The sequence below is a fragment of the Gossypium hirsutum genome, chromosome A11 (assembly GCF_007990345.1).
Source record: "Gossypium hirsutum isolate 1008001.06 chromosome A11, Gossypium_hirsutum_v2.1, whole genome shotgun sequence".
In the NCBI taxonomy this organism is placed as follows: Eukaryota; Viridiplantae; Streptophyta; class Magnoliopsida; order Malvales; family Malvaceae; genus Gossypium; species Gossypium hirsutum.
Genome location: NC_053434.1, coordinates 3,754,457 through 3,826,545, shown reverse-complemented (window position 1 = coordinate 3,826,545; position 72,089 = coordinate 3,754,457). Strand labels below are relative to the sequence as shown.

The 72,089-nt window shown below is 31.4% G+C and overlaps 5 protein-coding genes across 8 annotated transcripts; 2 read left to right on the top strand and 3 right to left on the bottom strand.

Annotated features, from left to right (window-relative positions):
• Nucleotides 1-17,152: 17,152 nt before the first annotated feature.
• Nucleotides 17,153-22,666, top strand: LOC107923948 (auxin response factor 2). 2 transcript variants are annotated; one of them, XM_041080630.1, is made up of 15 exons: nt 17,153-18,251; nt 18,379-18,500; nt 18,622-18,717; nt 18,812-18,868; nt 18,963-19,118; nt 19,211-19,295; nt 19,485-19,575; nt 19,673-19,837; nt 20,010-20,129; nt 20,286-20,361; nt 20,441-20,612; nt 20,697-21,625; nt 21,708-21,898; nt 21,982-22,152; nt 22,252-22,666. In XM_041080630.1, exons 1-15 carry the CDS (start codon nt 18,107-18,109, stop codon nt 22,280-22,282), a joined length of 2,607 nt encoding a protein of 868 aa, XP_040936564.1. In that variant the 5' UTR covers nt 17,153-18,106; the 3' UTR covers nt 22,283-22,666. The 2 variants fall into 2 exon arrangements, with proteins under 2 accessions (XP_040936564.1, XP_016709650.2); XM_016854161.2 differs by having other exon boundaries at nt 21,982-22,164.
• Nucleotides 22,667-24,406: 1,740 nt separating this feature from the next.
• On the bottom strand, nt 24,407-27,343 carry LOC107924641 (transcription factor ICE1-like). 2 transcript variants are annotated; one of them, NM_001399848.1, is made up of 5 exons: nt 26,979-27,343; nt 25,979-26,869; nt 25,304-25,528; nt 25,021-25,191; nt 24,505-24,800 (listed from the first exon to the last, which is right to left on the bottom strand). In NM_001399848.1, the coding sequence occupies exons 1-5, from the start codon at nt 26,979-26,981 to the stop codon at nt 24,717-24,719; spliced, it is 1,374 nt and encodes a 457-aa protein (NP_001386777.1). In that variant the 5' UTR covers nt 26,982-27,343; the 3' UTR covers nt 24,505-24,716. The 2 variants fall into 2 exon arrangements, with proteins under 2 accessions (NP_001314170.2, NP_001386777.1); NM_001327241.2 differs by having other exon boundaries at nt 24,407-24,800; nt 25,979-27,329.
• Nucleotides 27,344-37,810: 10,467 nt separating this feature from the next.
• LOC107922872 (serine carboxypeptidase-like 45) lies at nt 37,811-40,739 on the bottom strand. Its single transcript, XM_041080629.1, has 10 exons — nt 40,306-40,739; nt 40,119-40,220; nt 39,935-40,030; nt 39,531-39,623; nt 39,370-39,449; nt 38,831-39,112; nt 38,634-38,758; nt 38,448-38,540; nt 38,264-38,381; nt 37,811-38,168 (listed from the first exon to the last, which is right to left on the bottom strand). The coding sequence occupies exons 1-10, from the start codon at nt 40,553-40,555 to the stop codon at nt 38,019-38,021; spliced, it is 1,389 nt and encodes a 462-aa protein (XP_040936563.1). The 5' UTR covers nt 40,556-40,739; the 3' UTR covers nt 37,811-38,018.
• A 3,072-nt stretch (nt 40,740-43,811) lies between these two features.
• LOC107924500 (coiled-coil domain-containing protein SCD2) lies at nt 43,812-50,254 on the bottom strand. Of its 2 annotated transcripts, none has more exons than XM_016854985.2 (17): nt 49,717-50,254; nt 49,448-49,614; nt 48,578-48,653; nt 48,358-48,399; nt 48,204-48,266; nt 47,569-47,618; nt 47,466-47,493; nt 47,100-47,174; nt 46,913-47,023; nt 46,776-46,836; nt 46,241-46,357; nt 46,036-46,154; nt 45,665-45,734; nt 45,354-45,395; nt 45,148-45,188; nt 44,407-44,533; nt 43,812-44,179 (listed from the first exon to the last, which is right to left on the bottom strand). In XM_016854985.2, the coding sequence occupies exons 1-17, from the start codon at nt 50,062-50,064 to the stop codon at nt 44,049-44,051; spliced, it is 1,668 nt and encodes a 555-aa protein (XP_016710474.1). In that variant the 5' UTR covers nt 50,065-50,254; the 3' UTR covers nt 43,812-44,048. The 2 variants fall into 2 exon arrangements, with proteins under 2 accessions (XP_016710474.1, XP_040936562.1); XM_041080628.1 differs by having other exon boundaries at nt 43,812-44,153; nt 49,717-50,248.
• A 12,971-nt stretch (nt 50,255-63,225) lies between these two features.
• On the top strand, nt 63,226-65,760 carry LOC107923704 (mitochondrial phosphate carrier protein 3, mitochondrial). The gene is made up of 6 exons (XM_016853876.2): nt 63,226-63,727; nt 64,326-64,687; nt 64,778-64,821; nt 64,936-65,150; nt 65,247-65,371; nt 65,465-65,760. The coding sequence occupies exons 1-6, from the start codon at nt 63,371-63,373 to the stop codon at nt 65,523-65,525; spliced, it is 1,164 nt and encodes a 387-aa protein (XP_016709365.1). The 5' UTR covers nt 63,226-63,370; the 3' UTR covers nt 65,526-65,760.
• The last annotated feature ends 6,329 nt before the right edge of the window (nt 65,761-72,089 follow it).

Here is a 72,089-nt window from a genome sequence, read left to right as displayed (position 1 = left end):
TTTCAATATCAAATATTCAATTATCACAAATGTCATATATTCATATCAATTCCCTCATATTCCAATCAATATAATTTTTCAATATAACATTCATTCAATATTCAAATTTTTACATAAATCATATATATAATATATATTTCAATCAATATAAATTCAATCAAAATGATTTCAATCAATATAAATTTGATAAATTCGTCACATACCAAAATCAATCCATTTCGATTGTAAAACATCATAATTCTAACACTAACAATTGTCATATGTATATAAATATAACAAATAATGACTGAGTTCGGATTATAGAAATACAAACCGTAATTTTCGAGCTAACTCCCGTCGACTTTGTCTTGTCCTTCCTTAGCCGAGATTTTCGATACCACATTGACTATTAAAGTTTAAAGCTTCAAAAGCTTGATTTTCCCTTTTCTCCCTTTCTTTCTTTCTTTCCTTTCTTTCTCCCCTGTTCTTCTCTGTTTCGTTTTCTTTGTTTTTCTTTTTCATTTCTTTTATTTCATTTATTTCTTTATTTTATTTAATTAATTAATATAAAATAATATTAATATAATATATTTTAATTATTATTATTTTACTTATATAATAAGTAAATACACATGTATAATACATGTGTACCATTTATATTTGTACACATTTAACTTATTTTAACCATACATTTGTCACCTCTTTTTGGCTTATTTCTTATTTAGTCCCTTCACTTTTCTTTATTCTATAATTAAACTTTCACACTTAATTCAATTTAATCATTTCCACTAATTACTCTTAATTAAGCTAAATTTACTTAATTAAAGTCTAATTAACCATTCAATTGACTTCGTAAATATTTTTAATAAATATTTATGAATCTATTTTTTTAGAAATGGAGACCCGAAAATTCACTTTCCCAATAACCGTAAAATTTGGGTCATTACATTTGGTAAATGTGTTCATTCATAATTATGGAATTATGTATCTCATGTGTACTATTTGCATAAAGATAATATTTCAAATACTTTGGTTATTTAAGCTCAAATATGAAATAGTATGAAATCAAGATAAGTTGTTATGAAAATATATTCAAAGTATAGAGATATGGCTGATATATGTTATATGATTACATAACATGAAATTGTGTATATATATATGAGAAATTTAATAAGAATTGAGCCCATACATATTTCTTGTTATTTATATGAAGTGTACGATTGACAGGGGTGATGAGGTTATGTGTTAGGGCTCGTGATCAATATGATTGCATTTTTTTATGTTTATATTGAATTTTAAATGAGTGATTTTTCGAAAGCTCGATAGTTAGGAAGCTCGGCGGAGATCACTCACACTATCCATCGGCCTATTTTAGTAAGTATGGCAAATGAATTATGATTATAATGGCACGTATAGATTGATTGATTAGTCAATGCTGGCTTATGGATGATGTATCTGTAACTAGCCATTGGTATGGCTTGTATTTAGTAAGTTTGAGTTACAAATAATTATGATTTTATCATAAGTGATATCGCTACGAAATGAACAAGCGATGATAAATATAAGGCTTGGTTGAATACCTTAAATTGATTCATAAATGTATTAAAATATTGGTGAAGATAAATTATTTAAATTATTTGTAAGTGTTTCGTACTCTTTGGTAATACTTCGTACTCTATTCCGGCGACGGATACGGGTAGGGGGTGTTACATCATTGAATCTATCCGAAGTACAATAGTGACACCCAGTGTCTCATCGACTCGAGGTCGAAGTATCCCTGAACACTTCCAATCCTATAGCATGCCAACTATATCCGACTTAGCCCGACTAATTAATAGGGTATTTAATTCATTTTCTCTATTTCAATCAATATTCACATCAATTCTACTTAAATCACGATTTCACTTTCAAAATCAAATACACTTTCCATTCACAAATCAAAATACAATTCAATACTAACATATATATTTCTCATTCAATTCAACTTCACTTTAAATCTCAAATTCTCTTTCAATTCAACAATTCAATCATAATCCAATACTAAAATTTATTTAATTTAATTATCATTCAATTCCATAACAACACTTACCTCATAATTTACTTACTAAATATATAATTTAATTTAACATTTAATGAATAAATAAATAATTTGAATTATAATAGTACAAACCCGGATTTGTTCGATTACTCATCGACAACTTTTTCCTTTCCTTTCCTTTTGATACCGATGCCTCAGGTTATTTGCAAATTAAATTTCAAGCTTTAAAACTTTAGTTTCTCCTTCTTCTTTTTTTTCTTTCTTTCTTTCCTTTCCCACTCTCGAATGGCTTTCTCAATTTCTTTCTATGTTTTATTTCCTTTTTTGTTTCTTTTTCTTATTTTCTTTATAGTTATAACTTAATATATATATTAACTACTTAATTTATAAATATCTATTTGATAGCAAATATATATGTTACAATTATACATTATCTCCACTCTACATTTGTCTTGATCTAATCTATTTCATCATATAATAATATAATATTAATAAATAATAAATATTTATTTACTTAAATAAAAAAGTAATTAAATAAAAAATATTATAATTGTATGTACATAATTGATCACACTTGTATTTTACTAACACCTTACATTTGACAACTTATTAATTTATTCATTAATTTAATACTATAATATCAATTAAATAATAATAAATATAATAAGTATCTATTTAATACACAAATACATATGTTACAAATGTAGATTTATACATTGTTACATTTGTATATCATCATCACCATCCACTTATCATGAATTTAATTTATTTATCATATAAAAATCTTTTAATATAATTAATAATCATAAAATATCTTTATACTTAAATTGTAAGTAAATTATGTATGTAAATTACAATTGTACAAATATAATTTTTACACATGTATATTTTTATTACCATACTTTTGTATTTATTTAATTTCAATTAATAATAATATATATAATATATATCTAGAGGTGTTCATGAGCCACGCCAGGCTCAACTAAAAAATCATGCCCATTTATTGGGCTCGGGCCTGGCCGAACCTAAAATTTTGCCCAAGTCTGATCCGGATAAAAATACTAAAACTTGGGCTCGCCAAGCCTACCCGTATTAATTTTTATATTATTTTATATTATTTTTAAATATATATAATACATCAAAAATACTAAAAACATCAAAATAAATATTTCCCAACAAATTAAAAATAAATTTTAAAAAATACGTAGACTTAAATAATACTAAGATAGATACAACTTAACAAACAAATGCCTCTAAAATAATAATAAAATAATTAACAAATGTCTTTAAAGTAATAACAAAATTAACAATAAAATAAATTTTATACAATATCCAAACAATAACAACAAAATAGTAGCAAAATAGAGAGAAAACAATAAGAAAATAATATTTAAAAATAAAAAAATGCAGATTTTTTTGTCGTTTAGTAAATTTGGGCCGGGCTAAAAATTCCTTACCGAGGCCTAGCCCATTTTTTAAATGGGCCTTATTTTTTTGTCCAAGCCCATTTTTCGGGCATATATTTTTTCTCAAACCCTCCCACATTTCAGGTCGGCCTTCGGGCCAGGCCGGGTTGCTCGGCCCATGAACACCTCTATATATACCTAAGAAAAATCTCAGATTTTTTCAATCTAGTTGCCACCTCAATTATATCAAATGGCATATTTTCCATTTTGGTCCCCCTTTCTTTTTATTAATCTATAATTCAAATTTTGTCCCTTATTCAATTTAGTTATTTTTCCTAATTACTCTTAATTAAGCTAAATTCACCTAATTAAAACCTAATTAGACACACTACTAGACTCATAGATATTTCTAATAATTATTTACGGGTTTGGTTTACTGAGACCAAGGCCCTATAATGTACTTTTTTCGATGCCCGTAAATTTTGGGTCATTACACTTTCAGTGGAGACTCTGCTAGCTGGTGGAGCTACTTTTAGTAAATAGGTTGAATTACGTTTAACTAGTTGCCTTCTCAAACGAAATTGGAGAATAAAAATTCACCGTATTCATGGATCCATTAAATTTATTATGAGGAACTCTGCATGCTCGTAATTTAAATAATTAATTAAATATGAAATATAAATTCATATTTTAAAAATATTTAAAAAAGTAAAATGCAAGACTAACATAATTAAAATTTTAAACAGAGAGGAGAAATAATTAAACATAATTTTCCAAATGTATGATTTGAACTTTCATAATTTTTTCCTTCAAACCCTTAAAAATTTAAAGATTCATCAAGGACTATCTATATACAATAAAATAAAATTAATCTAAACAAAACTCAATTAAAATCCTAAAATAAATTGAAATTAAAGCCATGTTTGATAAAGTGATAAAAAATTAAACTCAAAATTAATATTTTTGACAATTTAATTTTTTAAACATGTTCGATAACTCGCAAATAAAAGTTGTTAGATAATTTTTCTCTTATAAAAAAAATGTGAAAATTTTTAAATAGATAAGAACTTAGTTATCACTTAATAGAAAATAAATTTTATTATTTTTTATTTTATTGTATTTCATTTAAAATTATATTACGTATTTAATTTTAATTAATACACCAAACAATATAATTATGGTTCGATTAAAATCAAATTAACCGATTGAATTGGTCTAATTCGATTAATTAATTGGTGGCCGAATTTAATTCGGTTGGAGGTTGGTTAATGATTTTTTGAAATTTCAGTTATCAATTAATTCGGTTCAAAATGAGAAAATTGACCAAATTAACCAATTAATCAAAATAAAAAATATATATTATATATAATTTTTAAATTTTTCTTTGGTTGTTAACTTTTAAGAATTATGTAGTGTTTTTAATATCTTATTTGTTGTTTCAACCTCTATTTAAAATTTTTTAAACTTTAAAAAAAATATAAAAATATATATAAATTTTGATTAATTCAGTTAATCGATCCAATAATGCATTAAGATTTTTATATTTCAAATAATTCAATTAATAATAAATCGGTTCAAGCATTAATCCAACTGTCCGGTTGAACCACTAATCTACATCTGAATGCAACAAAGAATACCCAACAACATATTTCGCTAAAGCCCATAATTTCGGGGTTTTCTTGGCTCGTGTTTTCGGACTGATATAGTGGAAATGCCCATGGGTCTCATAATGTCCCAACTCAAACCTTTTTAGTTAGTGGGTTTAACTGAAACATTTATATAGAGGATATGCATTTATTGCCTCCAACTATTATTTTATATAATATTGAGAGAATGCTCCAATAATCTTTTATTATTTCCCTTTTAACCCGTATCACATGTAGTGCTAATTTATCATGGGTTAACCTTCAATGCATTAATTTATATTCAAATAAAATATATATATGAATAAAATTAAAATTAAATGTCTTAATATTTAACATTTTATGGGCTCAGATTTAAGGGTGAGTATTAGATCAAGTCGAGTCGAATCGAGTTAAAAAATTTCGAGTTAGTCAAATTGACAAATCCTATTTTAGCAACCGAATTCAAATTAAATTTTTTTCAAATCGAGTCAAAACAAGTCAAAAAATTTCAAGTTGAATTAACGAATCTTATTATTTATACTTAATGATCCATTTACATGGACCGATTATTTTACAACTAGACAAAGTACAAGCTTTTAGATTGATTTTGAGTAAAGGAAAAAAGGTGAGTGGGGCGATTCGGGAAGGAAAGTAAGACTAATGGGTAAATATTTATCAAAGCAACGTAGTTTTGCCTTTTAACTTGAGAGTTTTGACTTTTAACTTTAGAAAATGTAAACATTTATCAAAACAATGTAGTTTTGTCTTTTTTATTTAGATTTTCGGGTAACTCGAATTAGGGGTGAGCATCCGATTGAATCGAGTGAAACCGTTTGAGTTAAATGAGAAAAATTAATAATGTTAAATTAAAATCTTGTACAATATAACTATTTCCATGTTACAATACAAAAAATTGAGACAATATATATTTGAGAACTTTTTAAAGCAAAATAATAATAAAAAGAAGAAGATATTTTAGTATGATAAACTTGAATCATTAATCACTTATTTATATTCTAAAATTATTATTTTATTAGATTTTTTAATATATTTTTTAGTTTTTTTAAATTTATAACTTTTTAAAAAATATAATATTAGAATTTCTATAAATATTTTAAAATTTTAAAATTATTTTAAAATTTTGAAAATTAATTTGATTTTTTTTTTTTGTAATTTTTGTTAAGAGAGAGACTTATTTTCTTATTTTCAAAATTAATAGGGACCAAAACGGTAATTATACTAATCTGTTATTCAAATTATTCTAATTGTAAAAATTCAACTCAACTCGAACTCGAAATCTGAAATTTTTTATTTGAGTTTACTCGAATAATTCGAATAACTCGAAATTTGAATTTTTTTTCGAATCGAATCGAGTTTTACTTACCCGTATTCAGATTTAAAGAAGTAAACACATGTTCAAGTCTAGACAAATAAAAATATCTAAGGGTTATTAAACATAGGACACAAAAGCATATAAATTCCCATGCACGTCACAAGTGAGGTTTGCACACACCTTGTTACTCTACAACCTTATTCTATATTATCTTCCATTTGCAACTTTAGTAATTTAATCATCCTAAGGATATTTCGAGGATTAAATCTCAATGTCTTTTTATTCAATTTTTTCTTTTCGTACATCACTCACCATTTACTCATTTCAACCTCTCTTTCTCTCAAAATTGACATCAACATGATGAATATAGTTCTAACTTTTTTTTTTTGTTGGTGTATCTTTGATTCACAAACTATGCATAGAATTATATACAATATCAATGCATCAAATATAAAAAAGTTTCTACTCAATTATAAGGTCTTGCCATTATTTTTCTTTTTTCATCCCTTTATCAAAGTGAGAAAGAAAAAGGGCAAGGCAGAAGGTAAGGCAAATAATATAGGAATGTGTAGGTTGATAGGGGGGAAAGTATCACCAATTGAGCCATATCAAGTGAATTGGTACGCACGAGAGTGGCTCTTAAGGGAGATGGGGATAGGAGAGTGTGGACCAATTGGTCACGTTAGTATAATAATAATAATACCATGGCTACAATTTCTTTTAATTCTCCTTTATAAGGAAAGATAGGTGTGGTCCAATATTTTCTACCAAACAATATGTTTGCTTTTAATGATAACAAACATGAATGAAACTTTCATGCTCCATGGTATACCTTTGTTTGATAAAGTTAGTGGGTCAATTGACTCCAAAATCCGTTTCTTTTTGGCCCATTGGAAAATCCCTAATGCAATTAAATTAGTTATTTCACTTCACAACTAGAAATATATTAGAAATTGTGAAACTCAATTTGGTGAAAAAAAATTATATATAATTTTTATATTTTTAAAAATAATGAATTTTTAAGTGAAAATTTATATATAATTTACCCATATGTTCTCTCTCTCTTTTTTTTTTTTAAACAATGAAAGTAGTGTTTTAATTTTTTTCAACTAACCCAGTGTTTTAAATTCCTTCATTGAATTATTTTTTTTACATTTTATTATGTTAAAAGACTAATAAATTTTATTGATAGATTAATAATATTTCATATTCTATTGAGGATGAAATTTAAAATTATTTGAAAATTATATTAAAATTCTAAAATATAATTTTAAAAACCACATATCATACTTAGAAATCAACTCAACTCTAGATTTATTAGAGATTGAATGTAATTTATTAGACACAAAATTTCAGACCAAAAATAATTGGTGTCCATATTTTTGATGAATAAAATTAATAATAAGGATATTTTGAGCAGTGACTGGTCCCCATTTAATAAAGGGAGGGGACTACACGCCATGCGTCGTAGAAAGTAAAATAAAATAAAATAAAAAATCGAGACGACTTGTAACAAACACAATTGTTAAAAAGAAAAAGAAAAGTCTTTATGTAGTGAAAGTTACCTGAGTCTTTATAATGGCAAAATATGTCAATTTTTTTAATTAGTGAAATAGTTTTTTTAGATAAAAAGAAATAGGTTAATTTTAAAGAGAAAACATGAAACGAATTTTCTATTGACATGTTAAATAACACGTGTCTAGTTAGTATTTTTTTAAAATTCTAAATAAAATATGTCTAGTTGGACATGTCAATAAAAAGCTTGCCCAGTTAGACGTACTCTCATATTCTTTCTTTAAAATCCACCTATTTCTCTAATTAAAAAAAATCTATTTAGCTAATTAAAAAAAATATTGGTATATATTGCCTTCTTTTTTTTCCTAAATAATATGATTCAAAGCGACAACATAATTATTTTTTTATGCCACCTCCTATCATTTCGTGAGGAAAAATAAACATGCATATATAGTTTGATAACTTTAAAATTCATAATTTATACGTTAATATAATTTAAACATGTTTAAGAAGTATTTTGAAGGTGATAAAAATTGGTGTTGTTGAGAGAAATATGTATAAATATAACACTCCGTCATTTGACTCAATCGTCAGGTCTGAACCACAAAGTGTCCCATTCGTCGTCAGAGTAAGTACAACAAAAAATATTTAATTTAACGTAATTATATATTTAAATAGTTAAATATATACTCATTTTTGAACTTTGTACGAATTTACGAAAACTTTTTTACTAACCAAAAATTGAAATGAATCAAATTACAAAAATTATAAAATTTCGAATTGACAACGTGATTTCATAAATTTTTTCATCATGACGTGACTCTTTAACTAGATTTTATCGTAATTTATAGTTACATGGTCAGGCGACGTATATATTATATGTTTTGTTTATGGGAAAGGCATTGTGATTGTGGGTGAAACTATTTGGATCATAGAGTGCATGTATGTGAACGTGATGGAATTTGAGAAAAGGGGACTTCACATTATGTTAGAGACTTTTAGTGTCGTGTTAAATCAATATTCCTTGAAACTATATATAAATGAAAAAATGAATGAACTAACAATTCAACCCTAGCAGAAGAGATTGAGCCCTGTACATGCCTGACTCGTCGTCTTTCTTACGGATTTTGCTACTTTTTTTTTTCATTTATAAAAGAAAAAAGAAAGTTTAATGTTGATTTCCAAATTTCCCTAAATAGTTAAGTTTTTATTGTCCAAAATATGATCAACAATATCTCTCCAAAGAGTGCTTCCATTATCGATAAGGTTCCATGAAATTGTGTCTCCTTGACGACCACCCTTTTTCTCTAAAGATATTACTTCAACCACAAGAAATTCATACACTGTCTAATCAATTACAATTTGCATGGTAAAACTATATATCACCCAATTATGACTTCTTCCTCTTCCTAATATCGAGATCTTAGATTTTTAAGTTTCAATGTTTTTTATTATATTATGCCTAAAGTTTTTCTTGAATTTACTTTAGATTTAAGTTTTTTTTTCAATGGTAAGTTTATTTTTTAGTCATTTAATTTTAAAAAATTATAAAATAATCGTTAAATTATTTAAAAATTTTTATTTAAGTCATAAGACTATTAAAATCGTTGATATGTGATTTTATCTGTTCGCATCGGCACCAATCAAAAAATTTATTCTCCTTCTCTTATGCAATTAAGATTTTTTTTTATGGAATAGTTTTGAATGCACACATTTACGAACCAAAATTCAAACAATTTTCTTAAATTAACTTAGATCTAAGCATATTTTTATGCTCATCTATGGGTATTAATCTACTATACAGGTCGTCAAATCATCCATTAAAACTCGCTAGTTGAAATTTTTTTATTAAAAAATAAATTTTATAACCAAGTAATTAATAAAAAATCTTTCAAATAATTTAATTATTTAAATAAACTAGTTTAAATAGTTTAAAGATCATTTTATATTTTTTTAATTAAATGATAATTTTACCTAATTTTTAATTATATTATATTTATAGGGTGAGTGTTGAAAAAACAGGTGGCAGACATCTACCGTATTTGATGGTATTTTATAATTATACCGTATATGATTATTTTATAGCGTTAGGCTTCCCCCACCATGCTGTCAAGAGAGCATCATTAAAGTAATGGTAATCACATTTTTGGTAATTGTAAATGCATTAGAAATAGGTTAAATTAAAGAGGTTCCCGAGAAAGAGATTGCTTTTGTCTTCACTGAGGGAGGCAATCTACGATTACCCAAAGAAACTGATAATAAAAGAATCAAAAGCAGCGAGTATTTTAATTGGATAACTGTGCAACAGTGGAAGATTAATTATGGGAAAAAAAATATTTGAATAATGAATGGCACGTTATTGTCTTTGCTGGCAAAGACAGACACTTGATATGTTTGAGGGAACACCATCTTTTCCTTGATATTTATTCAATTAATTAGTGCTCTTGTACTGCTTGCATGAGCATTTCGAAGAATAAATTAAGATTTTTAGAATATGTTGGGTTTTAACTCAATTCGAGGAATGTTATGATCCATTTAGGACTCCAATGCATTAGTAATTGTAGTTTGCAGGCCAAATATTAAACAATAACCTTACTCAGGTGCTGCATAGAAATCAGTAACGTGTTAGTTAAATGCATTTCACTGCCTAAATACACTAGGATTTTGCCTTTCCTTTTCCGATGTGGGTTGCATCACAATTAGTCCACTCTACCTATTAGACAATCAAGAGTTGCTTTGATATACTACTTGAACATTTGCACATTGCTCTTACTTGAATCACTAATCAATTCTTCCAAATGAGGTATAAGTCGAAATTTATTATCGTTAGTCAACTCTTCTTATTCAAACATTATTTTTCTCATTAACTTAAGTATCGAAGCGATTAAAATGTATACCTTAATGCACCTAGAATAAATATTCTCTTTACAAAACTACAAAAAGTCTAACTTCAACTTAAAAATTCAATCTTCTTTTCATATAGTCAAACTCTATTCCAGAAAAATTTAAATTGAATGGATACGAATTTAAATGAAAATATTAATTAAAATATTTTAAAGAATTTTTATTTTTAAAAAATGTACATAAACGTTCAACTTGCTGTGATAGCTATTGTCAATTAAGTGGGCATCGATTCGACAAGAGTTTGTGGTAAATGAATTTCTCTGCCCTGCACTGTTTTCTAATTAATGTGCTTGAATTTTGTTGTTGTGTTCGGAATTTGCTGATTTTAGCGCATAAATAGAAGAAAAAACAACATCAAAGGTGACAACTTATCCCAATCAAAGAGCATCTCCTTCTGCATACCAAGTTTGGTTTAGAATATACCGAGCATCTCTTAAGTCTAAGTCCATGTCGTTTTACGTTGTTGTTGAGAATTCCTAGCGAACGGCTCTTTGTCGTTTTGACTCATTCCTTGAAAACGACTTCACATTTTTCTTATAACCAAGTTGCCAACCCCATAAAATAAAAAATAAAAAAGAAGCCACACGTTGAAAATTTTGTAATCCATTTTTGAATGCAAAAATAAGTATATGCTTATATTGACCAACGATATGTCATTGCATGCATTGATTTAATGGGTGCTCGTTTTTTATTAATTTAATATGTGATGCATATTTTTTAAAACTATGATAGAAAATTATTTATTAATTGTTTATGAAATTCAAAAGTTTTTATGATGATATTTATGAGACGCATATCATTTAGTGACATCAGTTCCAATTTTTACAACGATATAATTGAGAAAAATAATTACAAATTTTAATTTAAGATTAATGTAGGACATGTAAAAAAAAATAAAAATAAAGAAGAATACAAGACAGCAGGCACAACTGAATTTGTGGAAAGTGATTTATATTAAAATTTCGTGGGTGACTAATTAATTAATTAAAACATTATTTTTGATTGGTGGAATAAAATAAAATTAGTTTAGTTAAGACAAAAGAGTAGTCGTCCGTTCCCTGTTTCCTAACAAAAGTGTCCATTTCCAAAAGCTTTAATTAAAGTGTTATCAGATAAGGGGTGCCCAACTCCCCCTCCAAATGCCTTTAATTTCTTTCTTTATTAAAGTATTATCCTAAACCCAATGTTGATGTGCCACCCTCCCTTCCATGATTATCTCTTTAATTATTTCTTAATCAAAAGATTAGTCTCTTGTTTTCTCTCTGTCTCTCTGTCCCCCACTCCCTATACAATAATTCCTCTCTCTTTTTTTAATTTTTTTTAATTCAGTAAAACTTGTTATTTGATGTTAAAAGAAATTATAATTATGTTCAAAATTAGGGTTTATATAAAATAAAAATAACGTGAATAACAGCTTTAATGACGTAATCTCGTAACAAGAAACAATCCGATCCTCCACTTAACAACAAGTCACGCAACCAGCGTGATAAGACGCAACCAATTCTTTAACTTAGTTAAGGAATCGTCCAAAGCTATTTCTGGCATTTAATGGAGATACCCACGTGTCCCCTGAAACTGACATCCGTAACGCGTGGCATGCGAACATTGCTCCTCCAGCTTCTTACAGACTTTAAACTGCATACAATTCCCATTTCAGATCCGCTATAACACATCCAAAATAGAAAAATGTAAAGTCCAAAAACCGTAATCCAATCCGTTTCAAGTCCGTAACCGCTATTGGCCCTACATCTGATGACGTGGCAATCAATCATATTTTACAAACAGTAAAGAAAATCATTGGAATATTAACATATTATTATTTTACGTTCTTTAAAAATATTTCTCAAGATAATTTTTATATTATCATCCGCATATTAAACAATAATTATATAATATTTATATAAAAGTTAAAACAAATAAATTAAAGGGGGTAAAAGAATAATGATGTCACTTGTTCATGTTCTCGTGTATTTATTCGAGTAATACAGGCAGAGGTAGGTGTGTCTCAGTGAAAAAAAAAATATTGCCTTTTAATTTAAACACACTGGGGCGTGTTCGCATCAAAAGGGTGCCTACAGCAAGCTAACACCATTTTTTTAAAAATCAGTTTAATTGCTCTAAACATATAATATATGGATTAAAAAGTAATACTGATAAGATTAGGGGAGGAAAAGGTGTTTGGTCCATGAGTTAGGGGTCAAGGCGAAAGAGAAGAGGGGATTAAAGGATTGTCCAAAGATACTAAGCAAAGGGGGACAGTGGTTATGTGGGCCCCACTCTCTGATTACTGTAAACTTAATAGGAAACATTGTTGTGGGCCCCTTTCTCTGATTCGATACTCATTGCCATGCCCTTTCTTTTGCATTATTATTATTATTATTATTTACAACACACACAAGAATAATATAAATACTTTAATATTGAAATTATCAGATTAATGATTGATTTAATCGCATCAATCTAATTAATTGAATTCAGAATATTTACACTAATTTCAGCTATTTAAAATGATTTTTAATAATTTTTTTTAGTTTTTTAATGAATTCAACTAATTTTTTGTTGATTCATTCTTCTATATTATACATGCTTTGGTCTTAAAAATTAAATTGAATGATAATCATTAGTTTTAAGGGAGAGATTCACTTGAATAACGTATTGAGAGTGGTAAGTCCTGTTTTGCGTCTGCATGCCTGCCTCCCTGCTCTGCTACAGCTACCAGATACACGTCCGGTCCAATTCACCGACGCTGATGTTTCACTCCAGCTGACACAATTTTTTAAATTTTTTATTTTACCTATTTTTAGTTTTGTTACATTTCTAAAAATCTTGACATATATTATACTTATTATTTATTTATTGAAATAAATACTTGCGGTGTGAGGGGCAAGTCATAATTATACTTGCAGAGGTGAGATGTCCACATTATTCTAACCATTTGAGTGGGCAAGGGTCATTTATGTAATTCCACACCATGGGTTAGAAAATTCGGAGCTATTGACTTCGTCGCAAAAGGCAAACGTTCTGATTGGGTGCTCAGATCCAAGTGGGTGTGAATTTTTACTCCTAATTTTATATTGAATTTATGTTTTTTTATTCTTCATATTTGTTTTATTGTTAATGTAGGGATTTAATATTACTCTTTTTTATTAATATTGGATCAAAGTTTCAATTATGCAAATTTAAATTTAAATTCAATATGAAATTCAAATATTTAATATTATATATTATTATTTAAACTTTTGAATAGGTTAATATTATGAGTTAATCAAGTAGTAATTTAATTGAGAGAAGATTAATATATATGAAATACGCATATAATAGATTCATAAACAAGTTTTTTTACTACTAAACGAAGAATTATTCTTGAGTAACTTTAAGCTCATCCACATCATATATATATAGATAATGTGATTGATCGAGTTAGTGTAACAAGTCAATTTATCACTGGTAAAATTTTGATGTGCTATCAAAATTATATTGCTATAATAAACAATTTAAGCACATTTAATATTCTTAATATGATGTACTTGCCTATTTAAAATTCCTATTATTTAGTTTCAAGACTTACATTTTTAGTATTTATTGTATTTTTTCTTACAAATATGCCTAGGACTAGGCAAAACTCCTTCCCAAACTTTAGATAAGAGGATAAACTTATTTCAGCACGTTTAAACTCACGTCTTCCTACTGATTGAGTCTTAGCCCGATTGGCAGTGCATTGTTGCCAATGTAGGAGGACGTGGGCTCAAGTTTGAAAGGGGCTATGAGTAGTTTTAAGTATTAAATAAAAAAAAAACAGATGTGATCAGAACCTATAACAAGATTATTTAAAAAAAAACTCACGTCCTTCTACACATATAATAATACCAATACTAACTGAGTTAATATTCAGTCAACTATTATACGTTACTTTTAAATACACACTTATATTTTAAATAGTAATTTTATACACATATACATGTGATAAATTTTTAGTATTTCCTTATTTATAATGATTTAATTCTAATCATAAAGATATTTTAACCGATTTAATCAAATATATTTTTCTTATTTTTATAAAAAAATTCAATTTATTTCATGAATAAAACAACAATTAATAATAAAGAAAAAAAATGTGGTATTAAAATAAAATGTTTTTCACATAGATGGTATTTCAGAAAATGTATGTACATCTTTCTTTTTACATTTAAAAATGATTTTTTTTTATAAATTTTATTTAATTTATTTTCATAAACACAGCAAAAATTATTATTACTAGTATAGGAAGCGAGTCAAAAATCACAGTTTTACTGTAGTAAATTCAAAATCGTTTCTTGCAATTGCAAATTACTGTAATTGAACAATATATTTTGTTTGTAAATAATTTGTCGGACAAAGATTCCACCATTTGCTGCTTTAGACAATACACGTGGGTCCCATTACGCTGACACTTTGCGCTTACACGTGACTTGTCCGTTCAATTTCTTGTTCCGTCTACTTAATTAACTGCTACTATTATCTTGACAAATAATAATAGTAACTATTATAAAATTTCGAACTTCTCGTGACAAATGTACAATGTTGATAAATGGCAATTTTTTTAAATGAAGAAACTAATCGCCATTAATTAAATTATGACACGTGAATATTAAAATTATATTTATAAAAAAATAAGTATGATTTTTTAAAATGATAAAATAATGAGTTTGAAAGTTATAGTATCTCGTGTGAGAGATATAAAAACAACAACTTAAAAATAATACAATTTTGTTTTGGAAACTAAAGTTATTTTAATAGTTTATATCCGATTAATTTATGACACGAATTCATAATATAATAATTAAAAATTTTATCATGTATTTATATGTATGAAAATCACATATTTAAAATGTGGGAGAAGATATTTTATGTTAAATAATTTTAGATATTTATTTAAAAACTAAATAAAAATATGAAAAAAAAACTATCAAAATAATAATCGTGTAAGTTCAATGGAAGAGCCAGAAAATTTCTTTTGGGGGTCAAAATTAAATTGTATATTTTTACGATAGTAAAAATATAATTTCAGTATTTTAATAGACTATATATTTATAATTTTTAAAAGATTAAATTATTTTTTTATTATTTTGGGGCTAAAGTGTAATTTTACTGTTACAAATTTAAAATTTTATAAATTACAAAGGGCTTAAGTAAAAAAATTTCCATTTTAGGGGGTCGGGCCCCTGCGAGCTCCCTTTGGCTTTGCCATTGTGTAAGTCGATTTAGTTAGCTCAATTGGCATGAGCATTGTTCCCGATATAGGAGGATGTGGGTTCAAGCCAGGTGCTGGCAGGTCCGTAACCCTCCTAAAATGAAAAACTTTATGTTTAGGCCCTTTAAACTTTTTAAAATTTTAAATTAATAAAGGTAAAATTACACGTTGACCCTTTCTAAATTGATAAAAATTTGATTTAATTATTTAAAAATTATAAAGATATAGACTATTAAAATAGTGAAATTACATTTTTACTGTTGTAAAAATTACAACTTAATTTCACCTCTAAAATTTTTTTCAAGCTTCGCCCCTGGTTCTAGTGCGTTGAAGCGCATTATCCTCCTATTTATGGGTTAGAAAAAGGACTATGAGTAGTTTTAGGTATTGTATCAAAAAGATCATATATGATCAAAAATTATAATAAAATTATTCAAATAATAATAATCATGTAACAAAAAGATGTATTACTCATAATATAATAATATATTTATCATTCATTACAACTTTGATGAATTAAGGGAGGATAGTCTCCAATCCAATTAGATTCAGACAAGGAGAATGGCTTGTTGATAACATTGACGATAGAGTGACTACTTCGCAACAAAACGATAACGTAAGTGACTAAAACGTAAAATTTCAAACAAAACAACTAAAATGTAATATAAGACAAACAAAAATAACTATATTCATAGTTTACCCAAAAAAATTGGCAGAATGGTATATTTTATACGAAAAAAACTTTAACTTAAGAGATTTCAAAATTCTCTATGAAATATAACATATTCCTTAGATCTTAATTTTCCAAAAATGGAGATTACTTTTTAAGATAATAAAAATAGAAAGGATATATTTGAATAATTCGAAAATTATAGAGACTAGGGCAGAATTAGACCAAAGTTAAAATAAAAAAAATAGGGTGGTGAAGTAAATGACAGATAAGAAATGAAAAAAAGGTGATAAGATATCATATGATTAATATTTCAAGGAGCGAGATATTTTGTACAAAAATCTCATTCACAAGGTGCGCACAGTGAGAGAAAAAGGCAAGAATGCAAAACTTTGCTAAGATATACCGGGTGGTGTTAACTACGCACACTCAGCCCTACCTGAAACCACAGTAGCCTTAGCCTTTTTTTTTTTTTGCTATTATCTTTCTTAACCTATTTTCAGTTCACATCCATCCAAACCTGCCCGTTAATAGCACGACAAACCCCATTTCCCCTCCCGTAAAAACAGACCAACCTTTTCCCACCCCCACTAACGTCAAGACAAACGCCGTTACTTGCCAACTATTGACGGAAACACAACGGAAAGCCGCCTTTATTTAATTAACCCCTTTTTAATAGAAAATTTAATTATATTTTAAATCTGCCTGCCCCTCCCCCTAGTACTATCTGGTCCCCTCGATTCCTACCTCCCCTGATAAGTCCACCGGATGTAGCCGGTACGACAACTGGTAATCGGACGGGTTAATGCCGGTTGACGGTTTTTCAGTGGGTTAAAATCTTACCTTGGTTTATATCATTCCCATTTTCCTTCCACGGTTTTGACTCACCCTTGGTTAAGTCTTCTCGACCCCTCATCCCGACACAGACAGACAGACAGGAGAAAAAAAAAACAACAAACAGAGAGAAAGAGATAAGGGGGAAAAAGTTTTTTTTTTTGGTGTTTACGAGCTCTGATTTTTCATCTGTTGCTTCTGCTGCAATTGATGTAAGGTGGAAGAGAAGAAGATAGAGAGGCTGTGGTGTGTTTGTTTGCAGAAGGGGAAGTGAAAACGACTTTAGATAGATTAAAAAAAAGTGGATTTTGATTGATTGGATGCGTGAATCGAGAAGATTGTTGATAAACTGTGAGAAGTATCGGTTTGGTGTTCTAATTTCGTTAGGTTTTCTTTGAAGTCTCGGAGAGATAGTTGATTTTCTGTGGAAAAAGGGAAGCTTTGGTTATTGATGTTTGAACCGCTGGTAGATTTGAGTGGGATTTTAGATTAGGGCTTTTTTAGTATAGATTTGAGGAGTTTGAGAGTGTAGCAGATGTGAGATTTGAGCTAAAAGATTTTTTCTTGAAGAAATGACTACGTCGGAGATATCGATAAAAGGAAATTGTGTCAACGGAAGAGGAGATAGTTTTTCTTCCGGTTATACTGAGCCACGAGATACTAGGAACACCATGGAAGGGCAGAACGGTCATTCCGCTCGTACAGCTGCCGTCAGAGGTATAAACTTTAACCCCTTTTTCTTCTCACTTCCGTTTCTGGTTTTCCTTTCTCCATTATTGTTGATCTCGAGTTATCTATTTTTTCCTGTCGTTTTAATGTTCTTCTGGTTTCGTTTTGTTTGTAGAAACCGTAGACCCCGAAAGGGCGCTGTATACGGAGCTATGGCATGCATGTGCTGGACCTCTGGTGACGGTCCCTCGCGAAGGAGAGCGCGTGTTCTACTTTCCTCAAGGTCACATAGAACAGGTTTCGTTTCTACTTTCTCTGTCCCATTTTCTTCTTCCTCAAAGTCACATTGAGAAATTAACGTCCATTGCGGGTGAGTTTTTTAATTTGCTTTATTAACTTTGAGTCCCTGGGGCGTCAGGTTGAGGCGTCTACTCATCAGGTATCAGAACAGCAGATGCCGGTGTATGACCTTCCACCAAAGATCCTTTGTCGTGTGATTAACGTACAATTAAAGGTAACCTTGCTCCACTATTATAGCGATTTTCTATTTTTTTCCCGAGTTTTGTTTTACGAATGGGAAGAATAACTTTTTCTTGTTAATTCTATAGGCTGAACCGGATACTGATGAGGTTTTTGCTCAAGTGACTTTGCTTCCTGAACATACTGTAAGCTTTGGTCCTTTTTTTCCTGTATTTTGTTGCCTTATTGTAGGATTTGTGTTTCTAATGTTGTGTTCTTTGCTTTGTCTAATGTTTCTAGCAAGATGAGAACATGGTGGACAAGGAGCCTCCCATTCTTGAACCCCCACGGTTCCAAGTGCATTCGTTTTGCAAAACCCTGACTGCTTCAGATACGAGTACCCATGGTGGATTTTCAGTGCTCAGGCGGCATGCTGATGAATGTCTTCCACCACTGGTTTGTGTCTGTCGGCCATTGATGTCTGGTTCCTTTTTTTCTTTCCTGTATTTCAACTTGGTTTTGATCCATCTGGGCTTGTTCATTAACAGGATATGTCGCTGCAACCTCCAACACAGGAGCTGGTTTCTAAGGATTTGCATGGAAATGAGTGGCGATTCCGGCATATCTTCAGGGGTAATACTTCAAGCCAATTGGTTATCATGCTTATAGATAATGCACAGTGGAGCTGTTCCACTGAGTTCCGTTATAAAATGTCCGTTACTAGTACTGGTCATAATTTTTTGTCGCTTAGTTTTCTTCAATTTATCTCTTGTGAGGTAAAACCGGTTTAATTTACAATTTGATTAAACTGGATACTACCAGGTCAGCCACGAAGACACTTGCTTCAAAGCGGTTGGAGTGTTTTTGTTAGCTCCAAGAAGCTTGTTGCTGGGGATGCATTTATATTTTTAAGGTTTGCCTGCTTGTTTTGTGCTATGAATTGGGTTTTACTATTGAATTATTTGCTGGAGCTTCAGGATTTATATGCCTGATTGACTTGTATTATGTAGAGGCGAGAATGGAGAATTGCGCGTTGGTGTACGGCGAGCATTGAGACAGCAGGGCAACGTTCCTTCATCGGTTATATCAAGTCATAGCATGCATCTTGGTGTGCTAGCGACAGCATGGCATGCCTACACTACCAGAACCATATTCACTGTGTATTACAAACCCAGGTTTGTAGATCAAGCTTCCATTTTGACATGCAGTGTAAATTTTTCATGCGTGATATTCTGAACTTCTCAAAATAGATTACTGGGTGATACAACTTCAATTGTGACATTTCTGTTTTGATAGAGGAATTTATTGTTGTTTCTTGTATTTGACCTTTTCAATTTTCTGTTACAGGACAAGTCCAGCTGAGTTCATTGTTCCATTTAATCAGTACATGGAGTCTGTAAAGAACAATTACTCAATAGGGATGAGGTTCAAAATGAGATTTGAAGGTGAAGAAGCTCCTGAACAGAGGTACAACTCATGTTCTCCTTTTCTGGCTACATGAAAACTATCTCCTTTTCTGGCTACATGAAAACTATCTCATTCATGAAATTTCTACTAAGGGTAAAGTTTCCAACTCGATATGTGAACAAGTTGAGATAATGTGTTTTAATATTTTGTATTCAGGTTTACTGGAACAATAGTTGGAATCGAAGATGCTGATCCAAAGAGGTGGCAGGGTTCCAAATGGAGATGCCTGAAGGTAGAATTATTTAATCTTATCAAGTTTTGGTAGGTTTTGCTATGTAAATTTTTTAACAGTGTTCAAATTTCTCTTATAGGTGCGATGGGATGAAACGTCTACAATACCTCGTCCCGAGAGAGTTTCTCCTTGGAAAATTGAACATGCTTTGTCTCCTCCTGCACTTAATCCCCTTCCAATGCCCCGGCCAAAAAGGCCTCGAACTAATGCTGTATCTTCATCCCCTGATTCCTCTGTACTTACTAGGGAAGGTAGGTAATGTGTTTGAAATTGTATTTTAGTTTTCACGGAACCAGCTTGTCTGGAAAGATGTATTAACCAAGTTCATCATTCAGGTTCTTCCAAAGTTACTGTAGACCCTTTGCCGGCCAGTTCATTTTCAAGGGTCTTGCCAGGTCAAGAATTCTCGACCTTGAGAGGCACATTTGCTGAGAGTAATGATTCTGACACTGCTGATAGGTCAGTGATGTGGCCACCTTCAATAGATGATGAGAAGGTTGATGTAGCTCATGGTGAAAGAAAATTTGGGTCAGAGAATTGGATGCCCTCTAGGAGGCATGAACCAACTTACACAGATTTGCTCTCAGGTTTTGGGTCGAATGCTGATACATCACGTGGATATTATCCGTCCTTTGTTGATCAAACTTCAGTAGCTGGTAATTCGGGGAAAAAACAATTACTAGATCAAGAAGGGAAGCTTGGCGCTTGGTCCCTCCTGCCATCTGGTCTCTCACTCAAGTTGTCTGACAGTAGTACAGACCCTCCTTTGCAAGGTTCTGATGTGCCTTATCAGGCACGGGGAAATGGTAGATTTTGTGGTTTTGGTGACTACCCTATACTTGAAGGTCGTAGGATTGAATGCACACGTGGTAATTGGTTGATGCCTCCCCCATCCACTTCTTGTTATGATAATTCAGTCCATTCAAGAGATTTAATGCCGAAAACATCATTGGTTCAAGAACATAAGAATGGAAAATCTAGAGAAGGAAACTGCAAGCTCTTTGGTATTCCTCTCATAAGTATCTCTAGCGCTTCAGGGCCTGCAGTCTCCCATATTAGTGCTTTCGCCAAGCCTGTAGGACATATGCAAGCTGCATTGCACCAAATTCATGCACTTAAATCTGATAAAAGGTCTGAAAATTCAAACGCCTCCCAGATGGCAGAGGATGTTTCTGCTTTTAATGAGCAGGAGAAAATGGGTCAGCCCCATGCACGGGAGTTTCAAAGCAAACCGTCTACTGCTTCAACTAGGAGTTGTACTAAGGTTCTTTCTCTTGTCTTTGATAGTTAAGCTTGCCGTTATGAAATCTGCGAAGGGACTTGCTCAAATTTCTTTATATTTTCAGGTTCTTATGCAGGGGACTGCTCTTGGAAGGTCTGTGGACCTTACTAAGTTCAACAACTATGATGAGTTGATCGCTGAATTGGATCAATTATTTGAGTTTGGAGGTGAATTAATGGCCCCTCAAAAGAACTGGCTTGTTGTTTATACTGATGATGAGGGTGATATGATGCTTGTTGGCGATGATCCTTGGCAGTAAGATTTCTTGCATTATTCGATTTCATTTTAACTCGTTATAGATGATTTATAGCTTTTTTCAATACTTGCTTGTGAATTAGGGAATTTTGTGCCATGGTCCGCAAGATTGGTATCTACACTAGGGAAGAGGTCCAGAAGATGAAGCCAGGGTCGTTGGGTTCAAAGTTTGAGGACATTCCAGTTCCCTCAGAGGGTACAGTTGCAAAAGAAGTAAACTGTCCATCAGCATCTAGTGCAAAGAATTGTTCAGGGTAACTCTCTAGGTGCGTATACCATATATTTTTTTATCATTTCAAAGGGTATTATATTACATAATGTGTAAAACCTCTGGCATTTTTTTGTTGTTTCAGATTTTTGGAGACATGGGGAGTGGCATGGTAAAATTTATCCTGTTAAATTGGTTTGCGAGTCTATTAGCATCAAGTTTGCCGCACAAATCAGAATCCAGATATAAGATGAGCACGACTGGTCTGATCCGATTTTGGATAAATGTTGTGGCATCAATAGCGTATGTTGTTTTTTATTTTTATTTTTATATATACATATAAATATGTATACCCGAATCTGAATTTCATGCATGTGTACACCGGCCTTGCTTTTGCAACCCCCCCTCCTCCTCCCCCCCACCCCCCACTTCTCTTCTTCCTATGTACATATAGATGTTTCAACCCCTTTTTCTTCAAGCTGTGAATGTAAGTAGGGTTAATACAGCCACCTAATGTCTTTTCAATTAAAAGTAATACTTTTTTTTAAGTCATAAAAAAATTGGTGCATTTTCCGCACTGTATAGATAGTCATCGAAAATATTGTAATGCGGTTGCCAAGTAATGCTGCTCTCTTATCTGCTTTTATAGCCAGATCCATTGTATTTTGTAAGTGAAGTCAATCCATTGTTGACTACGACGTTAACGGTGGAATTCCTATCTCGGTGACCAGTGGTGGCCGGTCGACTAGTGGGGTTGGGTTTTGAATAATCACACATGGCTTCTTACTTTCTCCTGCGAAAATAATTTGGTATCCTGTCAAAATTAAATTTTCCATGGTCTACTTTGACATAATAATATTTATCTAATCACTTTTACGAAACTGGGTGGATGAAGTGTACAGGGCAGCGCAGTGCAGTGCAGTTCTCCAGGTCTGATCAAATCACCAGACCCCCTGGGTCCTAAAATAATAATACCGTCTTCACCTCAGTCGGCTATTTTTATATTTTTATAAATTATATATATAATTAATATAATTTTGGGGACATTGATATAATTAAAATTTTTATTTTTACATAAAATATTTGCTTTTATATGTAAAGCTAAAGAAATATAAAATATATGATTAAAAAAAAAAGATTTTATCAGAATATGCTGTATCAGTGTCAAAACAAAAGTAAAAAGGCCAGATACGATCCTGACAACCTTACTATTCCTATACGCATGTTTTTGGTGAAGCAAAAGGAGTACAGATTTGGTAAGATGGTGTCTTTTCCACCAAAAGTCAGTTCATGCATGCTGATGTTACTAACGAGAAAGTTGCGTTTGTTAAGGGATTTTTCTCATTTATATAAATTACCATTGCTTAAACAAAAACAGGGTTATACCAACCGACCAAATCTTACACTATCTTTACGGAAACAAAACCATGTTCATAACTTTGTTACTTAAAAAAAAAAAGTACATCTTTCCTAGGGTCTTTTAAAGGTTGGACAGTGCAATCTTTAATGATCTCTCACATGCATTGTCTGATAAATAATATTCTCTCTTCTTAATTTTCCATTGGAAATATTATCAATTTTAATTTATTAGAACTGTTCAGCAAAAGCTAGCAGAAATCCCATGGCATAAACGCTAGCGCTGGAGGCTAACCATGCCGGAAAACGAAACCTTAAAGCACAAGGAAGAAACAAGGTGTGCATTAGAGGGACAACAGGCAGCCATAGCAGGAGTATCGATACTCCTATATGCAAGAGAGACCTCAAAACCCATTGCAAACCTTGAGATCATTTTGGATTCAAAGAACCAAGCCTAAAACAGAACAATGGATCCAGCAATAAAAAACCCAAAACGAACTAAGTAACTAGAGCCCCCAAAAAGTTGAGGGATCTCTGCTAGCCCAAGTCCTTTCATAGCACTGAGATTTTTACACCCGAAGAAAAACTTGAAAAGGGACCAAGCACTTGAAATCAGGAACAAAGCTAGAACAATTTTAGAGAGGGGTCGGATGAAATTTTAATTTTTTAAAGTTATTAAATTAATTTTTTATAATTTTAAGAGGCTGAAATGTAATTTTATCTTTATTAATTTAAAATTTTTAAAAAAATTCAAAAGCTCAAATGATAATTTTACATTTTAAGGAGGCCGGGCCTGACCATGCCCTTAGATTCGCCCGTCTGAAAATTAACAACCTGAGTGAAAACCCAAAGTTGAGATGAAACTAATTCGAGCCTCGAATACGGTGCTCAAATTAAATCGGAAGTTAGAGCTTTATCCAAATCAAACTTGAATTTATTTACTTATCATGCAATACAGACCACCTTGCCCTGGTCATTATCGGGTGGGGGGGGGGACCAAACGCAGCAGTCATGAGAAGCTTATCCTAATAAAACCCAAAAATTCAGACAATAGAATTCTAAATTGCTGAAAAAAAGATGAGTATCTACCAAAAGTTCAGTTAATGGCGAGTTTCCCACCAGTTCAAATTAATTTAAAAGCTCTCATGTTGTTCTCTCACTACTATTGTCTTTTGATTTGTTTGGCACAATCGACTTGTAAACACTTGAAACAAAAGTGCAATTTGCTTGTTTGATAGAATTTGCTGAAGAACCCTAAATCATATTGTTGAAACCAGCTGAATCCAATAGTACAGCTTTGATCTGCTCAGGATGGATGTCTTGCCCTTCCTTGCATTGCTGAAAAATATGAACACATCAAATGAAAACGTGTCAGATAAGGGTAGTTCAAGTTTTTCAACATATGACAGTGGATGTCGGATACAGGTATTTTAAGAAAATGAAGAGTCAGAGGAGTAACATTGATTAAGCAGTACACGGTTCAGGCTTTTCCTTTGTTGCTTGACCTTAGCTTGTTTAAAAAGGAAATGAGAAAGTTTATGATGGTCAGAGATTGTACCTCAGCTCGAAAGATATCCATGGCGAAGCCATTAAAACAGCTAATGACCGCTTGTTGAATATCAAGCCCAAGGCTGTCCAAAGCCCTCATTGTTGAGAGCAAAAGGCCTGGTCTGCGCCCACAAAACATGTGGATGTTTACAGCTTTTCCTTCTCTCAGCCTTACTTCAACCTATATATACATCGAACTGAGCTCAAGTATGCTAGAAACAAGAATGAACTGAACATATACAATAGAAAGAAATCTGAATGCAACTTTTCAATCTAAAGAGATGAGTTTTTACCCTTGCTGGCTGCCCATTGGGACTCGGTAATGAACTAGGGCAAAGTTCATCCTTGATACGACAAGGCAAGGTAGCCGGAGTGGGAGTCAAAGGATGGAAACTGGTTGTAGGTGTGAGCGAAGAGCTACCAGGGTTCGACTCCAATTCGTTATGGAGATCATTGATCCTTTGCAGTAGTTCCTTCAGGTACTCAATGGCATCCCCAAGAATAGATGCTCTATCCATCTATTAGTACAAAGGATAATGTAAATCATACGACCATCAATTAACAGCAGAAACTTAGTATTACCGATTATCCCTTTCTATGGCCATATATCGTCAACATCAGTATCACGAATTTAAACAACCAAATAACTGATGAAAACTACTAAACGCCATGAATGATTCGAATGCAACGGAATGTAAAAAGCAAGGAGAATATAACAGCCTTCACTTACTGAAATGGGGTCCAAATAATTAAGTTGACATTTAAAACACTCTTACCAGACTCCATGTGAGAGACATTAATGCAACTTTCTCTTAAGCATTTGATACCATTCATTCACATAAAATGCAAAAAATGTAACACCATGAAAGCAAAACAATAAAGCTTAGCACATACACTCATAGACACAATAATTTATACTCTGCATTCACGAGATACAAACGAAAAGGAAAGTGAAGGGACATTCTTACTTTGCTAATCTTTGGAACAACTGACCGCAACATGTAAAGCCTATCATTGAGTTTCTTTCGACGGCGCCTCTCGGCCATTAAGTTTTTAGCAGGAAGACCTTTCCTTTTACCCTTTTGATCTCCTCCAGTAACTGTACTGTTTGCATTTGAGGTGTTCCCACCATTTTTAAGAGCTTCCTCAACTTTGTTATTCTCAGTGAACTCATCTGAATCATAATTCAAAGCTGACCCATCAATGCTTACATCTTCTAGTTCATCTCTGTTGTAAATTTTTTTCTTTTCATTCTCTTTGTTCATTTCTTTCTTCCCTTTATCCCCCTCAGTTCCACTGGGAGCATTAATGTTTCCTCCACTTAAAACCCCGTAATTCCCTCCATTATCAGCTAAATTCTTCCTCAAAGCAGCTCTTTTTTGGAACAGAGTTGGCTGTGCTCCCACTGAAGGGAAGCTATCCAATGGTCTTAGCAGCTTAGACCTATTTAGAAACAGAGGATTACCTGGATTCTCATTAAACCCTTGAAAACCGGCGAACCCACCACCGTTTTCCGTCAGCTGAACCACTCGAGAACCCGAGAATTGAGTCTCGGGGCAGGAATTAGCAGTGTCTAACTGATTACCAGGGCTTAAATCGGTGAAACCACCCAAAACCCCAGTATGTTCCCGGTTTAATAAAGCAGTAGCATTTGTCGTTGCTTGGTTGTCAAGGAACCCAATTTCACCCAAATCAAACCCATGGTCTAAAGGGTTATTAGAAACAACATTAAGGAACGAAGATAAGCTTGGTTTTGGCTGCAAAAAGAACTGTACCTGAGATGGGTCAATATTGTTGAAAACAGAGGAAGATGGTGAACATGAAGAAGAAGAATCCACTGGTCGCTGCTGCTGCTGCTGCTGATGATGATGATGCAGCAAGAGATTATCTTGATGGTCACCAAGATTTGGAGAAAACGAAAGTTCTCTAATATCATGATGGCTCGAAATACCATTGTTTGGAACGTACCATTCATCATCTAACATGGATTTGAATGAAGATAAAGAAGAACCCATCATTTCTTTGTTCTCCATTATAACACTGTTGTTGTTGTTGTTGTTATTACCGTTGGTTCTGTTCCATGAAGATGAGTGTTCATCTTCTTTAGTACCTTCCATCCAAACCAAACCGCTATTCACCCTTGAAAGCATGCTTTTCTGGACAACTCTCGCTCCTGCATAAAAAAAAAAAAACTTTTTTTTCCTAAAATTGTCTTTCTTGGGAAAGTGAGAGAAGCAAAGCTGAGTTTGTTTTGTTGAGCGGTTACGGACTTAAATAAAGAGACAGCTTTGAAAGAGAGAGAAAGAGAGAGTGGAGAAGAAAGCTGCAGAAGGAAAAGGGCAAAAGCTTTTAGATTGAATCAACAAAAAATGGATTAAATAAATAAAATAATAGATTATGAATAATATAATTAAATATATAAGGTTATCTACATTCTCCAAATAGCAAAATGAATCCACTTTTTGTTGCCAAATATGTAAAATATATATATAAAAAAGGGTTCAGAAATTTTTACTCTTTTTGTACTCTGATTATAGTCAATTTATAAATTGTTTAATATTTATTAGTGATTCGTTTACAGGCTAAAAGGACACCTTTTTTTATTTTTTATTAAAAATAAAAATGTAAGCTTTATTAAACGAAAAAGCGACCTTCCTTCTTTGGCTTTGTCGATGAAGACACTAGAAGCCTTAACGACCGTTTTGCAACTTTGAGTGTACCTTCTTTTTCGATTCCATAACTTATATTTAATTAAATCTTATAAGGAAATTTATTTATGATTTTTAAACTTTAAATTTTATAAATGAGAATATTAAACTTGCTCGGAAATGGGATTTATGTGAAGATTGTAATTTTAAAAATTGGAAATATGTAAAGAAATATAATAATTATGTCAATGTCAGAAATAATTTGCATGGAAGGGCTCCCAAGCATCTCGTGATACCCTTCATTTCTTGATGATTTCACCTTCATATACACCCACCTCTGTCCCTTCTCACTTCTCTAGTCTTTTTCAGGTAATCTTTTTTTCTCAAATTTAAAGATAAAAACATAAAAATAAATATTTACTGTGGAGGGCCTACTGAATCTATAACCAAATATCACACAATGGACCAAATTTAAATGTAATAAAGGCTGTATCATGTAAGAGATACAAACCAAAGAGTAGCCTACCCTTGTTGTTTTGTGTATTTTGGGTCTATTATTAAGGATGACCAAAAAAATATCTGAAATCCATTGGTTTTCATCCCACCTGATTTTATAAGGGGTTTTTAAAAAATGTTTTTTTTATATTATTAATATTCGAAGTTCATAATTGTCCTTTTCAATAATGTCGTCTCCAACGAAAACACGGATTTTAGCGTGGGATGAGTTTATTTTAATATAATTCTCAAGGTTGGCTTCCTATTATATTTACTAAAATAATTTTTTTTTACATTTTATAATATTTTGTATTTTTAAATTGTATAGATTTTATAACATGTATTATAATTTTATAAATATTATATTTTATCATAATTTATTGATTTTTTTATAAATTTATTTGATTTAATTTTATAAGAAAAACTAAATTAATATTGAAAATTTTGTTGATATAAGGTATCAACAAAAGATGGAGGAAGAGAAGGGCGATAACGAGAAAGACCAATTCATTTAGAGATACTCAGGATGAATGCTTGGTGTATTAGGGGTTAGGGCTTTGTGAATGGAGAGTAGTCATCCTACAATGTTAATACCTTTGAGTATTTATAAATAAGTGTGGTTCCTACCCAACTATGTAACACTCTGAAAATTTCTACAATAAGATATTATCCTTAATATAGTAAAATAATGAAATAAAGTGACAAAAAGAGGAAAAATTGAGTTATGTCACTGGGAAGTATATTATGATATACTGATTTAAGAAAAGACTAAATTGTAAAAGTGAGAAAAGTTTATGGCCCAAGAGTAAATACTTAAAATTTGAGGGATTAAAATATAAATATGAAAAGTTGAAGGACTAATAGTGCAAATATTTTAAGGGTGGAATGATCTAGAAACCAAGGAAAATTGATGAATTAGGACCAAATTGAATAGGTGAAGAATTATGAGGGACTAAATTGTAATTTTACCAAATTAAGTGATGACTCAAGAATGAAAATTTAAAAGATCACTAAGGGCAAAATGGGCAATTGGAAGAGAGAGAAATCTAGAGACAATGATGATGTTGGAGATATTTTAGATAAATTAAATAAATAAATATTAGTTTATTAATACTTTAAATTAATTTTTAAATGATATTTTATTATTTTATTATTATTTTATTTAGTATATATAAGAAAAGAAAGATTAAGAATCATCATCTTTTCTTTCCCATACAAACCAACGTGAGAGAGAGGAAGAAGAAAAGAAGTTTTCTTTCTTTACAATTTGGTCCTTCCACCAAAAATTCACCATTTTCACCTAGAAATCAAAAGAATTTCCATAGCTACTAAGAGAGAAAAATGTTAAGGAGACCATGAGGAGTTAGAATATCAATTTGGATTTAAGAAATAGAAGCTGGAGGAGAGAGAAAATCAAGTTAAAGATTAGTATCAATAGAACAAGGTAAGTACATCAAGATTTCAATATGTTTTTAAGTTTGTTATTATTGACAAAGCATGGAAATAATGTAATAGTAGAGTTTTCTTACATAAGGTCCTATATTCTTGATATGTTAGTGAAGAGAAAATAAGAGAAAGTGATGAGAAATGGTGTAGAAAAAGAAAATAAGGGTGTTATAACATGGTAATTAATATCTTGCACTAAAACAGTTTTGGACAGCAGTAGTAGTCTAACTTTGAAAAATCATCAAAAATTGTATAAATCTAATTATAGGATGAATAAAATATGAAATTAAATCTTATTAAGTCTAGTTTATTATAGAATAAACGATGTAAGAAATGGAATTGTAAATCATGAAATATGATTAATTTTGTGAGACAAGGTCAGAATGATTTCGGGTTCCCCTATTCTGACTTTGAAAAATCATAAAAAATTTTATAAAAATAATTATGTGCTTAAATTTATATATTTAGAATCCTGAATGAGTATATTTTCAAGATAAACAAACGGGAGCATCATTCGAATTCTGTATGAGGAGATAATTAATTTTTAGTGAAGAAGGGTCACAACTGTTAGACAACAGAATAAGGATGAATTTAAAGAATAAACTGTACTTATTTGCTAAACCAAAAATTCTGAAAATTTTATGGAAAGAATATATATGAGTCTAGTTTCAGGGAAAATTAGAAGATCTTAATTTGGAGTTCTATATCTCCAGATATAAATAATTTAGTGATTATGATGCAGATAAACAGCTTGAATATTTATTAAAGTAAATAATAAAAATTATAAATAATGTTACGTACAAGTGTGTATATACGTTAAGGATGTGGAATGGAGAGGATGAGGAGGACAAATATGTATGAATATTCATCTAGCATGGCTAATTTGCATATTTTAGGCTCAGGGACTATATTGAATAAAAGTAAAACTTTATGGGCAATTTTGTAAAAATGTTAGAAATGACCAAATTGCATGAAATGGATTATTTTATTATTTAAATTATAAAATTGAATGAAATTATTAATTTAGTTCAAGATCGGGAGAAAACATGTTTTAGGGATTAAATTGAAAAGAGTAGAAATTATGGAAAATTCTGATATTTTATAGAATTCATGGACTGTTATCAATATGTATGAGAATAATAGCTGGAAATAAGGATTAAATTGCAAGAATTTTATTTTCCTAACCCTAAGGATGAAATCGTCATTCATTAAAAGTTTAGGGACAAAATGGTAATTTTTCCTAGAGCATTAATTAAATGCATTAGAATATGAAATGAATGAAAATGATGATCAAATTTATTTATAAAGATCCGGACGACTCAAATACGAGACTTGATCGTGGAAAAGAAAAGATATCGGATTAATGAAATTATAAACACAAACAAGCAATGAGGTAAGTTTGTGTAACTTGAATTATATTTTTAAATACTTGAAATATGTGGTTATGTGATGAAAATATGATTTGAATGTTCAATTCATGATAATTGATAAAATATTGATAATACTCGATATAAATTGAAAATAAATCCCGGTTGAATGGAATGGAATTCGATGGATCATTGGAAAAGGAATTGACGGTAAAAAGGATCTAGCCCGGACGGGTGATCCTATTTTGATATAGCCCTCCCAAAAAATACATGTAAAATGGATTTAGCCCGGATGGGTAATCCGAATTAGGGTCTGAATTTAGCCTAGACTGGTAATTCAGATCCAAGCTCATTAGAGTAATTGTCGTTGCAGGGGATTTAGCCTGGATTGGTAATCCCGCTGTAAGGATGAGGTTCACGGGAGTGTGCTTTCTGAAATGAAATGTGTAAGACCATGGTTGAAAGATACCATGGCAACATGATATGAAATGTGTAAGACCATGGTTGAAAGACACCATGACAACAGGATATGAAATGTGTAAGACCAAGGTTGAAAGATACCATGGCAACATGATATGAAATGTGTAAGACCATGGTTGAAAGACACCATTGCAACATGATATGAAATATGTAAGACCATGGTTGAAAGACACCATGGCAACAGGATATAAAATGTAATGGCCCAAATTTGAGATTATCGGAACAGTGGTTTCGGGACCAAAAATCCGATGAGAAAAATTTTATTTTTCTTATATTTTTATGGTCTACAATTTCACAAAATGATTTCGTGAAAATTTTGTTCGAAAATTTCGACGTTTGGGCACTCAATTTAGTCAAAAGGACTAAATTGTAAAAAGTGCAAAAGTTGAGTTCTACATGTTAGAGGTGTCCAATTGTTATGAAACTTTAAATTGGAGGTCCTTATATGGTAATTATACCATTGGTAACTTGGTAGACAAAAATGGACATGAGATAAGTGAAATAGAAAATTTTTAAGTTAGGGGCAATTTGGTAATCTAGTAATTAAAATGAATTAAAAGGGAAAAAGATGGCAAAAATCATCATCTTCTTCATTAGGACGAAATCAGCAAGGGGGGAAGCCATAGTTAGGGTTTTCAAGCTTCCAAGCTCCATAGTAAGTGATCCCAAGTCCCGTTTTTAATGTTTTTTACGTTTTTGGAGTCCCGGTAGCTTAATTTAGCTTATTCTAGCAATAATTTAACCTAGGGTTTATATTTGGAAAAATACCCATAGGTGAAAAGTGTTTATTTTGATGTTTTATGATAGACTATGAAGCTAGAAATTATGTTAAACAACTTTTGCTAAGCGATTTTAAGTGAAAACGAGTAAAACGACATAATCGGTAAAAATACCTAATGTTCATAAGTACATGTTAGAGTGGGAATTTGATGTTGCCATAGAAGGGAAAAATGTTCAGAATGTTATAAAACATAAGAATAAGAGATGAAGTTTAATTTCCGAGCCTTGGGGAAAAAATGTAATTATGTAAAAGTTTAGGGGCAAAATTGTAATTTTAAAAAAGTTAGAGTCGAGGGCTGTTTTGATGAATGTGATTATTAAATAAGTTAAATTTACTATTTTAGATCAAGAAGTACGAAACTCGAGGTTAGACAAAGGGAAGAATAAAGTTGAAGACTAAGTTGGTGAATTTGGCTATAATTGGTACCGAGGTAAGTTTACGGTAAATAAATGCAATATTTCAATATTTATTATCAATGCTGTTATTTTCCAGAAACTATGAATTTATTTTATGAATTTATTTGATGATGATCTAAGCATGAAATGATAGAGAATTAAAATTAAAAAGTCCCGTTGATACATAAGGATGGTACTGGATACGAATGTCATGACATTTGGGTAAAGAGGTCCCATGTAAGACCATGTCTGGGACATGGCATTGGCACCGAGATGAGAGGTCCCCTATAAGACCATGTCTGGGACATGGCATGGGCACCAACATGAGAACATCCCATGTAAGACCATGTCTGGGACATGGCTTTGGCATGTTATTATCAGAAGAGACCCGAGTATCCTTATTATTCCAATGTAGCTCAACGGGCTTGTAAATGAATCATGTTCATGAAAGTTCAGTTTAAAGCATAAATGGCAAGCTCAGGTAAGTTGTGAGACTTAAGAACTTATTATACTATCAATTGATGTTCAACGATGCAGCAAGGATTGAGTAAGTTATGCACACAAGTATTCTAAGTAAACAAGTAAGAGAACTAGTATGAGATTAACTAAAGAGTAAACTAGAGATATAGACATTGAGTTTAATTATTTAAGTTAAATATTGTTATTTATTTGCTGGTAAACTTACTAAGCTTTATGCTTACTTCTTTTATTTCTCTTTCTCTTATAGTATTACAAAGCTACTTCAAGGATCCTAAAGAAGTCGGAGATCGTCCACACTATCAACTACAACTGCTCGGTATTTTATATCGAAACACGTTTGAGTTATGGCATGTATAGGGATTTAGTTATTTTGTATGTTTGTAATGATGATTTTGCTAATGAGTGATGTGTAAGTATTTGATGATGTATGGTCATTAAAATGGTTAAGGATGAAGGTGTTTGTTGTTATGAAAGATTAGGTGATAAATTATGCATGGAAATCATGAAAGGATAAAATTTTGCAAAGAAACAGAATTCAGGCAGCACAGTGACGTGAATTTGAAAAATCACCCAAGATAGTATAAAATGAATTAGAGGGTGAATGATATATGGAATTAAATCTTGTTGAGTCTATTTTCATGGGAAAATAACGGTGTAGAAAAAGGAAATTTATATTTTAAGATATGTGAATTTTAGTAAGATAGGGTCAGAACTATTTTTTTGAGTCCCCTGTTCTGAGTTTAGAAAATAATTACAAATTGTACAAAAATGGTTATGAGTTGAAATTTACATGCTTAGATTCCTTAATGAGTCTATTTTCTGTAGAAACAAGTAAGGACTTCATATGAAAATCCTACAGTGAGAAAACTTATTTTTAGTAACAAGAGGTCAGAATAGTCGAATGGTGAAACAGGGGAGACTTTAACTAATAAACTGTACTAATTGGCTGAACCAAAAATTCTAAAAATTTTATGGTGAGTAGATATATGAGTCTAGTTTCAGGGAAAATTTACGGAATTAAATTTCTAGTTCTGTAGCTCAAGTTATAATTAATTTAGTAACTGCTGCGCGATTGGACAGATTTGCTGTAAATAGTAAAATAAATTTTCAAACCTAGTTTTTATGCTCCGAATTGGTAAGATAAGCTAAGTAATGCCTCGTGCTCGACTCCGGAAACGGTCTCGGGTAAGGGGTGTTACATAAAATGTGTAAGAACATGGTTGAAAGATACCATGGCAACATGACGGGAATGAATAAGACCATGGTTGAAATATACCATGGCAACCTGAAAGAAAATGAGTAAGACCATAGTTGAAAGACACTATGTCATCATGTCAAAGATAAATAAGACCGTGGATGAGAGACGCGATGACATCTATTGAACAATTGATATTCAGGTAATATGTATCAGATGACGAATGGTTATATGAAATGGTTGTGTGAAATGTTTACAAGAACTGGTCATATGGAAATGTATGTACAAAATAGTTGTATGAAATAATTATGAAGATAGATAAACGAAATAAGAATAAGTACATGGAATATAATTTATGTTAAGTTTGATATAAACTTTACCGGAACAAATATACATAAAATAAATGGAAATGATGGAGCATGAAATATTGATATAATGAAATGATTGATATATACTTATGAAGAAACGGTAAGAGAATGATATGTTTCATGATATGTACATATATGAATATCTTTGATATGTTGATACAAGGAAATTATGTAACTAAAGACAATTATTAAACTCAAGCGTGACATGTCGAGAAAATAAGTATATCAATGTTGAATTTATATGAAATATGTGCAAGTATACTAACAATGATGTTGTTTGACGCTTAGACAAGTGTCAAGCTATTGATTGAATGGTAACATGTTTAATTATAAGAAGCATTGAAATGGTAAGTACTTAGATGAAAATATTTAAGATTTTGCGAAATTTTTTATGATCCCAATTTAATTGCGGTTGGTTTTTAATGTATGTTTGGGGCTTCAAGGGCCCAATAGAGAGACGTTATGATTATTTTCAAAATATGAATAATAAATGACTCAGAATTATCTGAAAATGTTCAATAAACTCCGGAAATACCTCGTACCTATTCCGGCAATGGATACGGGTAGGGGGTGTTACAAACTATGCCATTAAGTGGGCCTTATGTGGCCTAATGAAGGGTCCAATCGGATTCAAATTGAGGTAGGGATATAACAACAGTCCCCCCAATCGAGAGGTAGGTTATAAAGTGATCATGCCTTAAGACCATCCATAAGTTATTCTCATGAGTAGCTGTTTATAGATAAATTAGTGAGTGACAATTTGAAACGGTTCACCCTTACAAGAAGATTCATTCTTGATGAAGGGAAAGTATGGGGAAGTGCTTTCATTTTGAAATTCTCAAAAACTTCAATTTGTAGTTTAATGGGAGGCATAGTGATTCCTGAGTGCTCCTTTCTTCAAGAAAAGCATATTCATTAATAACAAATGGTTTAATGGTCTCAACGGGTGATTAGATGGTCATTTCTTATGCGTGATAAGAGGTACGTGGATAATCAACCATTAAATGACATTCTAGATAATATAAATTGAAAGGTCACTTGTGGGTGTCTTTTAGATCAACTCTCATATTGTCATGTACCACAATCAGAATATTATAAAATTTAGAACAAAACACTGAGTAGTTATAGGCGAAAATTAGATCAGGTCAAGGTGAGTCAACTCTATACAAAATTTGAAACATTTTAAACTTATCAACAACTATAAAAATCATACACATGAAATATTGTAGCTTGGCATGTCGATGTGCATAACTTAATGTTTGAAACGTGTTCTTAATTTTGTTTTTTTCATTTTATTGTTGTCATGTGTCTCTTTTTTTAAAATATTTATTATTTTAATATTTTATTGTTAACATTTAATATTGCTTGTGAAATCTTAAAACTCTAATGTACTGTATATTAATCCTATATATATTTAATTGAAAAAATATTTTATTTAAAGAAATTAAATGATGTTTTAAAATAATTGGATTGTATATTGACTTGGGGATCAATTTAAGATACAAATCCAATTAAAAGGTTTTTTAAAAATAAAATTATATAAATATTTATTTTTATTATTTTAGAAAAATTATTTTATTTTAAGGGATAAATATTAAATTTATACATACACATTGACAAATGAAATTTGAACTGTGATTCATATGTATTCATGAAACTTTGATTTTTGATTTTATAGTACACATGTAAAGAAATGAACACATACATTTTTTTCATATTAGATTAATAGAACTGTTTGTGTATGCAATATATCAACGTAAAATAATGTTAATTCGATAATATTGTTAGTAATTTGTAAAAATAGAATCGAATAAAAATTTCATATATATAATTATAGAAAATTAAAAATTCATGTATGACTTTACACATTAACTTAAACTCATATATAATTTTAATATTTATCCCTAATTTTAAATGATGTATTTAAATACTTCAACTCCATATCTTCTTACTTGATTCACTTGCACAATATTTGTATATTTTAAAATTATTTATGTAAAAGAATTGATCCATATACAGGTTAATTGAAAATATATATACCTACTCTCACATAATAATAAAATTCTATGTTCATAATAAATAAAAAATTGAATTATTTTAAATAAAATTTAGTTTAAAATTGATTTATATTATTATTTAAATAAATAAATTATTAAAAAATTTGAAAATCCCCAACAAAGAGGAGAGCTAATGCTAATTTTTTATAAATTTTGATATATATTATAGAAATACATTTATAATTAATATATATCTAAAACATTCATATATTATATCATGGCCGAAAAGAATATTATCTATCAAATATTTACATAAAACTTAAATAAGTTACCAATAAATGTTGGGTGCGAATTTTGAAGATATTGTTCGGAAATATAACTAGAAACCTAAACATAAAATTAAAAAAGAAGAATTAAATTTAATGAGCTGCAGCGAGGGTGGCTGGCATTGGGTTTGGTTAGTGAATGAAGGAGTAGGAGTGTGTGTTTAATATTTCTTGACCAAGCCCGTGAACTTTTGGGTTGTGGATATATTGCAAAAACCAATTTGCCCTTCAATCTGCCTTTACTTTTACCCAAATCTTTGGCCTTCAATAATTTTGCATACAAGTTGCCAGAATGATTGAGTTCAATATTTAATGAATGTCCAACTACTTGAGAAGGTTTTGAAAGTTTTAATTTTGCTTGATGAAATTGGGTTTTTGTGTGTCATTTCATCTTTTACTAGGCTGGGCAAACAAATAATGGAAGCTTGGGAGCCAAAACTACAGTCCGTGTTGTCTCTGACCCCTCAAAGTTCATCACTTGGGAACCATTCCCTGCAATTATGAATTCAACAATTCACTGTAGGTTACACTTTTTCTAGATTATTTCACTGATAATGGCTAAACTGTATGTCCCAGAAAAAAAAGAGCTTCACTCAATGGCTTATTCTTCAGTAACTAACAAGGTAACACATCAATTCCCTTCTCCAACAAGCTAAATAGTACTTATAATTTGACTGCAAAATGGGATGTGGGTTCATTTTATCTCATGCTTTTCTGCAATGATGATGGCTCTCAGGCTCTAAAATAATTAGTTCCCAGAGGCCACCTTCACATGGTCCCTGGTTTTCATGTCAATTCAAGCAAATGTTTGTAAGATCCAAGTGGCTGAAAACTGCAGAGAGCATATTGGCATTCCATGATTTCTTCCAACATCTATTTACAAATAATTTTTTTTCACATGTCAACAAAAACCAGATTTGAAAAGGAAAAATTGCACTCAACTTTCATTTTTTCAGGTTTATGCAAATTTGAGACAAACAGATTTTGTGCTTTTTCTCAAACAAATTATGATGAACATGAACTTATTGATTCAAAAAACTTCTGGTAGAGGCTTTCCTTCAAGGAATGATTTAAATAACATGAGTGATCTTTCAGGCTGTGAGAAAGGAGCTTCATGAGAAGCACCTCTGATTGTAGCAAATGACAGGATATTACCATAAACTTGAGTCCATCCACCAACCTGAAAAAAATCACTACAGTGGATCGGACACGGTTTCTGAATACAAATACTTCAAGGAAAACGAAAAGTCAAAGCAATGTAGACGAAAAAAATACCTGTTTCCCTTCAAACCAAACTCTGTAAGGCACCGTTGTTTCAAGTTCTAACTCCTTTGCCAGTCGGCTTACCAGGGAGCGGCTTCCCGTCAATGGTATAACAGAATCTTGATCTCCGCTGTAAGATTCATCATTTGTATGAGCCCCGAATGTTTTTATGGCTATATGGCATTATGATTTTTACCTGTAAACCAAGACTGGTATCCCGGATTTGATTAGTGAACCAACAATGGAGATTGTAGGCATCTCGAGGTTCAGCAGCTGATAATCCAGTATGCTGTCAACAAAAATGATAGAAGAAGCTTAAGATCATAACCAGAAAAATCCAGGATTATTACAATGTAATTTTAGCTTGGTCAAGGATTATTACTTGCTGCACACGGTCCATCGGCGGACTCCAACAAGCCGAGCATGAAGAGCTTTTTGGACATCCTTTTGGTTTAGATAATTCACGATCTTGTCTTCGACACATACGTCTACCCTTTCAGATACTTGCTGTATGGTAAAACAAAATATCTCAGTTCAAATAAGTCGAGGCCATGCATGGTTTTGCAGGGAAGAGTTTACCTGAGGATTTATAGCCATTGATTGTGAGAGCACTGATGATATGCAGACATCAAGTGTAACATCATATTTGTCCACAAATTTACTGGTTTCTCTGCTTACTTGACTCATCACTTTCGAACAAGACGGTGAAACCGAGTCTCTATAGTACTCGCTGACATATCGAGAATAGTTGCAGACAGAAGTGAACATTTTGTAGGTCGAGTCCGATATCAATCCATGGGACCAGAAATATTCTGCCCTTGAATTGAAATCAGTCGCAAATTCCATAACTGGATTACCAAGCTGCAAAGAACGAAATACATTACTTCAAGTTGATTAATGTAATGACCGCACTTCGGATCTCTTTCCTTACATTATGCAGGTATCGGTGATTTGATCGTCACCCACACAATACTCATGGGGACGAAAGGACCTGCAGACAAGGGCTGACACCAAATCTTGGAATGCAAAATGATGCATAGAAGATGTCCGAATCCTGGTATTGGAGATTACCATTTCTTTATCATGCAAATTTGAAGTTAACAGAGTAATATACTCACAGCAATTCCTTTTAAATTGAACAGATTTTGCTTCTTGTTGAATTCAACCATAAGTTTTGCAAGTTGAGGAATATAATGGCCTGTTCATAGAGATTCAGTCATTAAGTTACATCAAATTTACAGTATATGGAATTTGGAATACATATAAAATATTTAAGTACCTGCATAGCTTTCTCCTGTAATATACAAATCCCTGTGCCTGTAATTTGGAAATTTATTATACCAGTTTTGCAAGAACACAAGATTGTCCCTGGCTTGAAAAGTTAAAAAAAAAAAAGGAACTTTAGAAGAAAAGAACAATCTTTAATGTAAAAACCCAGAAAGAAAATAATTAAATACCAAACAAAGAAAAGCTTAAGAACTTCCATGAAAAGTACTCAAAAGGTTATATACTACCAAAAAGTAGAAAATGAAAAAGAAAAAGAAAAACACTGTTTTATCTATAAACTTTTGTTAAAAACCACAGCAAACGGACTGTTATATATCTAAAGGAAGAACAAAGATGTAACTTGAAGGCTAGTAACTGAATTAAATAATGGAATTTTATGGGTGGAAATAAAAATACCAGTGATCTCATCATCCACTGCTTCATAAGAAGAGGTGTTTGTGGAATAAGAAAACCCTACTCCAATTGGTGTCTCTAAATATAACATATTGGCTTCTGCAAACACCAGATGAAGTTGATTAATCATCTCAGGAATCGATAATTCATAAACGAGAGATTGAAAGAGTAAAACTGTCTAAAAAACCTCTGTTCCAGCTGTAATCATTTTTAACTAGAAACTCTCCATTTGGTCTGAATGGTCCATTTTCAGAGAATGCCCCAACTCCAAGTGAAGAACAGCCAGGCCCTGTTGGAACCCAAGTGATAAAAACCATGAAAAACCCAAAATTTTCCAGTTCCCATGGGAAATTAAAGAAAACTAAAATGCAGACCTCCATTTAACCAAAGGACTAAAGGCTTAGATGCAGGATCAGTTTCAGCTTCAACAAAGTAGTAAAACAGGGCTTTATGCTTCTTGTAATCCACCGTAACGTACCCTGAAAACTGTTGAAAGCTCAAGCGAGGGGGTTGCCCTGGAAGCTTAACAATTTTATCAGGGTGAGCTACAGAAGATTCAATGGTAAACCACAGCTCTATCAATAACAAAGCGACCGCCATGGTTTTCCATGATGAAGAACACATAGTTTCAGGGAATCAAGAGTGAAAATGCAGGTCGGTGGAGGACAAGAGGGTAAGGGTGGAGTACTAAATAAATAAGCTATAGAGTATAGGTGTATGTTTTTTTATTATCATTACAGTTCTAACTTTTTGCTTGCAGGCATGAAAATGGTGTTGAAAGAGATGTGTGAGAGACCACAATGACTGGAAACAGTGCTTTGTATTGGAACCTAGTCAGCATATAATACTGGTTAGAAAGAGAAAAAAAGAATGGAATCTGGGACCTGAAAATCTGAATTGGCTCTGAGATATTACAGTTATGTTGCTTTTGTTTTTTTGTGAAAAATAAAAAAAAAAACTTTTTTTTTCTAGAATTGAACCAACAAAGACTACCTATAAACACTTTGTATACATATATACATATCCTTTTTGACTAGGGAAAAAAACATATAGCATGTTCCATGGAAAGTGGCTTTAGTTGATGACTTTTTCCTGTATATTTCTCAGAAAAATATATCTGAAAATAAAAATCATCAAGTTTAGTTTAAAACAACAAAACAAATCCCACTTCTTAATCTTCTTCACTGACTGAAACTTCATTGACAGGTCCAATACCAACAGTGAATATTCCTTTGTTTTTTTTCCAGTAAATGTATGGACTGATCATCTTTTCTTGCACTGCAAGTACAAATGTTCAGTCTAAATTAACCAAGTTATTGCTTGGGAAATTTTTTTTTTCATTATAGAAGTGTGATTACTTTAAGTTACAAGTTTTGCATTAAAAAAATTCACTTCAACAGCATTTAGTTGACTGACATGAATGGATCTTAATAGTAAATATAATAAAAGAAAAGTTAAGTGGAAAACAGCAAGTCAGCTAGCAAATTTTAATCTTTATTAAATTTTACAATTTAACATAATCTTTTTTCTTTATGTATTTACATGTTGATGGATTTGGGTTTCTTTTAATAATGACAATTGAGGTCCTGAGGATACTACTTTTTTTTCACTTTTTTTCAAGCATTGCTCCATACACACCACATGTTTCCCATTATAGCTTCAGAACAGCTTATCATGGCTTCCAGTGAGGACCCTCTTTATTTTTCTGTACAGTAAAAAGCATATGAAATGATCCAGCATGCTTTTATGTAATGTCAAATTCTTGGTGTGTACTTGTATCTAGGGATATTTATATACATGCATTGTTATTTCACTGTTTGAGTTCTTATAATATTAATATTTATTGTAATTAATCGTGATAATATTATTAGTATATGAAGATATCACAATGATTCTTTGGACCACCTCTGGAAAAAAAAAAGATTCTGCTGGTTGAAGTGGGGTTAGTTTCCTGGGAAAATAAAATAGAAAAAAAGAATGAAAGAAAGAAATGGATATGAACAGACCAAAAAACAAACAGCAAGAGGACAAATTTCATCTCCTTGTTTAGCTGTTTCATGTTGGGTACCAGTTTATTATAAAAAGAATTGCCCCCCGCTTTTGTGTTGAAGAAATTGATTTTTTTTTAATATTTATTTTATGAAAAATTGTAAAATAGATAAAAAAAGAACTGAAATTTTTATAGCCTAAACAATCAAATGGTGCATATATTTTTTTTAGTCACAAGTGTTTAAATTATATATGTTATCTAAAGTGGTCCTTAAATTAAATCCGTGTTATTCACATTACATACAGTTGTTAAAAATCTTTCTGAATCAATTATTTTATGATATATGATAATTTTTAGTTAAATTTTTTTAAAAATATTGAATACTATTCTTTAAGATTTATTTTTTAAAATTTATTAATATATTTATTTCTTTTGTTTTTTACCCAATAATTCCATAGATGGAAAGTATAAGAACCTGTTGAGAAATCTTTCCAAACTCAATTTTTAACGAGATTTTTTTAAACCTCAATTTCAATTCATTTCATCTTATTCAAAATTTATGTATTATTGTTCTTAAAATAACTTTTTCTCATTATTTTCTATATAATTTGTATAAAATAATTAATGTTGGGTGAATATAATGAGATAAACCCACATATATCATGGAATTCAAATACTAGGAAGGAATTGAATAAAAATGATGAAAGAATTGCAAAGAAAGAATTGTGAAAAAAGGAAGGCGTAAAAAAGTTGAAAAGTTTTTATTTAATTAAATTTAATTCTTTATAATTTAATTTCATTCTTATAATTTAATTTTAATTTAAAAGTGTTGAATTTTTTTTAATGGTTGGAGTAATTTGAATAATGGAATATAATTTAGGTACCAACTGTGATAAAAAAAAATTAAGTTGGGAAAAAAAAGAAATATGATTTAGTGACTCAAGTTTTTTTATTTTATTTTTAAAACTTTAGAAAGGAGCTTTATTTGGTTATCATCATTGAACAGCCAAAATGTCACTGATTTTTTTTGGGGAGAATTTCTATTTCATCATTCCCAATTAAAGTATATTGAAAGGCTGTTCACTTTTTTCATTCTTCAAATGTGATTTCATTAGATTACCTACTACTCCAACTATTCTTTTTTACTTTTTGGAGGTAGACAAAAATGTAGGATACTATATAAAATTTTAAAGTTTTTAACTAATCATTATATTAAAGATTTTCTTTGAAATTGTCACAACTAACCAGTTTTAAATATTAAAAAAATTACTGATAAAATTTAAAATCATTACCTGTAGTACATCAAACAATCTTTTATAATAATTTAATACATAAAGGTTCAAACATTTCTTTTTATTTTATAAAACAAAAAATTAAAAGATTATTAAATAATTTATATTTGTATATAGCTAAAAGAAACAAGTTAACTCCTTGCAAAATCATTTAATAGTAATAGTATGCTATGGAAAAAGTTTGGTTGGGGGAATTTGAAATGTGATTAACTAAACTAGACTTTTTGTTTGAAAATTAAATTAAATTAGGTGTAGGTTGACTGGAAATGGGAGTTGGAAAATGTGTCTAAAGATAATATGACTTTTGAACACTTCCAAGAATAATAGTATTAATTATAATATAAGCAAAGCTTCACTTTCAGCTTTGCTTCCTTTTTTTTTGTTGGGTTATATTAAATTAAGTTGCATAATGGAGAAAAAGCGAACTAGCGAACTAGCGTTTTCTTATTTTTGTTATATGAAAAACACTTTCATGTATTTTCTCTAACTTTTAAATTAGATACAAGCTCTCTCTAACCTTTATTTTTTTTATTCATAAAATTCCGGTGCAAGATTTAAGATCGCAGCCAACCACAATGGAAAAGAACAAAGAGGGGGATTTAAAGTATAATGTTTCAAAATGTTGCCTTTGAATCTTCTTCGTTTGAAACTCAAACAAGTATCAACATCTATTACACCATGTATCGTATAGTCCACACCCAAGAAATCGAACAAGTGGAATTTAAGAAAATGCTATAATCAAAATTAATATGAAAAGTCAACAAAAATTGAACAATAAATATACAAACTTCAAAAAATTGACGCAAACTTATCAAGATAGCTGAAGACAATTCATTCACAAAGAGTTCTCCGGGTCATTGTTATTAGACAACGAGGCAGCCGATGGGTGGTCAATTTCTTTACGAGATGCTTCCCAAAGTTGCTGTTCTATCCCCAACTTCTGCAGCTCAAACAAACCTCGATCAACTGCCACATGATCGCAAGCCAATCAGATATTTTTACTAGAAATGCCGCGTTTGATTCTTTTAAAATAGCAGCACATTACTCACTCTTTTCTACCTCTTCAACTTTATGTAATGATAATTTTAACGCGTATATGTTTCGTAAAGTATAACCAAAATTATATTCACTACCATAAGCCGTGTTTTTAGGGAAAAATAAACTAAAATAAAATAAAATGGGTGGGCTTTTACCATCCACTGCATCATGTGAAGTAGGGGTTTGCCCACTACGGCTGATCCAAAACTGAAGTCGATCTTCTGCAATATCCTCCTCTATACCATGTACTTTGGCTCTTCTCCAGAAATATGTTAACCAAGCCTACAACAGTTGCAAGTTATAAGAACACGGAATTTCTGAAATTAATCAAGCTTTCTACAGCACGGGAAACTGTAGTGCAAACCTACTATGATGGCATAACACTACTGAATTTACTAATGAATTCAGAACTTGATGTGGTGTTTAAAAACGAGCCTGCTACCCTCAAAATAAACGGAAAATTGTTTTACTGAAAGTTGATGTGGTCGCAAGATGCAGTTAATTGATGGACAGTTTTTATTTGTTGAGATAATTGCATACCTAAATCATTAAAATTTAATCGGCAATGACCATGCATAACTGGCTATCATGCATATGAAAAGAAAAAAATAAATATGTTCTTTAATGTCCCCTACAGGGAATAGATATGGCTATCCATAAAAAGGGGCAAGCCAGCGAATTAGCCCCAATATAATCATGAAGACTGAGAGAGAGAGGAGGAGGAGGAGGAACACATTTATAATACATATACATAACAACGATCTAGAGACAGAATAGAAAGGCAAAGAGGCCAAGATAACTAAGAGACAATCATCATAGAATGAGAAAAGAGATTTTGCTTTGAAGGTTCACATATGACCAACATGTCAAAGATTTCGATGAAAAGAGTGACTAACCTCTTTGAAAAGAACATCTTCTCCCTCCTCTTCACTTAGTTCTGCAGTTGAAAGGCAAAATATATAAATAAATAAAATAAAAAAAGATAAACAACCAGCAAATCATCTTGAACTAATCGAGGCAAGAATTTTCCCTAAACCAAAATGAACAAATGCTGTTTGATATGATAGTGCATTATTGACGGACTACAAAGTGAATCCCTTACCAAATGCATCTATCAACTTCGGATCACCAGGAGATTTGGAATCTGAAAATAAAATACAAGTACAAAGGATAAATACTAAAGCATGATATTTTGCTCATATCAGAATATGATCTCCAACAAATGTAATGTAGAAGGGAAAGAATTGGCAGCGAAGAAACAAAATAATTATAGGGCTGTTTCTTTAGGACCAAAAGGTGGATAGGACTGTCACTAGTTTCACTCCATTTTATAGGACATCAACAAAAAATGCAAGATAAAGTGGAAAAAGAAAGGAGCTAAGGGTGTTTGCATGTAGTATAAATAAATCGAACCTGAGACAGACTGACGATGCAAACTCAGGCGTCTGTGTCTTCCCAATGCTTGTATAACAGCATCTTCAACCTGAAAACAGCAATGAATTTGAATAAATAAAGTGGTATTTTACAGCAGTGCACAAGAAATAAATAGGTAATAGAAAATGGAACTTCATGTAAATGCATGATGGAGGGGAAGACGTATGACTACAACAAAAATTTTAAATAATTAATAAGTAGGCATAAACCATCATGGATGTAGCATATATGAATTTATATAGAAGAACTAGTGTGTAACATTCAGGAAAAGTACATATACTAAAGGCATGCAAACGGATTAGAAAAAAGTTTATGTTTTTAATTTTCCTTTGCAACAAAAAAGAATCAACCTTTAAAGATGCTAATTCCCTTAGGGCCATTTCAACTGAAAGCATACTCTCAATATTTCCTTCTCCTGTCAGATCATTCAGATCTCGGACAAGTTTACTCCGGTCTAGATCACCAGCGCCTGTACCATTTCTACAACTTTAATGACCAAAAAATAAACATTTAAAAAGAGGGAGTAAATGGGATATGGTGAGAATTTGAACTAGCCTCTATCCCAGGCCTCCTCTTTAGCCTTTTGTCCTGCAGAAACAATAATTTCAAACGGAAGAGGAGCCAATGCAGACCAATATTCATGCTTTGACACTGCTATATCTGCACATATGCCTGCAAAATCCAGTAGCAGTTTCAGGAAAATGAGTCCTGTTCGGTTTTAAAAAATAAAATGACTGCAAAGAAGGAATAGAATGAATCAATTCTATAGGAGTGAAAAATGAACATTCCATCAACAAAGCACTGTATATCTTAGCTCAAAAAAGAACAATAATAAAGTTGGCACCCGCACTTGCAGAATGTGCCCATTAGCAATACAAATCTTAGATCGACAAAAGGAAAACTTTACTGACCAAGTCATACATACAATAAGATTCTTGAACTTCATGAATCTTAGGGAAGGTCAAAATTTCATGCCAAAGGTGCACTAAATCACATGCATGGGATTAAATTTTACTTTTTATGCAAGATATTTGGTACAATTAGGATGTAAATTATTTCCTTGCTTAAGAAGAAAGTGATAGTTTATAACCATGCTGTACAGCCAATCCCCAGTAACGAGCAAGCCAACATCTTTTCAGGACGACTTCCTCCTACAAAATAGATTCAGCATACAATTAGAATATAAGCGTGTAGCAAAAAAAGTGATTTGAAGATGAGTAGACAAACCATCTCTTCCTGAGTCAAAACCATTCTTTGGGTCATTGAGCGAAGAGCTTTTGCTTCAGATTCTGCTTCACGAAGCTGTTCCACCGCTGTTGCAGTCCCATCCTTCAAGTTCTGATCAAAAGAAAGTCATAGAATCACTTTCCGAATCAATTCACTCCTATGCGTTAGCATCATTGGCACACTTTACCTCAAGTTCTGAACGAAGGGCTGCAATTTCCTCCTCCCTACCATCCTTCGTCTGTTTTGCAGCCTTAAGAGCAGCCTGCAAGGAAGAACAATTTACAGTTTCTTAGCTTATAATGAGAAGAATATTTGGCAACTTAAATAAAGTAACAAAGAACTCAATTTTAGCACTTTGGGATAAAGAGCTATAGAGAGCTAAGAGACACAGAAAGACGTAACCGATACTGTTGTTCCAGGCACAGTTATACATAGGAAAAATATGTCAAGTAATGACATAATATTCAATTCATGAACCTGATGATATGAAAGAAGTAAAGCTAAACCTGGTTCAACCAATCTTTAGACTCTATAGTATGATGTTCTGTTTTACCTCTCTTTGACGCAAAGCTGCTTCCTTCCTACAGAAAAATCACACAGCATCATACAGTGATGATAAATAACACTGCTAGCAAATGCACAGGACACACACTTACCTACTTAATAATTTGGCTTCCAGAGATACACCTTCTCCTAAGGAAGCAACCTGTTAACATTGAATTTAAGAAGCAGATGAATGAATGCAGTAAACCTAATAAACAATGGATATTGCTCATTTATGCAACCTTGCAGTTCACAACTCAAACACTGACTTCACTTATATCTCAATGATGAAACATGTTCACAAGTTAAAAGAAAAAGTTGCTTAAAACGGAACATGCTTATTCAAGAATATGCCTATGGAAGGAAATTATATATCAAGAACCAACAACACAAATAGACACCTCGTAAGCTGGAGAACCTAACTTATGTAGGTGTAAGATGAATTATACAACGAAATCCACCGAATACATAAAGCTAAGCCCTCCAAGAGATAAACAGCACAGGAAGCGACAGGATATGTACTTAAAGGAAAACTAGGAAAGACTTCTGAAATATTACCATATGCATTTAGCTTGTGTCATCAAGTTGAAATTACTTAAGTGCCCCACATCAACAAAAAATGGTTCATAGAGTAGAAACACTTTAGATGAAACAAGTCAGATGATGCTAAACATTTTAATAGGATAAGCCATTCAAACAGTAACAAGCGGGAGACAAAGATCTTGCAACTGAAGACAGAGTAACACACCTGTTTCTCAAGCTCCCTAGCTCTTGCCTCTGCTTCCTCACGTCTTTCTTCAGCAGAATGAAGCTGCACAGCATGAACGGGCATAAGTGTTACATGTCACAGATAACACAAGCCTAATAATCAAAATTTAGTTCTTTCGACTCAGCTAGTGCACCTTGTCAAGCAGGTTCTCATTCTCTTCTTGTAGCATATCAAGCTGCAACATAGCATACATTAGCTTCAAATATGAGCTATATACAAAAGGTTTGGTGCACGTTCACAGGCATTATTGCATTTTAAACTATGCAGCTACAGAATCTATATTAGAATAATAAATTTGAGAGTTAATAGGATTCAGATGTCAAAAAATAAATAGATAAATGCCAGTGAATTACTTCATCGCGGAGTGCAGAAGCTTCACGCTGATCTCCAGCATCTTTTGCTTTGAGTTGTCCTACATCAGCTGTAAACCTGCAATGCTTTCCAATTACATAATTTTATTTCTTAAAATATATTGTATTACAAAAAGATTGAAATCCTTTTTTTTCCCCCATTACACAACATAAAAGATTTTCAAATGCAGGCATTTGAAACCAACAATACTCCACGGAACAATGAGAAAAAACAAAAGTATATGAACGATTAGGCATACAGAGAACAGGAAAGTGAATATGAGTTGAGGCTTAGACGTTTTTGCCAAAAGATAGAAGAATATAGGTCATAAACAAAAAGATGATGGCAGGACATCCTAAGATCTACGATAGTTCCAGTTATAAAAGTTTGGATCACAGTATCATAAGAAAAAGTAGAACAGAAAAACCACGTGAGATTCCCATAAACTGCCATAAACTGATGCAACATTAAGAAACGTACTAACATGAAAGCAGTTGATTCGGTTGATCATTTTAAATTCTTAGTATCTACCAATCTCTTGTTGTCTTGCCAACTCGATTACTATAAATCTTAAACATAATTTGAAGTGTCCATCTATTAAAAGATTCATCTGTCTTATTTTACTCTCCCTACAACTTCAGATACCACCACGTGAAAAAACACCGTTTTCCTGTTTTCTCTCACATGTAAGTCAAATTATGAAGCATGCTACTTGTGCAAATAGCTAAAAGTAGGGTGAAAACGACTTCATGATCTGAAATGTTTTAGTAAATATTTACATGAAGTACATCCTCGAAGTTTTGAAGTTAATTAAGCATCTATAAAATTTATACATATATATTGTTAAAGCAATAAATTTCATGAACTCGAACCTTTTATCTCTGCTCCGTTTAGGAGGATCAATCGGAGGTATAGTAATTGGAGTACGAGCTGAAGTTCTACTCGGCGGCATCAAAGTTGTCGTTGTTGACCTTGCTGCCGGCCTCCCTGCTGACGTTGACCGCACCGATGGAGCATGCTCTACAAAATTCCGACCTAACTAATCAAAACAAACAAAAAGAGAAAATCAGATCAAAAAATTCAAATCCGCAAAAAGAGCGAAGAAAAACCTCCTTATCTCACTTCAATTCAAAGTTATTACCGCAGGGGAGGGAGATCTATTAGGCCGAGCTATTGAGATCGCCGGAAAAGTACTGTGATTTAAACCGTTATTGGAGAAGCTAGAAGGTACAGGAGGACCACCGAACCGGAACCCTAGATCGTCGTCTTCCTCATCGTCATCGGTGGTCTGCGAAGCCATGACTTGAGCAAGTCGTTGAGCGGCGGCATTTGCGGCAACGTTTTGTGTGCGTTTGATAGTTGAGAAACCACTGTTTGCACCTAGCTGAACACGCGACTGAGGATGTGCCGGAGACGATGACCCCGAGCTGCTTGATCCCCCGCTCCACTGCCGCCCGTACACCGGACTCCCTGTCCTCCTCGGATCCATCACTCTACTAATATTTACTTATCTCGGTTGCGCTAGATTTAGGGGTAGGGGGAGCGGTTGGTCTCGTCGAGATCGAGAGAGAGGGAGGGGTTGAAGAAAAGTTGAAATTATGGGGAGGAAGATGATTGAGCAATACGACAGCGTTTTACGGCTTAATACGGGTTTCGCGGGAGAGGCTTGAAAAGGAAAAAGCATGGACCCATTTGACAACGTGTTAAACTGAGTTGGAGCGTGGGGTCCAAGATTTGGGCGCTGATGGCAAAGGATTCTGTATAAAGAATGTTTTCGCTGCGGAGTAACTGTGAAAATTGAAGCTTATCATTTTGTCCTTAGCCGCCTTTGCCACTAAACAACTTACCTTGGCTACATGACACGTGGCACGGCTCTTCACTAAAATTTACAGACAAGTAAAAATCTATTTTGAATTTTTTATGAGTTGAAATTTGCTGTTTACATGGTACACCAACAGTAGAAGGCTCTTTTTTAACATTAGATTTTTATATTGTATTAATTAAAATATATTTTATTAAATTGTTAAAATTTGGTACAAAATTTGTAACATTTCATAAGTACTGTTATTGAAAACAGTAAAACCAATATAAAAACTTAATTTTTATAAGGATGATAGTTTAAATAATAATAAATATAAATCAAGACCAAAAAAATATTATTTAAAATAAATTTAAATGAGTTTATATATTTCTCAATTATGATTTTACCTTTACTCTTAAAAAAGTTAAAATATAATTTAAAGATTAAAAGAAAAATTTTATGTAAATTAAGTTATTAAACAAAAATTACATAACAGAAATCTCTATAAAAAATACGCTAATTCAAAAAAATTTAAAAATACACAATTGATAATTAAATTAATAAATTATTCTTATTTAATATCTTTCTCATCTATCTATTACAGAAATAAATATTTTATATATATTAGATATGAAACTTAATTTTCAATAATTAAAAAAATGAGTATTTTTTTAGTGAAAATCCAGCTGGAGGCTTTTATTAAAAATTTAAAGAAAACAAAGGATCTAAACCATAAACCAGAAAACAGAAGCAAAAACTAACAGCGAAAGAAAAACAAATCCTCCAACCTAGACAAAGAGCCCCACCCCAGATAGATGCCACGTGTATGCCTTGGGAGGCTCCAACCGACAGAAGCAGTTCATCGAAACAGCCATTGGAAAACACACTTCCCAAACACCATTTTCTCTCCAGAACAGCGATTTTACCCAAAAAAAAAATGTAATTGAATGAATGGGTAAAATTTAAATTTTAGGTACTTGATGTAGGTATTTACATTTTTCAGTATAAGATATTAAAAATAGAATATAATAAATTAATGTTTAAAAAATTAAAATTAGATTAAGTATGCACATATTTATATTTTTTTCGTAACTTATGTCTAAATTAATTATAATAAATATTATTGATATATATAATCCTTGTTATATAAATTTATATTCAATGTTGATATAATTTTATAAAGAAATTATATTGAAATAATATTAATTTTAAACATTAGTTATAAGATACATGACAAATAATTAACCTATTTTTAATTGTGTCATTAGAGTTATTTCTTTAATTTTTTCCATAATATATATACTTTATATACTTTCTACATTAATATTAAAACAAGAAGTATAATTTGCCCATAAAAAATTTACATGTTAATAAAAAATTGTATTAATATATTTATTAGCCTTTTTTTATTTGTATATTTGAACATAAATAAAATTAAAAAATTAATGTACAACAACAATATTACTATCAAGAAAATTTATATGCTAGATTATGATCGAGAAAAAATATTTTATAGAAATATATTTATGAAAAAAATGGCGCAAGAAATTATGAAGGCCCCAACAGCAGGTATTCTCGATGCCTCAAAGCATTTTGTAGTTCTCTTTAAAGAAGACAATCAATCTACAAATAAAGGCCTTTCTCAGAAGAACAGAGGCAAATCAGGAACCCACCAAGTCGTACTACCAGCAGCACGAGGTATTATGAAAATAGGAAAGGCTCGGAAAGGGAAAAACCTCAAAGTCAACAAAGAAAAAGGTAACCCCTTTAAGGTTTCTCCTTCAAAAAATCTATTATCCGAATCTATCAGTAGTATGGTTGAATTACTGCAAACCCAAGTCCAGCAAGAGCTGGTAAATGAAGTCCTTGAAGGGACAGAAAGAAAAACAGGAGATAACATAGACGAAACAGTAATTTAATAACTTTGATGTAACACTCATTTATCTCTGTTTATATTAATGAGTTCTAGAATCTCAATTTTCTTGTGGAATTGTCAAGGTTGCGCAAATGAAAAATTTCCTCGTACTTTTAGATAATATAACAGGGACATAAGCCGGACATTGTGAGTTTATTAGAACCATGAGTTAGTGGCCGCAAAGCTGGTGAAGTAATTACAAAATTAGGATTTTAGTATTCACATTGTGTTGAAGTTAGAGGATTCTCAGAGGGAATATGGCTTGGCTGGAATTCCTCTGTTAACCTTTAAATTCTCCAAAATCATCCCTAATTCATTCTCACACGAGTTTCTTACGGAGTTCCCACAATTCTTATTATTTTTGTATACAGAAGCCTAAATAAAACGAAGAGGACGCTTTTGTGGGAAGCTTTAGAAGAGACGATCCCTTCACCCAACATCCCCTGGTTGGCAGTCGGCGATTTTAACTCCATCTTGTCCAAATATGAGAAGAAATGAGGGTTATCTGATGAGAAACGTTGCCCTCTTTTTGGAAGCTTCGTAGACAATAACGATTTACACGGTCTAGGCTTTCGAGGACCTACCTTTACATGGCAAATAGGAGGGGTATTTGAAAGACTAGATCGTGCAATTGGTAACATATCCTGGACTCGTTCCTTCCCAAAGTGCCTAGTTATACACCTAGTGAGGATTAAATCTGACCATCGACCTCTCCTAGTAGATTTATGCCCTGACCTCGAAGCAGCTAAAGGAAGACCCTTTCTGTTCTTAGCTGAATGGGTTCACCATCAAAAATTTTCCAGCGCTATTTCTATTCTATGGAAATATAATGGGGACATGGCATCTACTCTAGAACAACTCACCACAGGGCTAAAAGAGTGGAATACAAAAATTTTTGGGCACATTGGAACTCAGAAACGAGAAATAGCAAAAAACCTAAGCAAGATACAACATATACTTAAGAGGACAAATTCAATTTTTCTAATACAAAAATAAATGGATTTAAGAAAAGAGATGGAAAACATTCTTAATCAAGAAGAGTTATTATGGAAACAAAAATCAAGATGTGATTGGCTCAAAATGGGAGACAGAAACACAAAATTCTTTCATGGTCAAACGCTTTACAGACGAAAGACTAATCGCATCGATACCTTATACAACGCAAATGGAGAATGGCTTTTTGAACTCAATGAAGTCCAACCAGAAGCAATACAATTTTTTCAAAAGCTCTATGGAGAAGAAACTGATAAAAGAAGTATCTTGCCGCCCAGTCACTTTCCTCGCTTGGATCAAGTCAATGTTCATTTTCTTGAAAAAGAGGTATCAAATGAAGAAATCAAAATAGAACTTTTTGATATGGCCCAGTTAAAAGCACCAGGAAGTGATGGATACCACGCCTATTTTTTCCAATCTCAGCAGGACAATATTGGTAACGCAGTCTGTGAATAGGTTAAGGGTATATTTAGAGGACGACCCATAAAGCCTGAATTAAATAATACATTTATAGTGTTTATCCCAAAAATTTCCCAACCTAAGGAGATCTCTCAGTTCAGACCCATCAGTCTTTGCTCAGTCCTTTATAAGCTAGTCATGCAAGTCATTGCTAACAGGTTTAAGATAGTTTTCCCAAAAATTATCTCACAAGAACATGCGGGATTCATTGCAGGAAGAACAACCTTTGACAATGTCATAATCGCTCAAGAAGTGATACACTCTATGCGAGAAAAAAGTAAGAAATGGATGACAGTCAAAATTGACCTAGAAAAAACTTATGATAGAGTTCGTTGGGACTTTATTGACAAGTTTATTTAGGCGGCAGGAATCCCAGACTTTCTACGGAACGTTGTTATGTCAGCTATTTCAACATCTACTATGCAGATCCTATAGAATGGGGTACCCAAGGGAAATTTTCGACCAGCACGAAGAATTAGGCAATGATGCCCCTTATCACCTTATCTTTTTGTGCTCTGTATGGAATGGTTAGGCCATAGTTTTCAAACAGCTATTAATTCAGAACAATGGAGCCCAATACGACTCTCTAGGTCAAGACTTGCCTTGTCACACCTTTTTTTTGCCGATGACCTAGTAATATTCACAAAAGCTGACAAGAAACATATTATGTTACTAAAGGATATCTTGGAAAGATTTTGCACATATTCAGACCATTGAATCAACGCACTCAAAACTAATATTTTTTTCTCAAGAGGTGTGGATGAGACTATGAGCAACCAAATAAGTCGACTACTGGGGTTTCAAAAAGTCCAAAATCTAGGAACCTACTTAGGGATCCCACTCCTGCATAGCCGGATTACTAAAGCCAACTATAGTTTATGTGTTGAAAAAGTTAGAGCTAAATTATGTAGTTGGAATGTCAAGCAACTATCGATTGCAAGAAGGTTCACCTTGGCTAAATTTGTCCTCCTGTCCATCCCAAACTATTTCATACAGTCCACACGAATCTCAACAGGAGTTTGTGAAGAAATTGAACGATTGGCGAGACAATTCATGTAATGACCCGAATTTTATCGATACTGAAAAAGTGTAATTTCGGATCTTTGTTTCAGAAAAATAGCTTCATAAATATTTATTAAAAATATTTATGAAGTTAACTGAGTGGATAATTAAAGTTTAACTAAGTGAATTAGCTTTAATTAAAAGTGATTAGGAAAAATGATTAAATTGAATATAATGTGAAAGTTTAATTATAGAATAAAGAAAAGTGAAGGGACTAAATAGGCAAATAAGCCAAAAAGGGGTGACAAATGTATGGTTAAAATAAGTTAAATGTGTACAAATATAAATGGTACACATGTATTATACATGTGTATTTACTTATTTTATAAGTAAAATAATAATAATTAAAGTATATTATTGTAATGGCCCATTTTCAGTAAAAATCAGAATAGTGGTTTCATGACCACAAATCCGATCTAGAAAGAAATTTTATTTTAATATTGTGGCATAGTCTATATTACGATAGGAATACTGCATGAAAATTTTGATAGGAAAATTTTATTGATTATATAGTTAAATTGTTAAAAAGAGAAAAGAAAGAAAAAAATGCATTCTCGGGACTCCATTCCGATAAATCGGATTCATAAATATTTATTACAAATATTTACGAAGTTAGTTGTGTGTCTAATTAGGTTTTGATTAGGTGAATTTGACTTAATTAGAAGTAAATAGGAAAAAGGATTAGATTGAAATAAGTGTGAAAGTTTAATTATAGATTAAAGAAAATAAAAAAGACTAAATAGGTAAATATGCCCTTATTATTAAATGAGGCGGTTTAATGTTGAAAGAAAAAAAATCTAAGATATTTTTTTATATAAAAATATATATTATATATTATATTAATTTAATATTTAAGTATTAATATATAATATATTATATTATTATATTATATATAATATAATATATAAAACATAAAAAAAGTAAAGAAACAGAATAGAAAAAAAAACAAACAGAATAGCAGGGACGAAATAGAGAAAAAGGGAGAAAGAAAAAAGAAAAAAAGAAAATTTGGGATTTCAAGGGTTCAATTTCAATTTGGTAAGTCAATTTAATTCATTTTCTTGTAATTATTGAGTTTTTATGATCCTAGAACAAAATACTATTAGGTATATGTTGAAATTTTGAGAGTTATTAGATTTTTTTATATAGTTATTGTTGAATTTATGGATAAATTAGAGATTGAACTTATGAAAAATTCAAATTAGAATTGAGAAAAAAAATTGAATTGTGAAATAGATTGCAATAAGGAGCAAATTATAAGAACTTTGAAATTGGGGTTTATTAGTGAAAATTTGGGAGTTAAACTAAGTTATAAGTAGAATTTAAATAAAAATAAAGCATAGATTGTAATAGAAATGGAAATAATTTTAGTTATGGAATAAATTGAAATGTAAGTTAATGTAAGAAATGATGAATTTATTATATCATACATGTTTATTTTTTTAATAGCATAGGAAAGTCATTTAATTATTTTCTCTAACATATAAATGTTATATGTTTTATATGAAATTGAAGAGAAAGAAAAGAAATGAGAGGACCTAATTGAAGAAAAAGGAAAAGGGGAGGCTAAGGAGTGAAGGAAGACATCATCTCAATCTTTTTGTTGTAAGTACTACAAGATTTTTTTTAAATTAATTTTATTTAGATGTTTATATTGTAGTATAGAATTATTTAGAAAAAAAAATGTAATATATATGTATATATTTAAATTTATAAGTAAATAAATAATAATAGATTATGGAATTATGAAATTTGAAAAGAAAATTATAATTGGAGAATATAAGAAATTATATTGTTTGAACATTAAGTAATAATGTTGTGACAAAAGTATATGTGTGAAAAAGATGTGATATTTGTGAATTGTGTAATATGTACTAAATTGTAATGATGAAGAAATGAAAAATCTTTTTCGAGATATTTATGTAAAGTATTTAAATGTATGAAATTCAGTTTTAATGCCCAAGTAGATGAATCTAGAACTACTAGGATATTAGTGGCACGCCATTAAGGAACTCTAGCGCGCTCTCTGATTATTAGCACATTAGTGCTCTCTGTTCTATTATTAGCACGTTAAGTGCTCTCTGTTTAGTACATTTGTGCTCTCTGCATAGCACTTTAGTGCTCTCTGTTCGTTTGTGCATAATAATGCACTTCTGTATTTGTTCCGTATATCCAGTGCGTCCTATTAAGTCTACTTTGGGCTAAAGTTATAAGTTGTGAATCAAAGCGAATTATCAATGTACTAAGGTAAGTTTTATAACTTATATAATAATAAATTAATTTTTGTTATTATAAGATACAACTAAAGAAACTTATATGCATATAAATATATATTGATCAAAATGGATTATAATATTTTAAATGGGATTTATTTGCCTATTTATTCTTGTAGTGCTTACTAAGCCTTCACCGGCTTAACGCGTTTAATTTTAACGCGTAGGTACAATTAGACTCGAAGAGGTAGCGTCGACTAGAAGATCTCTCATCTCATCACATCCTCAAGAGCTTCATAAGTAGGGACCATATTTTGAATTAAAAGTGGCATGTACAAAGGTGTTATTTTGATCACATCAGAATGTTACAAGACTTTTGTTGTAAAAAAAATGGTAATTAGTATTTTTAATGTTTATACTAATGAAATGGTACAAAAGTTTATATAGTATATATGGTATTGGTTGTTTTTGGTTTGAACTTGCAGGGGGTTTTATACAAAATAAGTAGAAATGCTGCCGAAATTTTGAAAAAAAAATAATTCGTTCCACTCCTAATACGTATTTTGGGCCTCGAGGGTCTATTGTAAAGACTTAAAAGTTAAACTATGCTATGAATGTTATTTATTTATGAATTATTTCTAAATTGTCCAATATGTCTGATAATGCTCCGTAACCCTGATTTGGTGATGGTTTAGGGTTAAGGGGTGTTACAATTATATTAATATTATTTTATATTAATTAATTAAATAAATAAAAGTCATGACACGTGTAAGGTGATAAATGAATACATGTGTATTAATAAATATACACATGTATAAATAATAAATATTATAATAGTTTAATAATAAAAGTAAATAAATAAATGAAATAAAAGAAATGAAACAGAAAAACAAAGCAAACGAAACAGAGAAGAACAGGGGAGAAAAAAAGGAAAGAAAGAAAGAAAGGGAGAAAAGGGAAAATCAATGTTTTGAAGCTTTAAACTTTAATAGGTATGTCAATTTAGTCATTTTTTACTTAATTTTGATGTTTTAAAAGCTTTAGAACAAAGTTTTGATGAAATTAAGTTGATATTTTGAAAGTTATTAGATTTCTAAATATTGTTCATGTTGAATAAAAAGATGAATTAAAGGCTAATTTGATAGAAATTCAAGTTAGAAATGATATAAGGATTAAATCGTAAAGAGAGAATTAAGTTTTGACATAGTAATGATTAAATTAAAGGGAATTCAAAATTGAAGTTTTATGTTAAATATGAAAAGCTGGAAATTACTTTAAAGTAAGTGTAAAGACGAAAATTAGGTTAATTTTGAAGAAAAAGAAAAGTTATGGTGATAGGACTAAAATGAAATTTATGAAAAAGTTACATGGAAAATTAGAGAAAATGATATTAATGGTCTTAAATGCTGTCTTAATTTTTCCGTAGCTAATATAGCGCCGAAAGTGTCATCGAGGAAAGGGAAAAAGAAAATGGACAAGGATATCAGTGGACTCGAGAATTACGGTTTGTATTTCTATAAACTGAACTTAATAGTTGATTGTTATGTTAATATTTGAATTGCTTGAGAATGGAAATGCTAAGGTAAGAACTATAATGTTTTATCATTTATTGAATTTGATTATTAATTGTTGTATCATGATTGATATGTGACAAGTAATTAAAGTATGAAATATTTGAATGTGTAATTATTGGAAAATGAATTAAAAGGTATGTTGTATTAAAATTGAATTACATGTGAATTGATAAAGAAAGGATTTGAAATGAAGTGAAAGCAAATTAAGAAATTGAAAATTGGAAGTTGACTGAAATCCCTATTAATAATGTCAGGCTAGTCGGATATAGTTGGCATGCCATAGGATCAGTGAAGTTAGGGAAATTCCGACTCTGTGTCGATGAGACACTTTATGTGTCGCCAGACTGTGACTGTTCCGGATTCGTTCTGATGAGGTACTTTGTGTACCGTTACTGTGACTGTTACCGTTGCGGTGTATTCCGGCTTCGGCCGATGAAACACTGTATTATATGCCTGGTGTGTAGGTTGGATTTGGATCCGTGTATCCGTCCAGGTCCGAGTCATGTTAATAGAGGTAACTAAAAGTATTAAAGACTGTTTGCTACGGAATAATTGACTGTTACTGAATAAATGACTGTTATTGTATAACTGACTGTTATAGAGTAACTGAATGCTACTGAAGAAATTATTATAACAGTATAATTAATTGTTGATGAATGACTGAATGTTCTGTATGAAACTGATAAATTGGTTGATAAATATTGACTGTTGATTGTTATGTATTAATGGATAACGAATGTAGACCGGATTAAATGGTAAAATTTTTATTGACTGTTGACTGTTATGTATTAATGGATAACGAATGTAGACCGAATTAAATGGTAAAATTTATAAGTTATGAAGTGAAGTTAAGTGATTGAATTATAAAGACTGTGAATCTAAAAGCTAAAGCTTGAATACATATATGAATGACCAATATTATTGTTTTATTGATTTATGAAATTACTGTAAAAGTTGCATGATTTAAGCAAATGTTATATTTTTTTTTGTACTATTAAGTATTTAGTTTATAGAAATACCACTGAGTTTATACTCAGCGTACGGTTGTTTCCGTGCATAGGTTAAGCTAAAGAAAGATCGTCGAATCAACATCCTAAGCCGATCCCGAACTCAACAAGGTAAAATATGTTAATTGTTGATAATGGCATGTACCTAGGCTATTAAGTTAATAGAGTAAAAATGTTCAAAAATGGTTTAAAGATGTTAGGTCATAAAATGAAATATGCATGCTTGAAAGTTAATATAAGTAAGTTGTTTAAGATTGTACACAAAAATTTTAAGTTAATCTAGACCGTGGTTCCACTGAAAGTACATTGGTTGAATGTATTATTGTCAAGTTGGGCTAGCATTAAATATGATTAATCGAGTTTTAATCATGTTGAAAGTCGGTAAAAATGTTATCATTAAGCTTAAGTTTTTACAGGGTCAGTAACTTGCAAAACGAAGCTCATCATAGGTCCACACGGCCAGGTCACACAGGCGTGTGATCAGATCGTGTGAGACACATGGCTCGTACACGGGCGTGTCGTTAGGCCGTGTGTCCCCTGCACTCAAAATGTTCTCCAGTTAGTATATTGGAATTGTTACACGGGCTAAGCACACGGGCGTATGCTTTGGCCGTGCGAAATTAACAGATTTTAAAGAAAAACAACACAGTGTTCCCACACGGACTTGTAAGAAGGGTACACGGGCATGTCCCCTAGGTCACACGGGCGTGTGACACTGTTCATAAAAGGGAATTTTTAAGTTTTCACGAAAATTTTTATAAGCTTCCAGTCGAACCCCGATTGGATTCAAATGTTTATAGTAATCAATATAGGCCAATTTAAGATACAAAATGACATAATTTTAATTTATGTATCATAATTATCCCTGTTTAATGCATAAAAGTATTGTAATGACTAGTAATGCTCCGTAATCCTGTTCCGGCGACGGGACGGGGTTAAGGGGGTGTTACAATTCATATGGGGAACCAGTACAGGAAATCGAAAATTGGCTCTAGTTGATTGGAAATCTATATGCCAACCTCACAAATGTGGAAGGTTGGGCATTCAACATTTGAAAGATTAGGATGCCTCTTTCCTTCTAAAGCTAGGTTTTAATCTTATTTCTAAAAGGGACTCACTATGGGTGCAAGTTCTAAGATCGAAATACCGAATGATAGGGTCGATCCCAGAGTGCATCACACGTGGAAATTGTTCAGCTGTTTGGAAAGCTATTACAAATGTCTGGCCACTGCTAAAAAGAAATTTATGTTGGTCCATTTGTACAGGAGAATACGTTAGATGCTGAGAGGATCCATGGATTCCAAAATCAGGCCCACTTAAAGAACACGTTTCATCAACAGTTGGACCTACCCCGGAATGTCGAGTTAAAGATATGGTAATGGAAGAAGGCATTTGGGACATAAGTACCCTAAGGAATTGGTTAACAAATGATATAATTCAAAAGATTATAAACATCCCTCATCCACATCCCTTTGCTGGTCTCGACAAAATCTGTTGGAATCTCACATCCAACGGGAAATTTACAGTAAAGAGCGCGTACCACCTATTAAAAGGAAATACATGGAATGAACAAGATAATAACTGGGAAAACATTTGGAAGTTCCAAAGGCCACAGCGAGTTCGATTTTTTCTATGGCGGGTCTATAAACAGCGTCTGCTTACAAACTTTGAACGAGTTAAAAGAGGAATTGGTCAGAATGAAGCTTGCCCAGTATGCGAATACGAGACAGAAGACATCCTGCATACTCTTAGGGACTGCTCAGTGGCCAAGGATATTTGGAAATTAATATTACCTGCAAAGAGATTGCCCCAATTTTCTTCTGACAGCTTGCTCTAATGGGTCCAGAAAAATTTAGAATCCCATAGCCAGTTTGCAGGACAAGAAGTACTTTGGCCCATGCTTTTCGAAATCATTTTATGGCGGCTATGGAAGAACAGAAACATGATTGTCTTTCAAGGTCTTCCATGAAGTTCAATGGAAGTTATTAAAGCATCAATTAGCAGGGCAAAGCAAAATAATGAAGTCAATAGCAATGCTTCATCTGTTAATAGAATCTTAGGACATATTCCAAGGAATAGTTTTAATTTCAGCTGAAGAGAATGTTAGTTTTATAGGAATTTTTTTAGGATTTTACCTTACACCCAAAAAAAAATGCATAAATAATAAATGAAGTGTTGGTTGAATTGGTAAATTTAAAATTTTGAAATTTACAATATTTTAGGTTCATTTATTTATTTTTATAAAATAATAAAAATATACTTAGTGCTTAATTGACTCATGAAACAAATTCAATTAAGAGCTTAATATAGTATAGATATATATATTTTTGACTTAATGCATATTTTAATCTCTGAAGTATACTATTTTTCTATTTTGGTCTGAATATTTAGTCCATCATACGTTGCCACGCATCGTGCGACAATGTCATAATGAAATCATCATTATAGTCATTTGAAAAATCTTTAAAAATTTAAAAATAAAAAAAAAAAATACATAAAAAAGAAATTCCAAAAAAATATTTAAATCTCTAAAAATTATTAAAAATAAGAAATTTATAAACTTATAAATTATAAAAACAATATAAAATATAATAAATTACTAATTTTTCTTAAATATATTAAAAACTTTAATATTTTTAAAATTTTATAAACCACATTAACTATAGCTTGAACATGAGAATGTTGTCAACAATATTATTTATAATAATTGTTTTATCATTTAATCAGTCGGAATTTATAATTGGAAGATTTTTAAGTGATAATTTTAGATTTTTTTAAAATAATTAAATAATAAAAAATAATGTTATTCCAATTAAATAATTTAAATAATTAAAAATTAATATTATTTGTTTTTTATTTTAAGAAAACCGCCATGCGAGAGCCGATTTGGCAGTGAGACTAGCACTATTTGTTTTATATTTTAACAAAGGGATTACCAACATGTGTTGTAATTCTATCAGTCATTTTAAATTAATTTTTAAATTTTAAAATATTTTAATCATTGTTTTTTTTAAAATACAAATAATTAACCTAAGGATTGTTTGAAAACAAATATAACCCATCATCCTTATTAAAGGCTATTTTAGTTAATTTATCAACTTCTATGTTTTCTTCGGTGGGATGTACTTGAATATCTATTCTTTTACATTCTTGAGGAATGATATATCTTTTCAATAACAGTCAACTTAAAATACGTTGAAATCGAATCTTGAATTGTTTCAATAGCTTTCAAGCTATTTGTTTGAATCAACACTTTAAATTATGAATATTATATTAATTAGGTTATTTTGTTATCAAGTAATTTAATTTAAATTAATTTTTAAATTTAAAACATTTTAGTTATATCTTTAAATTATAATATTATATTAATCAAGTGACCGTTAAATTAACAGTTAACCAACACTTATTTTATTAAAAATACTAAGATGCCCTTAAAAAATATACTAAGATGAAAAGGAAATTATACAGAAAATGGATAATATTTATATTTAGGGGTCAACCGTGGAATTAAGAAAATATCAAAACTCAGAGTATGAGTGAGGCAAGGAAGAATAAAAAGGCGGGAAGCAAAGTAAGGAAGGAGTGTCCTTTAAAAACGCAGAGATTTTCGAGAGGTTTTGCGTACTTTTCATCTCGTATTTCAAAAAACACCACAAACTTTCCATTTTCTTCGTATCCTCCCCTCGCTCAAAAACCAACTCTGCTTTCAATTTCTTTTATTTTTCAGATTCAATAACCACAAAACAAATCAAAACAACAACAACAACAAAAATGGCAATCTCTGATAACTGCCGCCAGTCTCTCATTCCTAGCTTCCTCTATTCCACAAATACATCACCCTTTGGTTTCGACACGTCTTCGATTAACGCCAATCATCGTCACCATCACCATGTGCTGCGTCGATCACCGTCCGTTTCGCCATCGCCATTGCCATCGCCATCGACGAATTACTTGGGTGTCGGTGATGCAGGGATTACTTCGGGTAGGATTTTGATACCTGCACCGAAGGAGAAGATCGAGATGCACTCGCCCGCTTTTTACGCTGCGTGTACGATGGGTGGGATATTAAGCTGTGGTCTTACTCACACTGCTGTCACGCCTCTTGATCTTGTCAAGTGTAATATGCAGGTATTCTTTCTTCGTTCATCCGATCATTTTCTTGATTATTCCGATATTTTATTTTATATGATGGAATTTATGAGGTTAATCCTAAATTTCTATTTGATGATCCAAACAAATGATAGATTAAACAACCTTGTTTGATCTTTTCTTTACTTTACGTTTGTTGGAATTTGATGTTTATTTGATTTGGTCTTTGATTCTGAAATTTGGTGGTTAATATGCATTGCACAAGATTTTACTGTTTCACTATTATCATTGCATTGCCTTCGATTACTAATAACATATATTCAAATTTTCTTTGAATTTTAGACTTCAGGGTCAGTTTGAATAGATAGACGGTGAAATTAATTTCTCTGAGATTAGAAACAGTATTGGCAATAAAATGTGATTGAGTACTACAACTTCGTTTTTGTTTAAATTAATTTTTAAATCGACGAAATGGTTGCTCGTCCCTTGATGCTTCCAATGACGTATGTGAAAATGCAATTATTTTCAACGTTTTTTCACCTACATCATTCATAATGAGTAGCTTCATTGTTTTAAATTTAATTGTTCATACCAAAGAAAAATTGGAATGCTAATATGAATGCTTCTGAAATCTCAGATCGACCCAGTAAAATACAAGAGCATCTCATTTGGGTTTGGAATCTTGCTGAAGGAGCAAGGTATTAAAGGTTTATCCAAGGGTTGGGTGCCTACTCTGCTCGGTTACAGTGCCCAGGGCGCTTGTAAATTTGGCTTCTATGAGTTCTTCAAGAAGTACTATTCAGACCTTGCGGGTCCTGAATATGCATTAAAGAATAAGACCCTGATTTTTCTTGCTGGTTCAGCATCAGCTGAAGTGATTGCTGATGTTGCTCTCTGCCCCATGGAGGCTGTCAAAGTCCGTGTGCAAACTCAGCCGGGATTTGCCCGAGGTTTATCAGATGGATTACCAAAGTTTTTGAAGGCTGACGGCTTTGGCGGGTATCATAAACATTAAATAAATTTATGGTTCAAGTAGTGGATTTATGTTTTGCATGAAATGCTGACACTATGTTCTTACAATGTTTGTAGGTTGTTCAAAGGACTCGTTCCTCTCTGGGGACGACAGATTCCATGTAAGCCAAACATTTAGCAATTTGTAATTGTTAACCACTGTGTTTAAGTGTCTTTCCTTGGGGTTGTGAGAAGTTTAGAATCTGTAGTGACGAAATGAATTGCTATATGTGCAGATACGATGATGAAATTTGCATCTTTTGAAACAATTGTAGAGCTACTCTACAGGCATGCCATCCCAACCCCGAAAGATAAGTGCAGTAAATCATTGCAACTTGCGGTGAGCTTTGCTGGTGGATACATAGCTGGTGTTTTCTGTGCTGTTGTGTCACATCCTGCTGACAACCTAGTCTCTTTTCTCAACAATGCCAGGGGAGCAACAGTCGGTGACGTACGTAAAAACCTTATATTGTTTCAATATCATTGATATATATATCACTTTTGACATGATCACCCTGATCTTTTACACTTCTTTAATCTGTTGCAGGCGGTGAAGAAGATGGGATTGTTGGGTCTTTGCACCCGTGGACTTCCCCTTCGTATTGTCATGATTGGAACCCTTACTGGTGCACAATGGGGAATCTATGATGCTTTTAAAGTTTTTGTTGGGCTGTGAGTTTTTTCCGATATAGAATTTTAAATCCTAATATCCAAGAAATTTCAATCATATCCAATGACTTAAATCTGGTTTTCCCACTCCTGCAGGCCAACCACTGGCGGTGGTGCTCCCACTCCTGCACCTGCAAAGGCAGGAAAAAGTATGTAGTTCGTGGAGAACGCAATGCTACTTTAGTTAATTCATGTATGAATTTTATAAAGGGGATTCCCCTTATTGAGAGCAATAATAGGGTTGATGTCCACCAATTGCGAATTTTTTAGTGTACGGATTTTGTTCTTTGTTCTTATTTTGTAGGTACCCATTCAAGCTGTAACCAAACGATGATTGAAACTTTGGTTTCAAACGAACATAGGTTTGGGTTAAGTTTAATGCAGAATTCTTCTCAAAGATTATATACTCTTGGCTTTTTGTATACAAAGGAAGCATAGAGGTCGAAAGATGAATTGCAAGATTAATCTTTTTGTCTATCTTTAAAATATGCTTTTTATAAATCAATTGATTTAATATTGCTAAGCTTAAGGCCTTAAACCCTAGCCAACGGTGAAAGGGTTTAAGGTCTAATTGGACTATTGCTTGAACCTAGATAAATGGGTTCTGGGTCTGGTCAAGCTAAAATTGATCCATGTTCTCTTTCTTTTTCAAGCCTAAGATCTGTTTTTTGAAGTATATTTTTCCCCATCAAGGATTGGGTTAGTAACTAAGTTGTGAACCAATTCTAATAGAATTTAAAGCCTCCTTTCCCTTGCTCATTGCTCATTTCTCATTTGACCGCTGCAAGATATTAATTAGGAGTTGGGTGGATTTTAATTGAACACGTGGTAAAACAATTTGAACCATATAACTTCGGTGAACCCTTGATTTACAATCCTAGTTTATATAAATAAATATTAATGGTTTTTTACTTCATTCAAAATACATAAATCACAATTCAAAGGCGTAACATAAATAAATATATGAATACGGCATATCAAAATTAATACAAATATACATATTATTGTAATTATTATTTATGTAACACGTAATAAAATCAATCCAAAATAATATGTAAGTAATTTATTTAGCTAAATAATGATTAAAGTTATTACAGACACGTAAATAACAATTCAAACATTGTCATCTTCAATCTCCTCCTCCATATTATACAGAAGTTCTTGTATTTAAACTAACTCAAGAAAAACCAAACCCAAGAGTCTTAACTCATGGACAATTGCTTGCCGGTCCCAGGTTTGATTGTAAAATTAAAGGCAAACATGTACTAGCAAGTACAGCGAGATAATAACGCAGGGGTAGAAATGGCAAAGGAGGTGCTCATCATTTAGGGTTTGTTTTCTTTTAGCTGTCATGTTTATGTTACAGCTGACAGGATTTACGACGCAAAATACAACTTTTCTTTGAAAACCATAAAAAAAAAAAGAAAAAAAGAAAAAAGAAAGAGAGAAACTTCTGATAATCATAATATCGTAGCTTAGATTTGAAAGCGATTAGCTTGAAAAGAGGTTGAATCTTTTAGTCTAACTAATGCTTAAACTGATTATAATTATGAGGTTACTCGTTATAAATAGATATAATAATAATAATATCAACTAAATTAAAATTTGTTTAATTACTAAATATTTTACATGCATACATTTACGAGCAGTTTATATATATATATTAAACTATTTTATTTAATTATTGTAAATTTTCAATCAAAATTTATGTACTACATCAATATTTATTTAGAGTAATAGTTAAAATTTTTATTTATATTTTTATGATACGAATTTAAACCTTATCATTTTCTTTTCTTCCCACATCGTTATCATGATAAAAAAAAATCTATATAACTTTTTTTTTTATTTTTCTACCAAAGAAACGGTGGTTTCTTAGTTTTGTAGGATGCCGAAAAAGAACCAAATTAATGGATGATTTTTTTCTATACCAAACATTTCCATTTTCATCTTTAATGTGCATTTTATTATATCAAACGCTTTGACTTTTAAGAAGTCTGAAAAGAAGTCAAACGAAATAGAAAATTTGTTGTTGCAATGGATAAATTTCATAGATATAAGTACTTTATTTTAAATTTTATTATATTCCTACTCAATTTGGATACGGATTGCCTTTCACTTCACATCACCGAGTTGATCACTGAGTACCCAACCACCCATTGATCAGAAAATCTTCCATTTACTCACCACCTAAAGGAACCATTAATGGACAATTGAGTCACAACAACCTTATTATATCTCAATAGAGGGAATGCCAGATCAATGCCACACTTGAAGGCAACCAATTTGCAATTTGGCAGACCATATGACCGGGCCACTGCCCATATTGTCGATAACTTGGCAGTATCAAACAAGGTCCCTCCCCCTAAAAATATACCAAGGAACGATGAAGAAATGATATTTACCCCATTTAACAACCTTAAGCACCAATCCTCAGTACTCAATGTACCTTACCTTTCTAACGTCCATCACCTTACTCTCCTCTTACTACTCCTTTTCTGTTTATGTAAGTGAACCGACCTCTTTGTCACCATCTCTATTTCTTTCTTATTGACCACTATCAATATTTCTAAACAAATTTAAAAAAGATCAATCCAACTTGTTTATCCAAACTAGGGCTAATTATGTAAGCACGATTTAACCGATTCATGTATGGACGCATGCTGTTGCTATACACGTCCGACAAAATTTGAAGTAAATTTTTTTCTTAATGTTCTAATGGAAAATCAAACTTCGAAGGGATACACTAATGTTATGTCTAATTCCAGGATGGGGTCCAAAGCTATGAGTTTTCCTTCAAAGAAATAACGGAAATTGAGAAATTTCAGCTTCTTGTGTATAAAACGCGTTTTGATGAAAAAGACGTACACTTTGTCTGTGTATTGCATGCGGATTACTGTGTGAAAAGTATTTTTCTCTTTAAACCTTTTACTTTCACTTGATGTTTGTAATTCGCTGTTAACGTCCCCAGCCTCATTAAAGCCACTTTGTTTGTTTCCTGGGAAATCTTTATGAAGCATTTTGTTTTTCATTTCGACGAAAATTGAAAACAACTTTGTTCTATTTTCCCGAGAAAATCTTTCCGTTTTGAAGTTGTATTTGTTATAGGCGTTCACCAGCTCATTAAAACAACTTTGTTCGTTTCCTGGGAAATTATTGAAAGGCATTTTTATTTTTCCTGTTCTACTTGTATTAACTATTAAAGTTTAGGAAATCGAACCAAGTAAATTTATTTGAATTAAAATGAATATACTACTTAAATCCATGAGACATATTTTTAAATGAAAATTTACTAGATTTAAATTTCTTTTAAAAGATTTCACCTTAACTAAAATATCACAGTTTTTTTAACTACCATATTAAGTACATAAACTACTCTTAGCTATTAACAACTGATCTTAAAAATCATAAGACAAAGTTCATAATTTTCTTAAAAAAATGCTTTTGTTTAGACTATAGATATATCGAGAAACTATGTAAAAGACCAGCTTGATCTAAAAAATGGATGACAGTTTAATCAATATTATCGAATGGATTGGTATTTTACTCGTCCTATATACTCTAGGGGTCCCCGGAAGTCATTAAAGCAGCTTTGTTTGTTTCCGGGAAATCTTTCTGAAGCAATATATTTTTTGCAGCAAAATAAAAACAAACATGCATGGCAGCAATCTATATATACGTGCTTTATATATCAAATCAAATTGCTTTAATTCCACAACCGTCCCAAATCACCCAATGAACAAATTTGTTTGTTTCCCTAGAATTTTCATCTTTTTAAAAAATTAAGAAATCATTGTCTGCTGGAATATATATATATATATACGGCAGGGAAGCAAGCTTTGCTATATCTTTATCTTTTACGTAAGATCACTCAAAGATCAACTTGCGATTCTTTGTAAATTGGGAAAATAAAAAATATGTCACGTCAAACTAGTTAATTGCTTGCTAGCTGTGTTAGCCAAAAAAAAAAAAAAGGTACGTAATTGAAGACAATAAAACTTTGTAATGTATGAAACAGCCAAACCCGGTCTCGTTTCTCTTAATTCAACATGGTTTACTCTCTCTCTCTCTCTGTGTCTATGTTTTGGTTTGGATTGAAAATTCGACGATGTTAAGTACACACACTGTCACGTCGAGCTGCTAGTGTTTTGATGGTCTCCACATATGTTTTATGATGCTGATATTGAAGGAGAAACAAAAGAGAATTTCTCTTTTACTAAGTGCTTATGTTATCTGTCTCGGCTGTAATATCGTTGCATGGAGTTGAAAGAAGCAACGTATTATAGGTGGGTCAAACTCTGAACACTGAGCAGTTGCTATCTCTGTTGTCAAGATTTGTTTGGGTGCGTTCCATCTCTTGTTTACTGCGACACAATTGTACTCCAACTCAATGTTTGGTTCTCCCGTCAAAGATATGTTACTATTCATTCTCATTTATTTCGACACCAAGTACCTGCTGCCCCTCTCATTTGGTATAATTGAAAACAATAATTGTTTGAACAAGAACAAAAAAGAAATCTGAAAACAAAAAAGAAAAGGTAAGAATTTGAACAATAAATTTTTAGATAATGCATTTAGAAAATGAGTTGTTGATTTTGTTCAAATTTATTTTTTGTGTGGAATGTGTCTCGCATTTTCTGATCAAATTAGAGTCAAAGTAGGGATGGTATCGCGACGAAGTGACAAATTCTAACTTAAAGTAGCCACATAATTAAACTCTTAGTGGGGTTATTTTTCCCAGTTAAACTCTGATTAAACCAGAGATATTTTGTATGATTAAAACTTTAATCTTAGCCCACCTTAGTAACACTAGAATAAACATATTCATAACATCAGATTTTGAGAGAAGATCAAGAGAGAGTTTTCAGAGAGTTTTTAAGGAAATTTTGTATGGTGAGAGAGCTTTTTAGGGTTAGGGTTTGTTTTGAATTTCTCTATCTTGTATTCTACGATTATTTGCTCGTTAGTGAAATTTTTCTTTGCTTGTGATTTTTTATCCTTTTGACTGGAAGAGTTTTTTCAAGTAAATTTGTGAGTCCAATTTTCTCTATTTCTTCTTTCTCGTTATTCATACGAGCAAATCCCCAACATTTTATATAATCAAATATTTTTTGTTTAAATCTTTAAAAATATTGAAAGAATTTTCCGATTTAAAGCATAATCTAAACTCATGAACAATTTTAACATTTCTAATTGATAGAGTTTCGAAAAGAGGAATTCCCACATATAGGGGTGAGCAAAATCCGATTCGATTCAAAAAATTCGATAAAAAATTTAAATTTTGAATTAAATAGTTCGAGTTATTTGAGTTAATCAAGTTATTCGGATTAACTCGAATAAAAAATTAAGTTTTTCAATTTAACTCGAATATGAATTACACAATTCAATTTATCTGAAAATTTGAATAAAAAAGATAAAAATACGTCGTTTTGATAAATGTTTACTTTTTTAAAAGTTAAAAGTCAAAACCATTAAATTAAAAAGTAAAATTACGTCGTTTTGGTAAATCTTTACCCATTAAGTTAAAAGGTAAAACTAAATAATCTTATACCTCATCTACTAGTTAAATAATTGGTCCACATAAACGCAACATTGAGTATAAATAATAGGATCCTTAACTCGACTTGACTCGAAAATTTTTTTACTCGATTTGATTCAATTCGAAAAAAATTTAAGTTGAGTTCGGTTGCTAAAATAGGATTTTTCAACTCGACTAACTCAAAAAATTTTGACTCGACTCAACGAATACTTACCCCTACCCACATATTAATGAGTAGGGGTGAGTATTCATTCGAGTCGAGTCGAATCAAGTCAAAAAAAAATTTAGTTAGTCAAGTTGACAAATCCTATTTTAGCAACTGAACTCAATTTGAATTTTTTTAGAATCAGATCGAATCGAGTCAAAAAATTTCGAGTCAAGTCGAGTCGAGTTAACGAATCCTATTATTTATGCTCAATGTCGCATTTACATGAACCGATTATTCAACTAGTAAACAAAGTATAAAATTTTTTAACTACATAAACAATATAATGGTTTTACCTTTTAACTTAATGAGTAAACATTTATCAAAATAACGTAATTTTGACTTTTTAAATTAATGGTTTTGACTTTTAACTTTAGAAAAGATAAACATTTATCAAAATGGCGTAGTTTTGACTTTTCTTATTTGAATTTTCGGATAACTCGAATTGTATAATTCATATTCAAGTTAAACCAAAAAACTTAATTTTTTATTCGAGTTGATCCAAATAACTTGATTAAATCAAATAACTCGAACTATTTAATTCAAAATTTAAAAATTTTGTCGAGTTTTTCGAATCAAACCGGATTTTGCTCACCCCTATTAATGAGTAACTGCTTGCTTAACATTACCATTATGTAATTGAAGAATTAATGCATGGTAAATTAAAATCACATATGCTAATAGCTTAAGAGAGTAATTAGTTAATGTTGTTTATTTACATTTTAAAAATTAAAACTCAACCTATATTATTATTATAAATGGGATAAAATATATTAGTAGTCATTTAATTATTATTTTTATTTTTATTTTTTGTCATCTAAATATGAAAAGTTATAAAATAGTCACTCAATTATTTGATTTTGTCTTTCTTTTATCTACAATGGATTATGGTAGCTTTTAAAAATGGTATAATAACAACTTTAACCCTCAACATTTATAAATTATATCAATTTAGTCTTGATTTTAAAAAAAAATTA

Bases quoted from the DNA above. Each gene is read 5' to 3' on its own strand.
- LOC107923948 (XM_041080630.1), top strand. From the start codon at position 18,107: ATGACTACGTCGGAGATATCGATAAAAGGAAATTGTGTCAACGGAAGA. The intron at 18,718-18,811 runs GTAACCTTGCTC...TTAATTCTATAG, and splicing joins TGATTAACGTACAATTAAAG to GCTGAACCGGATACTGATGA. The intron at 22,153-22,251 runs GTAACTCTCTAG...TTGTTGTTTCAG, and splicing joins AGTGCAAAGAATTGTTCAGG to ATTTTTGGAGACATGGGGAG.
- LOC107924641 (NM_001327241.2), bottom strand. From the start codon at position 27,160: ATGCTTTCAAGGGTGAATAGCGGTTTGGTTTGGATGGAAGGTACTAAA. The intron at 25,529-25,978 runs GTAAGAATGTCC...TTGTACTAATAG, and splicing joins TTGTTCCAAAGATTAGCAAA to ATGGATAGAGCATCTATTCT. The intron at 24,801-25,020 runs GTACAATCTCTG...CATATTTTTCAG, and splicing joins TGGATATCTTTCGAGCTGAG to CAATGCAAGGAAGGGCAAGA.
- LOC107922872 (XM_041080629.1), bottom strand. From the start codon at position 40,555: ATGTGTTCTTCATCATGGAAAACCATGGCGGTCGCTTTGTTATTGATA. The intron at 39,624-39,934 runs GTATTTTTATTT...TAACTTTTCAAG, and splicing joins AGTGGATGATGAGATCACTG to CCAGGGACAATCTTGTGTTC. The intron at 38,382-38,447 runs GTAAAAATCATA...TGAATCTTACAG, and splicing joins ATACCAGTCTTGGTTTACAG to CGGAGATCAAGATTCTGTTA.
- LOC107924500 (XM_016854985.2), bottom strand. From the start codon at position 50,064: ATGGATCCGAGGAGGACAGGGAGTCCGGTGTACGGGCGGCAGTGGAGC. The intron at 46,155-46,240 runs GCTAGTTCAAAT...GAAATGGTACAG, and splicing joins AGAGGAGGCCTGGGATAGAG to GCGCTGGTGATCTAGACCGG. The intron at 45,735-46,035 runs GTTGATTCTTTT...TGCTGTTTTCAG, and splicing joins GGGAATTAGCATCTTTAAAG to GTTGAAGATGCTGTTATACA.
- LOC107923704 (XM_016853876.2), top strand. From the start codon at position 63,371: ATGGCAATCTCTGATAACTGCCGCCAGTCTCTCATTCCTAGCTTCCTC. The intron at 64,688-64,777 runs GTATCATAAACA...CAATGTTTGTAG, and splicing joins AAGGCTGACGGCTTTGGCGG to GTTGTTCAAAGGACTCGTTC. The intron at 64,822-64,935 runs GTAAGCCAAACA...CTATATGTGCAG, and splicing joins CTGGGGACGACAGATTCCAT to ATACGATGATGAAATTTGCA.